This window comes from Sorex fumeus, unplaced genomic scaffold, assembly GCF_029834395.1.
Source record: "Sorex fumeus unplaced genomic scaffold, SorFum_2.1 ptg000051l, whole genome shotgun sequence".
NCBI lineage: Eukaryota > Metazoa > Chordata > Mammalia > Eulipotyphla > Soricidae > Sorex > Sorex fumeus.
The window spans coordinates 3,585,687-3,657,775 of NW_026606108.1; the positions used below are offsets into that span (position 1 = coordinate 3,585,687).

The window sequence follows — 72,089 nt, forward strand, 5'->3', positions numbered from 1 at the left end:
TCTGGGTTCAATTCCTGGCACCCCGTAAGGGCCTGTACACAGGAATGTAAGCACAAAGTCAAGTACACCTGAGTACAGACAGGTGGCCCCCTCAACCCCCACAAAATATCTACAGATCCAATATCTTTCTTACAATTGATTAGATTAATTAGAAAAATCCACGTGAAATTTAGAATCTAAGGGAGGCTCATAGTACTTTCATTCCCAGTTCTGGGATTGACAATTGGACTGGACTTCAGAGCACTCAAACACCAAGCTTTACTTCATCATGCTCAGTAGACATAGCTCATCATGAATTCAGCCAATGTCTTTCCCAATGTCTAATACAGCTAAGAAAGTAATCAATACCTGCACACAACAAATCTCTACAAATGGGAAAAAAAACTCCTCTGGCTGGGGAAAATGTTGTCTTATATTTTGTATAAAGATGATATCTGGTCAGGGGCACGATACAGCTGGGAACTGAATTTGAGATACCTAAATGCAGTATTTTGGGGCGACACAGGCTGTGTTAAAGGCTTACTCCTATTCTAGCTCTGGGCTCAGGGATCACTCCTGGTAGTGTTCAGAGTATATAACTTGGTAGGCTAAGGACTGAACTAAGGTTGGGTGCATGCATGTAAGGAAAGCCCTTTACTCATGATACTACCCTCTGAACCCAGATCCTGGATTGTAAAGAGCTACTAATAATGGTTTTCATTATACTTTCACATAATAGTTCAACATACTGAAAGGTGAATTTTCCAAATCTTAATTGATATATGAAAATACAGAAACTCTAAATTTTTCCATAAACTTTTTTGATGGGGGGCACACCCAGGAATGCTCAGAAATCACTTCTGATAGGTCTAGGGGGACCATCTGGGATGCTGGTGACTGAAGCTTGGTCTGCTGGATGCAAGGGAAGCACCTGCATCCTCTCTACTGTACTATCACTCTGGCCTCTCCACTAATGTATAGAAATTAATTTAATGACCTAGATTACTTCTAAATTCTAACATAATATTTTAGTTATATATATAATACAATGGACTGGAGTGATAACATAGTGGGTAGGACTAAGGTCTGTCTGCCTTGCAAGCAACCAACCTGGATTCAATTCCTCCGCTCCTCTCAGAGAGCCAGGCAAGCTATCTAGAGTATTCCACCTCCAAGGCAAAGCCTAGCAAACTACCTGTGATGTATTCGATATGCCAAAAACAGTAACATGTCTCACAATGAAGACATTACTGGTGCCTGCTCAAGAAAATCAATGCTACAGTGCTATACAGTACAATATGGAAAATCTGTAAGATTAGTAAAAATTTAAAGCAAACCAAAAAGGCAAGCCATAAAGTTTAAAAACTGGGACTGGAGCAATAGCACACCGGGTAGGGCATTTGCCTTGCACGTGGTCGACCCGGGTTCGATTCCCAGCATCCCATATGGTCCCCCGAGGACCGCCAGGAGTAATTCCTGAGTGCATGAGCCAGGAGTAACCCTTGTGCATCGCCGGGTATGACCCAAAAAGCAAAAAAAATAAAAATAAAAACAAGATAACTGATAATCATCAAGGAAATTTACTGGCATGACAATATAATTCAAATTTTACTATGGACACAGTAGAGAACACTATCCTCCAATTTGTTTTGTTGCCTTTTTTCTGTTTTGTTTTGAGATAACACCCAATGGTGCTGGGGCTTGTTTCTGAATTTGTCCTTAGAGATTAGTAATGAATGGGCTCAGAAGACCATATGGGTTGCTAAGGATTAAAAGAATCCACTGCATCAAGGCATATGCCCTGGACACTATACTATGTCCCAGTCCCTAATTTCCTGCTTCTCGTCACTATTGTTTTCCTATTTATTGAGTAACAGATATGAAATTACAGAAACCAAGTATTGTATTTTAAAACATCTTTGTTTCTATTACACACACTTATTCACATAAATGAACTACAAGATGTTATACAAATGAATTATTTATAATATGGAAAATAGCTCAATGAGTTCAGATGTATGAACATCCACTCTTTTAAACCACTTCACCTTTTTTTGTCACTTACCACTTTTTTTTATCAGATAAAAGTTTCAAAGGATTCACAGTAATTGTTACATTACTTCCTGGATTCTTGTGGACTTTCCCTACTTCCTTTGGAAATAATTAAATGTATCAAAGGAAATAGTTAGAAAAGTCCCCTCTGTTGGAGTATTAATTTCTTTCCTATACTGAAATTTTCTAAATGACAAGACAGAGAAAATATTACTTTAGCAGCATAAGTTCAGAAATTATTAATTTCTTTCCTACATTAAAACATCCTAAATGACAATACAGGGAAAGATTTTACTTTAGCAGCATGAAATCAGATAACAACCAGATATTTTCCTCAGAAATATTCCTCAAACACCAAGATTATGTGTGCTACACTTCACATAATAGTATGTGAAGGCACTTACCAGCCTGTTTCAGAATTATGTACGGTAAGTATTCTCCTTCTTGGACATCATTTAGAGACAAAGATTTAGCATATAGTGTTTGATGAAAGAGTTGCATTCTCATTTTTACATGATCTTGCTTTCATCTCATCACACATGTATGCCTTATAGGATCCAAGGATGAATTTTCCTTTCTTGGCTTGCAACAACAATACTCACAGAGATACACAAATTAGACACATAAATATATACACATATCACACACAGACATATTACATAGACAACATACATACACATGATATGCAGATATGGGAAAAAAGAAAAAGAAAAAAATAATCATTAGCTCAAAATAGATATATGAAAATTTTAAAAAGGGTATTTTAGAAATTTGCAAAGTATAGTATATTACACTGCCAATTCTAAATACCCAAAGATTTTTTTTACATAGCCAGAATTGTCTGTTGTGTTTAAATTCTCTGAAAAATTTAGTGAGGCACATTGACTAGATTTCAGAATATTATTTTAAGCTCAAATTTGAAATCAGTATATTCAGACAAGGTCCTGTGTCATCATTAACCTAGTCAAGGCCTCTAGAAAGTACTTTTACTTTTATCTAAAATCAATTTACCTGCGTCAGATTATGCTTCAGTCCAAAATAAAGGTAATACAATTTTAGTCTCACTGTGATACTGGTAAGAATCTGCAATGACATACAACAACAAAATGAGCGTTCAAAATCTCTCTCTTCTTAGAGTCATCACTTAAGTGAGCAAGCAACATTGTATCAGACTGTAAAATCTGGGATTATAATGCTGGAGCGATAGCACAGCGGGAAGGGCGTTCGCCTTACACACGGCCAACATGGCCGACCCGAGTTCGATTCCTCCGCCCCTCTCGGAGAGCCCGGCAAGCTACCGAGAGTATTCGATATGCCAGACACAGTAACAACAAAGTCTCCAATGGAGACGTTACTGGGCCCGCTCGAGCAAATCGACGATCAACGGGAGGGCCTTTACCTTTATAATGATAGTACAGCACGGAGGGTGCTTGACTTGCATATGACTTTAATTTCCTCCCCTGCACCACTAATAGCCTCCCCCACAAGCCAGCCAGAAGTGATCCCTCAGCACAGGTCTAAGACTAAATCCTGAGCACTGCTGGGTTTGCCGACCCAACAAGAAAAAACCATCAAGTTTTACAAAACAAAAAATCCAAGAAAAATGTGTAGCCATGCTTAAAAAAATTTAAATGCTGAGTAATTTACTGAACAACTGATCAATCCCAAGGAAACTCAAATGAAAAGAAAGAAAATATCTAGCAATATATTTAAGAAATTGATTTACATGTACATTAAAATTTCATGATACAGCACTGATTTTACTTACATTATTCAATAAGAACACACTATATGTCATTCAATGTTAACAGTGTATTTTCCTAATTTCTGAAGTAAGTTTATGAAAATTTTAAACAAGTAATATATCATTGAATTGCATGAAATACTTCTTATTCTCCTCTACATAGACATAAAGAAAATAAAACATCCATTTAGTTTGATGAAGCTTCTGATCTTATTATATGTGCCATTGAAGAAGATAAAGGGTCAAATACTGAGTTCCAGGGGCAAGAAAGTATAAGAAACGGGAAGATGTTAATCAAAGGGCATATATTTTCAACAATCAAATAAATTAAGTATTAGAGTTTTAATGTATACCATTCATCATGACCAGTTAAAAATTTTATATTGCATGCACGAAATTTAGAGAAATGAGGGTTGGAGAGATAGCACTGAGGGCAGGGATGCAGTCTATGGGGTTCAATCCTGGGTACCCTGTATGGTCCCCAAGCTCCACCAGAGTTGACCTCTGTGTGCAGAGGCAGGTTTAAGTCCTGCATATGGCTGGGTATAGCAGAAGAAGTAAAAAAAAAAAAAGAATACTAACATGATGAGGAATGTGGCTTAATGCTAGAGCAACACTGAGTCATGAATAAAAATAAAGCCCTGGGTTTCCTCCTCCTCAAAACAAAAGATGGCAACTATGTAATGTGATGACTGTTTTTCAATAATTTTGTGGAAGTTATTCACATATATAAAAATATCAAATAGTGAAGCTGTGGGGATTAAGTGATGCTATTAATCAATTTTACAAGCAATAATTAAAAATTGCAACACTTCTAAAACTTAACATGATTACATAATTAAGCACTGGTGACTTTATAACATAGTTGCCTCATATTTCATAAGTTCTAATTCCAGTCTAATTAATCATATAAAACCAAAACATCATAGAAACGCTGTAAAAGCAAAGGATTAAAGCAGCGTAACTTTCCTTCTCATTATGGGATTAGGAACTGCTTCATAAAACACATGACCTTTAGATACTTTTCCTGAATTATGATTTAAATTATAATATTTTAACTTTAAAATGGTGTGAAAGTCATTAAAATAAAGATTGTATTATAGGGGGCTGAAGCAATAGCACAGCAGGTAGGGAGGGCATTTGTCTTACACAGGGCTAACCCAGGTTTGATTCCTAGCATTCCATATAGTCCCCCGAGCACCGCCAGGAGTAACTCCTGAGTGCAAAGCCAGTGAGTAACCTCTGAGCCTTGCTGGGTGTGATCAAAAAAGCAAAAAAAAATGTGTTTTAAAAAAAAGAATTAAGCTACGGTGGGCCTTTTAGGACAATATTAGACAATTAGCAGAGGAAGATTAGAGTAGCATGCAAGTTGCATACATTTTTAATAAATCAAAATTTAGAAAAAAGAACATTAAATTCAAATGAAGAGAAACCAATAGATTGAAAGCCATCTGTGCTTTGAATGTTATATGTACTCATTTGAGATATAGGAGTGTTAAATATTCTAAAGACACAACATAAATTTTTGAATATGATACACTGTACAGGTCTATAATCCATACTGAAATACTTTTGTAGATGAAATTATGATTGGCTATGTCCCAACATGTTTTTAAATATATGTTCCACAATGTTCTCAAATAATTGAAGGAGGTAGTAGCACTGCACTGTAACACTGTCCTCCCGTTGTTCATGGATTTGCTCGAGCGGGCACCAGTAAAGCCTCCATAGTGAGACTTGTTGTTACTGCTTTTGGCATATTGAATACACCATGAAGAGAGCTTGCCAAGCTCTGCCGTGAGTGCGGGATACTCTCAGTAGCTAGTAGGGCTCTCCGAGAGGGACAGAGGAATTGAACCCGGGTCAGCCATGTGCAAGGCATATGCCCTATCCGCTGTGCTATTGCAGAAGAACATAATTATCACCAAACTAAACAATACATTCAAAATAAACATCTTATAGAATTATGAGTTCTTTTCACTCACCTCTAATTTCCAAGTGAGCTTAAGGAAATATTTGAGAAAATATTTTCTTCTAATACATTGCACTCCTGCCAAAACTTAATGGCCATTCATTCCAGCTGCTCCAAACTAGGAATTTTTCTTCCAAAGCAGAAAAAGTACCACAAATCATTATAACTTTTTTCAGAGAATGTAACAGCACCACCTAAAATGCAAAAATATGCAACCTACACAATTCTAAACAGAAAATATTTTTTATATATGAATTGTTTAAATAAAATGACTTTGGCGCGAAAGATAGTATTTTATAAATTAATATGTACTTCAGTAAAGACTCATTTCTAAATTAAAACCCAAGCAACAAAACTGAAAAAGTTCTCTTCTGTAGCTAACAGATCTAAACCCAGATTTTTTGGTCAATCATTAACTATTTAAATGGCAAAGTCTGTCAACTGCCTGAGAAAAATGTCAAGTGGTGCTGAAGATAGGACAGTGGAGAGGGCATTTGCCTGCATGAGGCCCACCCCGGTTCCATCCTCAGCAATGGACTCCAGCATTTCCAGGATTAATTCCTGAGTGCAGAGCTAGGAGTAAACCCTGAACACCCCTGAATATGGTCCAAAAAGCCAAAAAAAAAAAAAACAAAGAAAAATGTCAAGTATAGTGTCTGAAGAAAATAGTACAGTGTATAAGGCTCTTCCTTTGCATGCAGCCAACTAGAGTTTGATCCCTGGCATCCCATATGATTCCTGAGTACAACCAGAAGTGATTCCTGAGTGCAGGGCCAATAGTAGCCCCTGAGCATTGGCAGCTGAGGCACAAACTCTTTTTTTTAAAAAATGACAAGTTTGGCAAGAGTTATAGCATAGTGGGCAGGGCATTTGTCTTGCAAGAAATCAATCCAGGTTAGATCCCTGGAATACCAGATTGTTCCCAACACACTCCTAGTAGTAATTCCTGAGTACAGAGCCAGGAGAAACAGCTGACCTCTGCCAGGTATGCGCCAAAAAATCAAAACAATAAAAAAAATTCAAGTATGACAGAATGCTATGTTGGACATAACCTTACATTGTCAACTATATTTCAAAATGTATTCAAAGATTATATCTTATTATCTCAAACATAAAAACCACCTAGGTCTCAGTGCCCTGTTTTTTTTCCTTTATTAAAGCATCATGAGTAAAAACAATTATTATCAGGGAATGGGATTATCTTGGTAATATACAGCACAAATCCACGATAAATGATTGTTAACTGAGGCAAACATTCAAGAAAAAAAAGTACCTTATATTTGAAATTATTTTAATTAACAAAGTCTGTTAAATAAGTTTCCCATAATACTATGCTTTATAAATCCATTCATTCCATCCCTACTTCATTTCAGATATATAAGGCAGAATAAAATAGAGGGCCAAGTATGAATGTTGGGCTTGACCACATGACAAATTACCAAGATTCCCTTCATCCTTAAAGATTACTAATTAACATAGTCAATGCAGAATGTAAACATAAGAAAGCTGAAATGTTCTAACCATTTTTAATATTTAAAAAAATGATTTAAACGTGAGGGCTGAAAGGCTTAATCTCATCTCTAAAAACAGAAATAAATCAGTCTTTACTTCAAACTCAATGAAAACTATAGTCAAAACACATAGCACAGTATCACAGTTTAATTGCACTATGCATTTATTAACTAATAGTATGCAGTAGGAAGGAGACAGAAAGCTCACAGACACTCTACACAGATTCACAAGTCTCAAAGCGGGAAAAAAGTGACTAAGGAGGATTTCTAGAATTTTAGGGTCTTGGTGGACGCATTCCTGGGGGAGGTGGACCTGGAAAATATAAAGTAAAATACCGTAAGATGACAAAAACAAATATTATGTGGTCAGGACGGCACCAGTAAGTGCTAATGTATCCACTTACCTCTAATTCCTGGTGGTGGGGGTCTCATTCCTGGAGGAGGCATGCCTATTGGTGTTCCTCGAGTAGGGGGAAGTCCAATTGGAGGACCCATAGGTGGTCTCATACCAGGTGGAGGAGCCATAATGCCTACAAATTAAAAATGAGAAACATAAATCCTTATTTCATTAGTCAATAGTAAGTCAATAATAATAGATAAAATTTACAAAAACAGTCACAGACAGCAAAGAGTTGAACATTTTTTTCCTTGATAGCATTTAAGATCCTCAACTCAAGAAAGCCTATGGTTATTCATTATAACCATAATGGTTATAATTTCCAGGTCCTGTGTGATAATCCAGAGACTTGGTGTTTTCTTGCCTTGTATGTGTCAAACTCAGATCTACAGTACTACATATGTTCAGGAGAATCACCAGGAGTGATCCCTGAATATAAAAGGAGGGATTAAGCCCTGAGCAGTGCTAGGTGTAACCCAACACTCCCCCAAAAACCTGCTTCCTGGGATGGAGATTTGTACTGAGGTAAGGCATTTGGCAAGCCAATGCTAGTTCTATGTCAGACTTGTAGGAGTAACTGCAATTCCTGCTTTATCTCGGTCTTTAAGGAACAACTCTAAACACAGAGTTTGAAAGTAATGTGCCCAGTGCATGCTCACAAATACACACAAACACAGGCCTGCCTGCCCACCCTCCCCCAACATCCATCTAAACCATGAGAAACCATATTTCAAAGTCATAGTTATGAATATAGGCTGTCTTAAATCAGAATCTCCTAGGAGTGTTTTGAATTTATTGTGAGTCTGTGGTTACTAAACAATTAATAATGTATCATCATCACTAGTTAGAAAGATGCCATATCTTCATAAACTAATAATTATATCCTATAGAAATTTCTTTCACCTCTTATTCATCAGTTCATTACCTGGAGGTGGAGTTGCTCGGCCCACAGGTGTGGGTGGGGTGCCCCTTCCTGGTGGGTACTGTGTTGGGGCTCCAGCAATACTGGCAGTAGCAGCAACTGCAGCAGCTGCTACAGTGCCTCTTCCCTGTGGAGTCATTACCTGAGAAGGCAAGGTAAGCCACACCCTCACATTTTTCAAATTCAAAAGGTGAATTGCTTTTAAAGTAATAATCCCAAAAATTTTGCACTTTTCCCATCATTATCTTCAAACAATATCTTAGAAACTAACATTCTCAATTACACAAAATTTCTCCTTTTAAGCCCTTTTGCATTTCTTAACTCTGGTCTTGTATTCATAATTCTGTCACTCACAAATGCTAGTGAATTACTCTTAGCTAGTGCACTAAGAATTACCATTCTATTGCCTTCCTATTGTCCACTTATATAATGTATACTTATTCCTCAATTCACAATACAGCATATACTAATGATATTTCAAAGACTGCACATTCAGGCTTTTAATCTAATCAGGCTGTAGGCACATTTTATCATTAGAATAAATCTCTGTGAGTTCCACACCTGTTGGGATGGCCCTCCAACTCCTCGGACAGGGCCAGCTAATCCAGCAGGAGCTTGGGGGATTGGGACACCAGCTGGAACGCCTCTGCCAGCTGCCCTGCCAACCCCAGGGCCTCCTGCAGCTCCAGCAAGTGGAACTCGAGCAATGCCAGTCTGAAAAAGATAAATTGTACCTGAAATCAAATGATTTATCAAGGCTATCCAACTATATGATTCTTAAAAGATCATGACATCCACACCATATTCCACATTATTCAGTTCCTGGAATTTCTTGTATTTAAAAAGTAAAATGGCAAGTGCATCAAAGAGGTAACCTACAGAACTAAATCGACATTTATAAAAATTTAATGCCATTTTTGTTTTGCTTTTTGGGTTATACCCGGCGATGCACAGGGGTTACTCCTGGCAATGCCACTTTGATTACCATACACAGTGGAAATAAATCTGTCAGTACTGACATACCTAAGTTGTACCCAGCCTATAAAGCATACAGAAAACTTTTAATGTACCTAAGTATAGAATGAGATCAAGCGCAAGGCACATTTTTCTTGGAATTGATATACCATCATTGCTGTACCCTGATTTCACAGACATTTTCAATAAGGTAATGTCTTTTTATGTTAGATCCTACATCTTCCTTACATCTTTGGGAGGTGGTCCTTCCACAGTCATGGAAACCAAGTTCTCCCCACGTAACAACACCAAACCCAAAACCCGCTTTTCTTCACGCTCCGGCTGTTTTGCATTCTTTGGCCTATAAAAGAAGTAAATTTTCATAAGATATACAGGAGATAGACATAAAATATACATCATTAACTCTAAATAAATACAATAACTGATGCCAAGTGATTTATGCTCAGTTATTGAGTTGTGAAACAAAAGTACTCACTTGATTTGTGAAGATGAATGAATGGCAATGCTCTTTCCTATCAAACGTCAGTCTTCCAGAATGTTCTGTAGATCTTATTCTATAGCAAAACTAATTTCTTCTTTGAGAAATGCAGATACAAATGACATGGGCAAAATTGAAACCTCAGTGTCCACATTAAGATGGTAAGGGGCTGGAGAGATAGTACCATGGGTAAGGCATTTGACTTGCACACGGCCAACCTGGGTTTGATCCCTGGCACTCTATATGGTCCCTGATTCCTGCCAAGAGTGATACCTGTGCACAAAGTCAGAAGCCTTGAGCACCCCTGAGTGTGTCCAAAAACAAAACAAAAACCAAAAAAAGGTGATAGGGAAATTTTTAAAATTTCATTTCTGGCTTTTTGTGCATAATAATGCCTTCAATCAGTAACACATCACTATGTGGCAAAGCAACTAAAATTATTTTCTAATTTGCTATGATATTTTTGTTTGGGGGCCATACCCAGTAATTGCTCAAGGGTTATTCCTGGCTCTGCACTCAGGATTCACTCTAGGCGGTGCTTGGGAGACCAAATGGGATGTTGGGGACTAAACCTTAGTCAGCAGCATGCAAGGCTAGTGCCCTACCCACTATCTATCTCTCTGGCCCCTAGAAGGAAAATTTTTGAGAACCATTTTCAACTAGAAGTAAGTTTTGAAGATATACAACTAAAATAGAAATAGTAATAGCAAAGTGAGTATATGGTAACATAAATGGGGGACCAAAGGGCTATAATAATGCATGAAAACTCTGGAGGCTCTGACTAGTTGTTGATAGCCACCATCAAAATAGGGCCAGAATAGCACTGTTTCACTAGACCTGAGAATTCAATCTTGAAACTTCAGTATGGTTGTCCAAATATTTCATAAGTAGCCCCCAGTTCCCATGAACACTGGAAGACAGTATCCCCCATGCACACCAAAAAAAGATTGAAAACTAGACACAAATAACAGACACCTATATCTGTATCTCTGGCCTAACCATTTACCATATAACCATAGGGAATACCATAGGAAAGACTATATATACCCAATTCTAATTTCTTCAGTTGAAGCAGCAGAAATTAAAAATCACACATGCACAAAGCTTATGACACCTAGTTACTATAAGTGACAAATTGTCATTCTAGAAACACCAGAGACAAATGCACAACTAAAACATTTACATAAAATCCCCTTATCATTTAGCAATAAAATAAGAACATGACTGAAACTCTAATCAAATGCTTTGTAAATATTAGCAGAGTCGTGCAGCAGGAGCGTGCTCGGCCCACTATTAACATCTTTGAAAATAATTCTCATTTAAAAGTGGGACTTAGTAGTACAGTGGGCAGGGTGTTAGCCTTGCATGCAGCCGACCCGGGTTAGATTCCCAGCATCCCACATGGCTCCCCAAGCACTGCTAGGAGTACTTCCTGAGTGCAAAGCCAGGAGTAACCCCTGAGCACTGCAGCGTGTGACCCAAAAAAGCAATAAATAAATGAATAAATAAATAAAAGTGGGATTTAACAAAAATATTACATTGAAGCATCTACCATTCAAAAATAATCTAGCTTCCTATGCAGGAGGTATACTACAAATAAATGAAAGGAGAAACACAAGTAATATTTAATAAGACATTTTCAAATTTGTTGAGGAAGACAGATTTTATACTATAGCAAAAGTTAAGACATAATGAACCTCGTCCTATACTTAGTTCCTTCCCTTTTCTTTTCATTATATTTTCTAATATATTTTCTAATATATATTTTCTATTTCCAAGTCTGAAAAAAATGTTGGACATATGTTTTCCTCTTTAAAAACAACTTTTAGACAGTATAGTCATTATGGGTAAAGAAAAACATATAGCAAGTTTAGATTCTTTGTACATAGTGCCTTGAAAGTCTTAAACAAAGTTGTCTGAGATACCTGAGAAATAATACAAGAAGTAAAGTGTATTACCAAGCAGTGCATATGTGGTGCCCTGAGCACTGAAAGGTTTTCTCCCTCGAAAGGAGGGTGTCAGAGTGAGAATGCAGGGGTAGGGCAGTGGCCATGCACCCAGGTGACCTGTGTTTGATCCCCTGCACCTCAGATGGTTGCAATCCCTGCCAGAAGTGATCCCCACAGCACTGAGACAGGACTAATCCCTGAACTCAGGTTTGTGGGTGTGCTCCCTACAAAAACAAAGTTTCCGTGAATGTTTTTTGATTTCACAAGTACTGACCAAATACTTTAGAAAAATCAAGAGAATGAAAGTACAGAGCCAAAATGTACCAGTTCCCGTGATCTTGCTAAAATGCCAGTCCAATAGAGACCTATTAAAGAAAGCTCCCAATGTGTCAGAAGGACTGCCCATGTGTTAAGGCAGAGGATCAAAGATGTTATTTTTAAAGAAATTTATGGGATGGGCTATAGTGATAGTACACAGGATAGGGCACTTGCCTTGCACATACATGTCTGACCAGATTAATTTCCAGCATCCCAGGTCCCTGAACATATCAGTAGTGATTTCTGAGTGCAGTTAGGACTAACTCTAAGTACCTTGAGGTATGGACCCAAGTGTAGTCCCTTCCAAAAATAATACTGCTACAGATATAAACCTATAAATAACATTTTCTATTTTTAAATAAACACAATATAACTTGATATTTTGTTCACAATACACGGACTTAGTCTCAGTAAATTATTTATGTACCTAAAACAGTAATATGCATACAATTGCTAAGATTTTGGAAGTTTATGAAAATATTATCACTAGATTGTATCTTCTCCTTTTTTCCCTTTTTTGCACAATTACTTATAATAGCTAAAAATCTGAAAGCAACTGAAGAAACCTCAAATGACTGAATAAAGATGTGTAAAAGAATATAAAATTTGGAGCCAGAGAACTCAAGAGGGTTGATAGATGATTTGAATGCAGAAGGTCCAGGATCTGTCTATAGCACCAGATGATCCCCTCTAAGTAGTAGAGGATGGTACCAAATGTTAAAATTAGGGCTGGAGATACAGTACAATAGGTAAAGCGTTGCTTGCAAATGCCTAACCTGGGTTCAGGCCTGGCAGGCTATTTGCTGCCGAACAGAAGGAGCTGAAGAAAACCTTAGAAGGAAAAATGAAGTATTGGGTGAGCTCACCTATGTGTACTCAATAAAATACAAAATTAGTGAACAAATAAAATACAAAGCTGTGAACACAGATAATAAAAAAAGATCTGTGGTTCTCTGAGGAAAATAGGGTGAGTGAAAAGGTGAGAGGGTAACTCTTCTTTGCAAATATTAGATATTAGGGGAAATTAACTATCATGATTAAAATGATAGCATCATTAATAATATATGCGAGGTTTCCAATAATTAAAGGCTTTCCAAATTACAAGCTTTAGAAGCTTTAGAGGAACATTAATTTATGATGAATTAACTGAATTCATTTTTGTAATAATTTTGTAAATCATGGTGCCTTAATAAAATCTTTTAAATATTCTTAAGCATATCTGTCAGTTCCTATGAACAGAAAACCTAATTTAACAATAATCAAACAGAAAAAATTGTCTGATCTGACTTAGAGGTGAGTCATAAAATGATAGGGCATAATACATCAATCTTATTATATATCCCCACTTCCTTAAGTTACTCTCTATAATAAACTTGAACTATTATTATCAGGTAACTGCATTCCCTCATCCTTCAAGTACCCAAACCCAAGGTTGTCTTACTTGATCTTTCTGAACTCATCACAATCACAGAGGATCAAGTTCATATGCTTGTCAAAAGCCTTGAAAGTGCCAATGAAGATTCGGCCATCCTGCAGGATACATCTCATTCTATAGTCAATATGCTGCAGCATCTTGCTACTCTTTCCCACAGTCTTGAAAAAGGAAAAGATGAGTCAGTCTCTTAACTTACTTTCTTGTGTATCTTCCTCATTTTTAGACTACATTCAACCCATTTCCCTTTGGCAAACTCATCCTCCATTTTCCTTTTATTCAGGACTACTTTTAACTCCTATATGAAACCCTCTAATTTTCAGAATTCTTCCCTGCAGTTTCCTATTGTACTAATTACATCCAAAATAGCCCATATTTACCCTTCAATGTTCTATTATTCTAATTGCTCACATTTCCAGAATTTCAGTTTCTAATTTCACTTTTCTCTAGAACATTTGATCTTATGGACCATTTTCTTGCTAGACACTGAGCTAATTGGTAGGAAATCCATACATTCATAGAAATCTTTACAACTGCTCTGCATGTGACCTGCAAGTCTATTCCTTGCACTACATGGTGCCCTAATCATCTGACCCCTAAGCATACCAGGTATGGACCAATTTAAGATGTCCCCATTTCTCAGTTCCCCCAAAGCCTGTGAAACTTCCATTAGCCAGCTCATACTCGATGTTTCTTGCAGTTATTTTTGTTCCACTAACAATCCTTTTTGAGGATTTTTAATTGTAATAAAGCTCCATTATTTTAATAATGTATACAGAGATACACATATAGTTAGTCTCCAATTACACACTAGCCTCTTGGTTTTTTGAAAGACAGCAGATCATTGCCAGACCTAAAATTTTTCTCAAATCTCAGAAATAAATTCAGCTATTTTAATATCCTTCTATAATAGTTAAAGTCATTTAACAAAAAGGTATTTGTTATTCTGTACCATCTATATAGACTTATTCCTTATTTATGATATTAAAAATCAAAAATACAGAGCAGCAGAGATAATACCGTGGGCAGGGTGCTTGCTTTGCATGCCGCTGTCCCAGGTTCAATCCCTAGCATCCCATATGGTCTGAGTGAACGATTGACTGATTCCTGAGTGCAGAGCCCGAGTGTAGGCATCCCTGAATATTCAAATGTGTGGTACTGTAAAACCAGTATTTTGGGCTCTTCCAGCAGATTCTGACTACCTCCTTTCCCACTACACCCCCCCCCCCCACACACACACAGTATCTTACCATGATTGCTGTTCCACCAATCCAATGTCCACAGTAAAGCTTCAGGATCTTTAAAACCTAAAGGAAGGCTACAGATAAAGGTATGATGCAGGTTCTCCTACAAACAATGCAAGCTGCGTAGAAGCTTCAAACAGTAGATGGATCCTGCAGAGGAAAGTATGATCTAGCTGCACTGCAATCTACCATGTTGAAAACAGGCAGACACTTTTGCATGAAAAGCAATATAATAGGCATAATAATAAGACATCCCCCCTATATATCCATATATATATACCCACCAAAGTCAAATTTCAAATTTCTAGTATCTTATAAACATTTTACATAGTAAAAACTAATAAAACGTAATTTTATGCAAAACTTAAATGGCTCAAAAGGCTTCATTCTAATTTCCAAAATGCTATAATTATCTTCATCATACTTAAGATAATGCCTCATTCTACGGTCTCATGTTCATAGCAAGTAACCTTAACTCAATATTTCACTATCCATAATTTTCTCTATCTGAATTACTGTGTTGATTCAGTTCTTTAACTTTTTCTTATTGTCTAGTCACCTAAACATTTTCAAGCAAAGTCCCTTACCACCCCACACACCAAGCCTTTTTAAGATAATGTTAAGCAAATTTTTTTTTCATTAAGAAGCAATATATGACAGTGGTGGTAAAACTGGTGTTTGGAATATTGAATGTCTGTAACGAATCATCATAATCAACTTTGTAAACCATGATATTTAAATAAAGTGGAAAAAAGAACCAAATGTATAAGATGCACTATTTCAAATGGAGACATAAAATATCTGAATGTTCATCTAGATATAAGCAACTTAGGAGGCAAATAAACATTCTAAAAATGTGACTACTTTCCCCAATGTTTCTTTTAATATGGTGATCAAATGTAGTTAAATCTGGTATAGTTTCAGGGCCAGTGATAGTACAGAGGTTATGGTGTTTGCCTAGCACACAGCCAGCCGGTTCAATCCCTGGCATCTCATATGGCTCATCCAAGCACCTTCAGGGGTAATTCCTGAATGCAGAGTTAGCAGTAACCCCTGAGAATCGCTGAGTGTGACCCAAAAAGCAAAAACATATATCTGGTATAGTGTCTCAACTGCAATTATACCCACTGAAAACTGAAGCCAGACATCTTATTATGACATCTTATTATCTCATTCCTACTTTGGACAAACTGGCAGGCTACCGGATGTAGCCTGCCCACACGGCAGAGTCTGGCAAACTCCCCGGGGCGTACCCAATATGCCAAATACCAGTAACAATGATGGGTCTCATTCTCCTAAGGAGGCTTGAATATAATCTCAGGGCTAGGATGAAGGAGACGTTACTGGGGCCTGCTCAAGGCAATCGATGAATAACAGGATGATTTGTGATTGTGATTTGTGGAAATGAAGCACACCTGAGGATGTGAGTAATCCTAGATAAAGCAAGAACTAAACTTCCCTCCCCAAAAGGGGAAGCATAGATTCCATTATTTTTGAATGAGTACAAATTTTAAATTTTGTTGAGATATAAAGGGAGGTTGGAACACACCCAGTACTTCCAAGGAATGACCCCTGGAAGTGCCTGGGGGAGCATATGTGGTGACAGAATTTGGTTGGGATATTTTTGTGTTTGTTCGGCGGCCATACCCAGATGTGCTCAGAGCTGCATTTAGGGATCATTCCTGTTGGACTCTGGGGACCACAAAGGATGCCAAAGTTCAAATCCAGATCAGCCACATACAAGGCAAGTATTCTATCCAGGCGATAGAATTTAAAACCAGAGACCAGGGATATAAGAAAAATGACTTAACACCTTTGCTACCGCACTTACCCTGGGAGTTTTATTTGATACATCATAATTGGATGACTAAGAGGGCTGAATGTCTTGCATGTAGGAGACTAGGGATGATTCCCTCAGCTTCCTAACCCAGATGTGGCCTAGTGCCTCCCAAGACAACAGTGTCAAACCAAATCACTCATTTAACAATATAAACATCCCTAGTAAAATTGTTCTCCAGTTTTCAGTAGAGAAGATTTGCAAACAACTGATTTTTTGGTGAGGGAGTGCACACCCAGCTGTGTTTAGGACTTAATCCTCGCTATGCACTCAGGGATCAATCCTAGCATGACTCTAGGGACCCTATAGGATACCAAGGATTCAACCTGGGTCAACTGTGTGCAACACAAGCATTCTGTCTACTGTACTACCACCCTGGTCCCACCAGTTAAATTTTGAATTACTTTAGAATGTCAACATGAGATCGCTTAAATATTGGTTATGAGCTATAGTAATATCAAAACATAAAATGTTTTAGAAACACTATGTGTGCCACGTGAAATTCTGACATTAGAAAACATAGTAGTATGAAATGTAAATGTAGTAAGATGTAGAAAATAAAATTACATTTAATTGTCCTCAAAAGGGGCTGGAGATATAGCACAGCGGTAGGGCGTTTGCCTTGCACGCAGCCAACATGGCCGACCCGAGTTCGATTCCTCCGCCCCTCTCAGAGAGCCCGGCAAGCTACCGAGAGTATCTCGCCTGCACGGCAGAGCCTGGGGGAGCATATGTGGCAAGCTACCCGTGATGTATTCGATATGCCAAACACAGTAACAACAAAGTCTCCAATGGAGACATTACTGGGCCCGCTCGAGCAAATCGATAAACAACGGGAAAACAGGACAGTGCCCTCAAAAATACTTTGTTGGGACGGAGTGACAGCACAGCGGGTAGGGCCTTGCATGCGGCCGACCTGGGTTCGATCCCCGGCATCCCATATGGTCCCCCCAGCACCGCCAGGAGTAATTCCTGAGTGCAGAGCCAGGAGTGACTCCTGAGCATTGCTGGGTGACCCAAAAAAACAAAAAAAAATACTTTGTTGTTTTTTGAGCAATACACAGTTGTACTCAAAGCCTACTCCTGGATCTCTGCTCAGAATCACTCCTGTTAGTGCTCAGGGGACTGACTCTGATACTGGGTGATCAAACCTGAGCTATGGCAAGGTTATGGGAAGTACCTTATCCCTTTATTATCTCTTGAGTCACTAACTACATTTTTAAAATTTTTTACAGCACACCTGGCACTATTCAGGACTTACTCCTATGTCTGTGCTAAGAGTTCAATCCTGGTGTATGTGTGCGTGTATGTGTGGGGGGTTCAGGGAACAGTATTGAATGCTGGCAATCGAACTAGGGGTAGCCACATATAATGCTCTATATGCTAAAATGTGACCCCCCCAAAAAAACTTTTAAGAGAACCTGGAAGGTATCAGTTAGTCTAAAACATTCCTGTGGTTTGTATAGTTTATTATGAAAGACACACTCCATAAATTCAATATACTCTTAAGATGCTGATAAAAGTTATAATGGAATTTAATATCTTTCCTCTTTTCACTCTCGGTAGCTTGCCAGGCTCTCCCAGAGGGGCAGAGGAATCGAACTCGGATCGGCCATGTTGGCTGCGTGCAAGGCAAACACCCTAATACTGTGGGCTGGAGCGATAGCACAGCGGTAGGGCATTTGCCTTGCACGCAGCCAACATGGCCGACCCGAGTTCGATTCCTCCACCCCTCTCGGAGAGCCCGGCAAGCTACCGAGAGTATCTCGCCCGCACGGCAGAGCCTGGCAAGCTCCCCGTGACGTGTTCTATATGCCAGACACAGTAACAACAAAGTCTCCAATGGAGACCTTACTGGCCCCACTCGAGCAAATCGATGATCAACGGGAGGGCCTCTTTTCACATGCACTCAACTTATGACTTCAAAAATATAAGGGTGGTATCAAGGGCCTGGATTAAAGTATTGGATCCCATGCTTTTTTGCATATGCAAGAGTCTGGGTTTGACTCCCAAATCACATAGTCCTGCGTAGTGTTAGGACTGGCCCATCCAGAAAAGAATGGCAGCAAGAGTATACCACTATCTGACACCCAGTATGTATGCATGAGCTAATACCATGAAACTGACCTGAAGGGGAGCAAAGGTAGTTGAAATGACAGAATGTATGGTACCTAAGCACTACTAGGTACAACCCTAGTAGTATAGTATCAGTGTACCATGGTATACTTGCCAGGTATTGCTATGTGCAGCCCATGGGCACCTTAGCTGAAAAGATCATTATTTTTAAATTATATGCCAATATTACAAGTAACCTATTTAAATAACCAGACTGAAATTTTCCTCAGACCAAAAAATGTAATTTTTGATCCAATCTCATATGGGTTCATACAGTACTTAATTTAGGTTGCCTATATTTGAGCAGAATTTCCTTTTGGAATCGGCACACCAGGTGGTACTCAAGAGATCATAATCCTGAGGGTGCAGTGCCAAGACTCAAACTGAAAAGCAAGAGGTCTATGCTCTGTATTATCTCTTTAGGCCTGGCAGGATTCTAATAGTCTAAACCCAGAAATATATGTAATGTGTGGTATTATTAGCCATTTCTGTTATTACAGCATTGATAACTGTTGAAATAGGGTACTCGGGGCAGAAAGAGACACCCTGAGGTCAGACACTTCTTTGCATGTGGCTGCTTAGGCTGCAACCCTGGTGTTAATCTTTAATACTACATATCTCCTGAGTACAGATTCAGTCCTCAGATGTGCCAGTGTGACCCCAAAACCCCAAAGTGTAATATAAAACAGGATTTTTCACAATGCACAAAAAGATATGCTTGTAAATTAAGCAATTCATTGAAGCAAAAAGGGAAGAAATTAGGCTGACGTCATAAAGTCGATATAATAGAAATATATTATAGTAATGGTTCCAAGATTCTCTATATTATTAAAGATCACTGAGACTGGACCAATAGTACAGCAGGTAGGACGCTTGCCTTGTACACAGCCAAACAAGATTTGATTCCCCACATTCCATGTGTCCCAAGTGCAGTGAAAGTGACCCCTGAGCACACAGTCTGGATTAAACCCTGAGCTCAGTCAAGTGTGGCCTCCAAACTTAAGAAAATTTTTTTAATTAAAACTACAACTGGTTTGTACATGTGCAAATTTTATGGTATGTAAACAGTATATAAACTTTAAGTTTAAAACTGAAAAATCAGAGATTTCAAATAATATCTACCACAATAATGTATAAATTCATTAAATAGCTTTTAATGTTGCTGTTGGTACAAAAAGTAACTATTAACTGGACCATAAGTCTCAACATACTACTGATGAGGGGCCAAAAAAAACAGAGTGTAACAACTAACTTCCTTGCCTAGCATGCAGTTGACCTGGATACAATTCCTGGCAACAGGAATTGATGGTCCCCTTGGGACAAAGCCAGGGGCAAGTCCTTAGTACAGTCAGATGAGGGCCCCCCCATCCAATAAAACAAAATAGGGGTAATAGGGATGAGAGCGTACATTGGGCAAGTTATTTGCCTTACATTATAAAAAGATTTAATAGCAATTATTTCCCAATTTTACCACCATTTCAAATGATCTATTCCATTGACTGTTACAGTAAACATAATCTATTAGGACTGCCGAATTAATGAATTCTGTAACTGTAAGAAGCCAATAAATCCACACAAGTATTTCCTTGTATAGTGGGTAGCAATAAAGACACCAGTTACTGTCCATTGTCTATAACTCAAACTGATTGAGTAGATGAGATAAATATACATAAATATATTATAAAATATATATATAAAATTAAACACAATATATCAAAAACACATAAACATGGTTAAATCTTATTAACATATATTATAATTAGCTATTACACTATTATTAATGACATTTATTATTTATTTTCACATTGTTTTATGATTTTATGATCTTATACTTTATATATAAAAGATATCTTTATAAGTAAAAGTGTTCAAAAAAAGGGACAATATTGGGCCTGGTATGATAGTACAGTGAGCAGGGTGTTTGACAGATTCAATTCCAGATACCCCATATGCTCCCCTATGCCCTATTCCAGGAGTGTTTCCTGAGGGAAGAACCAGAAGAAAGTCACTGAGTCCCTGAGCAACTCTGGGTGTGATCCAAAAAAACACAAAAAATAGAAACAACAGATTGTATAGCTTAGAACTCATTCTCTTGGTATAGCTTGGTACAGCTCAATGCTGAAGCTCTGCATGTGAAAGCCAGGGCACACCAAAGACTGCCTAGCACCACTGGGAGAGATCTGGGATTGGCCCCAGACCACTGTAGGGTGAGTCCAATAGTGAAGAAGGAAAAAAATTTCCCCAAATAGAAATAATAAATGAAACAGGATAGAAGCTCATCCACATCTTATTTTACCACACTATAATCATAAACCCTTAAAATGGTACATATAGCTATTATGTTACAGAATGAAAAAATTTAGTTCTATAGTAAAAAACAACAAAATATTTCATGAAGAAAAACAAGAACAGACAAAATATTGCACTGATGAATTACATTAATTTTACATCAGACATTTTAAAAGCAAATAAAACCAAGTCCCAACTGAAAATCCTAAAATTTTCACAGAATCAGAAGTTTTCTTTTATATTGTATAGAGTTTCAAATAAATTAGAGAAATCTAAGGAAAAAAAGGTAAGTTTGTCAAACTTGGTCAGAGCACATAAAACAACTCAGGATGAGAATGGTAAAAGTTTTCATTTAAACATGGTAAAATAGCATACCTTTGAAAAAATGAAGATTTAAAAGAAAATATAAATGGAAAATATTTATCTACTAAATGATGCCATTAAGACTTTAAGAAAAAAATCCTACCTTTAAAATCTTCATTAAAAACCAAACCAAAAAAAGTATTGAGAAACAAAGGATTGGCAATTCTTTATAGTGACCAGCATTCCTCTGATGCCATTATAATACAGTATATTATTTAAGATTCAAAGATTTATACTTTGTAGCCCACAACTGTATCCTAATATTCATCAATAAAATTAAATAGTGAAAACATAAAATTCGTGACAGAAGGGTAGGAAGAAATACACAGGTACAAGAAAAAAGTAAATCATGAATGGATCATTATTTATTAATTGTAAATGATGAGGACTATATAACACATTGAGGAAATGATATACATTTACGTGGAATAAACAAAAATTAAAATTCAATAACATCTTCCAACTACGTTTTTAGAAAAGTAAATGGGACAATTTCAGCTGCACATTATGACTGCTAAATTGTTATACGTGTCTTTGTTTTTTCAATTTTCTTGATTATTACTGACATGCTTAGGCTTTTAATAATTAAAGGGAACGTGGTGCTAAAAGTTTTAAAACTTAACCCCTCAAAAAAGGGATTCATATAATTTTTATTCCCTGACCTAAAAAATAATTACATTTACCAGTACTATTTAGATAAAACTAGCACTTAGAACAATAATAAAACATTTCAATTAAGTAATTTTCTAATTTTCAGTGGTTCTCTTTCTAGATTACAATGTATGAGTTAATGCCTAAGAACTTACAAAAGTATGACTTTTGACTTTTATTCCCTTACATTATGAAATAGCAGGAGATAATAATTTTGTTTCCACTGTCCCTCAAAAAATCAAGATAATAACTTACGAGTGTTTGGTAAAGGACTAGGGCGATGCTCAAAGGGCACATGCTATTCATGTAGCTCAGGTTTTGACCCAAAACACAAAGCTGGATAAAATCTCTGACTAGTACTAAAAGGACATGAAAAGCCAAAAAAAAAAAAAGATAAACAGGGGAGTATTTTCCTCAGAATAATTTTTATCTACTTTAAAACTAAAACCAGGGCTTGTGAGATAATACAAAGAGGAAGAAGGAATTTAATTTGCAAGCAGCCATCTCCAGGGTCAATGCCTGGTATCACATCTGGTTCCCTAAACCCGCCAGGAGTGATCTCTGCACGCAGAGCCAAGAGTAAGCCCTGAGCACAACCAGGTGTGACACAAATGGCAATAAATAAAATAAACAAATTAAATTTTTTTAAAAGTTGGGACTGAAGAGATAGTACAGGGGTTAAGTCACTTGCCTTGCATGTGGCATACTCCAGTCTGATTCCTGGTACTTCATATGATCCCCCGGTATTGTCAGGCATCTGACCACTGAGCAGGGCCAGGAGTAAGCCATGATCACTGCTTTAAGTTGTGACCCTAAAACCAAAAAGATTTAAACCACTGCCCATAAAGATGCTCAATGAATCTGGGCTGAGCAGTTGTACTTCAAAAACAAAGAAAACTTATAGTAGAGATGCAGAAAACACTGATTTGAACCCTAGTTCTGCATATGGTCTCCAGAGCACTGCCAGGAATTCTGATTCACCATGATCAGAATTAGTACAGGATCAGAAGTCCTGAGCACTGTGAGGTATGACCCCAAAACCCAAAATGAAAAAAAGGTTTTAAATAAAACTCATCATATACCTTCTCTTTCTAATCATATATAATATATGTACATATTAAATTATTGATAGAGGGTATTGGCATTCTAACCTAATTTTTTACAATCACAAAAGGTATTTTTCCCAATATTTATGATCTATGGAAAATAATCAGGTGGCATTGTATATACAACATTAAATTTTTTGTTTTTGTGCCATACAAATACTCAGAGCTAATTCTTGATTCTGTATGCAGGGACACAGTGCTCAGGTGGTCATATGGGGTTCTGGGAATCAAACCCACCACCTCTTTATGCAAGGCAAACACACGATCACCGTACTATCTCTCTGACTCCCAAATCCTGACATTTATAACATCATGGATAGACTTTGAGGGCATTATGTTAAGGAAATAAATCAGAGGAAAATACATTATTATCTCACGTCAATACGAAATATTAACCAAAAAGTTCATAGAGGGAATAGATTGGTGTTTGCCAGAGGCAGAGGGTAGATGAAATGGAGAAAAGGAGTCAAAATATAAAAACTTCCACGTAGGGGCTGGAGTGACAGTAAAGCAGAAGAGGATGCTTGTAGCACCACACAGCTCACCCAAGTCCAATCCCCAGTACCCCTGAGAACCACCGGGAGTAATTCCTGAGAACAGTACCAGGAATTACCCCTGAGCATTGACAGGTGTGAGCCATTCCACTGACAAAAAAAAATTGAAGTTAAAAAATAAATATAGCAAAGAGGTGTAATGTAGAACATGACAACTATAGTAGTTAAAACTATTACATATTTGAAAGTTGCTAAGATAATCTTAATAGTTCTTATCAGAAGGGAAAAAGCCATCTATGATGACAGATGTCAACTACACTTCTGATTATCATTCTTCAATATTCAGAAGTATCATTATATTGTACACTTGAAACTAATAGGTCAATTATACCTCATTAAAGTCACAAAGGGAAAACAAAACCAAAATCAACAGCTTTTTTCCTTAAAATGTAGTAAGTTTGGTGACAGGAGTTTTGTGCACTGGTGAAGTTATGGGTGTTAGAACATTTTATGATCGAAACTCAATCATAAACAACTTTGCAGCAGTGTATCTCATGGTGATTCAATTATTTTTTTAATGTAAGAAAAAACTTAAATCTATATCACACTGAATAAATCATGAATACTACCTTTATTATATTATCAACTGATTTCTTAAATATTTAGTCTATTAAATGTGATATGTATTTATAATTCAGTAGATACAAATAGCACACATTTAAAATGGCCAATGTTGAAGAAGATATGATTTGGAAATTTTTGAAGGCATTAAAGCAATATATTTCATAAAGCAACTGGAAAATATGCCTTTTACGTACCTAAATTCAATTTATTTTTGCACCTGCACTTCTGAAGAATTTATCTGATGCTTTACTCAAAGTGATTCCCTGAAATGTTACTCAAACTACCCAGAGAAAAAGTGAGGAATGTTTTTATATGATGGTAATTTGAAATAAAAATGATCAACAAAATGTTAACAAAGTTACCTAAAATATAAAATGCCAAAATTAAAGGAAACTAGTATAGAAGCATGATAAGTATATAGTATGGAAAGAGCATGACAGTCCTGTTTTTACTTTTTTAAATATCTTGCCATAATCTTATTATATAAAGCTTTAAAGAAAAATTATTTTCCAAATTATAGACTTTTAAAATTATTTCATTATTCCTGCTTATAACTGCATCCGATCTAACCTGACTTTTCGCTTGGAATCAGCTACCTTGATGTTCCAACAATGCTTTAACCACCTCTTGGTGTCTCAGCTAAGAATGCCTGCCTCAGTTCTGCTTGGAAGTCCACCACAGGTACTTGTTGCTGTTGAGATCGCCTTGGGTACAGCTGACACCTGTGTCAAAAGCACAACATGAAGAATAATGCATTTTAAGAATATGGAATAAATAAAAGACACCTTGCATTTTAAAAAATTCTCCTTTAGGATTAGTTTATGCATGTCATTATGTATGAAGAAACTATAAAACAGGAATAGGGAATTCAAGACTTTCTATATTTATTTGCCCACTTTGGATAACTATTGAGGAACTTAAATATCAAAATCCCCTTGCATCTGGAAACAATACCCAAAAAACAGGGACCACAGTGAAATATGCCAATTTAGACAGTAATGTCACCCATGCTCTTTTGCTGTTAAACATCTCTACCTCAAAAAAGTACTTCTGGAAGAGAAAACTTAATTACTCTCTCAGAGCTTCCATAATCTGATCATCCATCAATAAACAGAAAATTTTCAGGGGAAACTGCGCATAATAAACTACTGGATTAGAAATATGAATATAATCACATATAAAATTATTGAACAGTTGGATTTGGAAAGGAGACTGACATGGTCAGAGCAACAGTACAGCAAAGAGGGTGACTGCCTTGTAAGCAGCAAGCCTGGGTTCAATTTCCAGCATCCCACTTGGTCCCTCAAGTCTAGTCAGTAGTGATCCCTGAGTGCAGACCACGGAGTAATAAGACCTGAACACTTCCAGGTCTGGCCCAAACTCCCTTACCCAATAAAAGGTACTCTGGATTTCCCATTTATTTCTTTTGGTGGAAGAGCACAAACCATGATGTCCAGGAGTTATTCTAAGTTTGCTATTTTCAGGTCACTGTAAGCAGTGCTTGAGGACCATGTAGTATGGAATGTAGAATCTCAGGCTTTCCATTTGCAAAGCATTTTAAGATACCGAACGTACCTTTATTATTTATAATAACTAAGAAATGCTATCAACCCAAACATCCTTCAGCACGTTAATGATAAATGTAATTATGTTATTACATAACCCATTTTCTGCACTTTGAAAAAGGTTTGTATGTACTGACATGGAAAGATACCCAAGGCATACTGTTCTGGAAAAATAAATTCCATGTACAAAAACCAACAATTATAACCATGCCTCTCTTCCACTGGGTTTTTGTGTGCATGCACCAATAAAGACTGAAAAGATAGAAAAAAATGGATTAATACACTATTTTTTTTAAAATACATTAAACATTAAGTAAACCTAAAAACATAAATCAACATATTTTCAATGACAAAACATTTTGCAAGCCATTAAGTGACTTACTAACAAAGCAGCAATAAAAAACCTTGATAATAAAGGTTATCATTAATAAAAATAAATGTGATGGATATAAAATTTTATAAAGACTAACCTGCTTACATATGTGGGGATATTGGGAAGCAAATATTACTAATATTTGTAACAAATATTACAAATATTACTAAATTTTATAAAGTTGTATCAGACTAGAATAACACAATTAAAGTGGTTCGCTTTTTTTACTAGATCTGTTTCTTTAATGTGCTGATTTGCTAATTTTAATATGTTTAATTCACTAATTTCAAACTCCTCACTGTATAACACTTCCAATTTTACAGACTGAACTCACTCTTGATTGCTCAGAGAGGCTGTCCTTCTACGTTTGACCTGGACTTCCACCTCAGGTACGTGCTGTTCCGTAGTCCGTCTCAGGTGTAAGCGGTCCCTGAAACAGAAATAAATTTGCTTTATATGACAATGAATTTATAAAGTAACCACTTATTAACAGCATAAAATTTATTTAATATTTATACAATTAGGTTGTTATGAGGTTCATAATCTAATTTAAACAAATCTAAATATTGAACTTTTTTAGACTCTAGTAGAGATCTATCCTAAATATTATATAGATATTATGCAGATAGTACAGAGGGTGATGCATTCAGTTCCATTAGTTAATATATTACAGCATTTCAATTTTATATTTCAAAAAAAGAAATGTGCACCACTGGTTGCGGTTGTCCACCAAAAAAAAAAAATACACCTCTCTACCTTTAAAGAAAAAATTAGGGGGAAAACACCAGAAAAATAAAAAAAATAAAAATTTATAATATTCACATTTATATATTAAAATTTATTGATAGCTACATATATATACTAGTATACTTACTCATACATATGCAAGCCCTGAAGAAATAGCAAATTAATTCCAATAAACTAAAAATAATTAGGATGTAACTGAAAGCAGTTAGGATGTCTTTGTTAAAGCATTAAATTTAAATTATGAAACATTTACTTAAGCAATCTCCTGTGCTGATGTTACTACTTTAGAATTTGCAAAAGAAACACAAAGGATATAAGCAAATAGCAAAACCTCACAGATATCACCATACTATACCCTATAGAACAGTTTACAAAAATGTTATCTGCTCAAATGAAACCAATATAGTCAATCCCTTTCTTGGATCTCCATGTTAGGAATTACTAATAAAATTGAAACACTAAACTATTAAACCAGATAGAAGGAAAGATTTTACAAAATTTATTCAAATTTATATTTCACAGGAATGGGGTCATAAAGATATCACAGAGATTAAGGTATTTGTCTTGCATGTGACCAGTCTTGGTTTGATCTCTGGAACCCCATATAGTTCTGTGGGCAACAGTAGGAGAGACCCCTGAACACAAAGAGAGACAGGAGTAATCCCCAAGCAACACCAAATGGCCAAAAAGTACCCATCAAACTAAACCTAACCAAAGTGTATATGTGTGTGTGTGTGTGTGTGTGTTTCACAGGAAGACTATTCAGAAAACACCCCAAAGCTAATCCTTGAATTCCAATTATTTAAAAAAAAAATCTAAAGGGTTGGGAGACAGCGCAAGATTTACCTAGCATGTAGGACACTGTTCGTTTGATTTTAGTCACTACATGTTCCCCCAAACTTAGCAGAGAGTAATCTGGAGCCCCAACACACCACCAGATATGGCCCCTATTAAAATAATTAAAATAAATGTGTAATAGATTATGTGAAAAAAGTCTATACTTTGCTAATCACCTTCCCCTTAGGTAAGTCAATGATTTTTTAAATATGACAACTACTATACCTAAGGAGAAAAGAATCTATAAACTGAATTCCATTTTAAAAATCTACTTTAAAGAGCACATTAAAAAATTATTTAATTACGATGAAATTACATAGTAATTCATAATTGGGTTTCAGACATTCAGTGTTTCAGTAATAATCGCTGCACTAGTGTTCACTTCCCTCCATCAATGCCCCCTAATTCCCACTTTCTTCCCATCTACCAGTCTGCTTTTAGGAGAGGGGCTATGTGTGTGTGTGTGTGTGTGTATGTGTGTGCGTGCCCACTATAGGCGTAGCCCCCTCCTTGTCTTGTATCCCACCCTCACCCCTATAAAGTGGCATGTTTTCAAAGGACATCACTTTTAAGAATTTCTGAAATAGAAAAATGAAAATCCATAATATCAAATTAACTAGGTGATCTGCATACAACCCAATGATAAAAAGGCAAAGCCTTATTTTAAAATGGGTAGAGAATTTGAAAAGACTGCTTTGCAAAGATATATAAATATTTAGTCCACACAAAAGATCTTAATTATGCCACTATTATGGGAACAAAAATCAAACAAAAATCAAACAAAAATCAAAATCTATCACGCTTCACACCTTAGTGATATAGTTATATATGAAATAACTACAATGAAGAATGCGAAACAATACAGACTCTGGTACTTCCTAAGAAAGTTAGCCATATATTATTTGATCCAGCAATGCTTTGCTAGATTGGTATTTTAAAAACACAAACCTATGCATGAGTGATCCTTGCTATATTGATAATGAAAGCCATAATGCAATACTAATAACTAAAGCATAAAAAATAAAATGAAGTATGATATACCCACATAAATGAGCACCTTTTAGCCATAAAATAGCATATTGTATCACTGAAAGACATAATGATAGTTTAACAGATATATTAACATAAAATATGATACTACTTTAAAACAATGAGCTAATCAGAGACCTCTGGTATGTCATATCACAATCAAGATTAACCCAATAGTGTAACTGGAAACACTGCATTAAAATGGGGTGAGGGGGGGCTGGAGAGATAGCACAGCGGGTAGGGCGTTTGCCTTGCACGCGGCCAACCCGGGTTCGATTCTCAGCATCCCATATGGTCCCCTGAGCACCACCAGGAGTAACTCCTGAGTGCAGAGCCAGGAGTAAGCCCTGTGCATCGCCAGGTATGACCCCAAAAAGCAAAAAAAAAAATTGGGTGAGGGCAGAGCAAATGCACAGCAGGTAGTGATTGTGCCTTGAAGATGATCCCAGGAACCCCGTATGTTTTCTTTCTTTCTTTCTTCTTTCTTTCTTTCTTTCTTTCTTTCTTTCTTTCTTTCTTTCTTTCTTTCTTTCCTTTCTGTTTTTGGGGTTTTTTTGTCACACCCAGCAATGCACAGGGATTACTCCTGGCTCTTCATTCAGGAATTATTCCTGGAGGTTCTGGGGGACCATATGGGATGCTGGAAATCGAACCCGGGTCAGCTGCGTGCAAGGCAAACACACTATCTGCTGTGGATCGCTCCAGCACCCCCCATATGTTTTTCCTGAGTCTACCAGGAGTGATCCATAATTGAAGAGCAAGTAATAAGTCCTGAGTAGTGCTGGATATGGACCAAAAGCAAAAACAAAAAAAACTCAGTTTGGGGGCTGGATATGTGGCTCAATTGTAGAACCCTTGCTAATACATAAGACTCTGGGGGGTTTATTCCCAACGCCATAAAATAATAATTTTAACATCCCACCCTAACAATTGTTCAGTATGAAATTAGTTCAACTCAGAAAAGCCAGAGTACAATAAAAGTATGCTCAATTTTAAATTTACTTATTTTGTCTATGTTCAATGAGTTTTATTTTTAAGTATTTAATATTAAATGTAGAAACCTAACACACATAATGTGCAATTACAACTTCCTTAACATCATCCAACACAAAACTCTCACAAAATTAAACATGTAACAAAAAACTTTTGTTTCAAAATATCTTGCATTGAAATATGTTAATACATCAAAGTGATAGATACCACATTTTTCTAACTGCATAATTCCTATGAAAATATTTAATATGGGGTCCAGGCAGCAGGTAAGGCACTTGCCTTGCACATGCTCAACATGGGTTCAATCCCCTGAGCCCTGTCAGTAACCATTACTGAGAGTAGAACCAGAGTAAGCCCTGAGCACTGCTGGGTGTGGTAAAAAAATATATATATGTGTGTGTATATATATGTGTGTGTGTATAGTGTGTATATATATACATACATATATAATATATATATATATAATGCTTTTATCCATCAATAAGGCAAGCTTCCTGGATCTGGACCACAAAAGAACCAGTGATAAAGAAATAGAGGTAAAAACTTCACTGTTCCTATAATATTGACACAAAACTCATATCATGCTCATTTAATGGATTCATCCTAAAAACAGCTAAGTATCAGATGCAGTGTCAAAATAAGGTTAACTTGACATCATAAATGTGAAATTTAAAAGAAAAATATAAGCATAGTATTAAAGAGGAAAAATATACATTCAAAAACTATATGAAGAAACTATTTCAGCAGTGAAACATTGGACAGATTAGGGAAACCACAATTATACAAAATAAACTTTTAATAAATTCAAACTTCAAAGCACCTTGCTTAAAAAGCAACACAAAAGATCTTGTTTCCTTGCTTTAAACCTCATCAACTTTCCCCATTTAAAATACCAGATACTAACCCAAGCACACACTAGGTAGGACAGAAACCTTGAAATTCATATAGTCATGACCACATCGATCTGCCATATTGTGTGATCGTGAACCTGAGTGAAAGACCACAAAATGGCGGACCACTATAAAACATGTTTATCTTCCGGTTTTATTGTCATTATTTTCCTAAAGCATGAATATTTAACGCAACCAATGTGCAAGCAGAAAAATACACACATAATATTATCACAAAATTCCAGACAATTGCTATTTTTCAAACTATATGAGAAAAAGTTAATTTGAGAACAAAGCCAAACATGCTTCCTGGAATCACCTTTTCCTTAACTACATTTAAACTTAGCAAACAATATTAATTATGCTGGATTTAAGGAGAATATGCTAGCACATCAAAACCCTGCAAAGATAAAATCCTTAAAATCTTCCCCCAAATTTCAGCTTGATTAAATGCAGGAAGTTACACTGCCTATTATAATTTATTACTGAAATTTTATATTAACTCAAATTTCAAAAATAAGATATATCAAGTTAAAATTTCAATTAAGGACCTGGGATACAGTGCAGCGATAAAGACTTGAACGTGTGAGAGCCTGGGTTTGAGCCTCAATCTCCACAACCCAACAAAAATTAAAACCATTAAAAATCCAACAAATGACAAGATTTACCCTGGTGTACAAAATGTACACTGTAGCAGATTCATTCCACTTTTCTGATCACTCTAGTTCTTTAGCAAAGAGTTTACAACTCTAAGCTCTTAGACGTCCAGTATCAATCCAGGTCACCTGACTTAAGGAAATCATTTCTACAGAGGTGCTTTCTCTTCTATCCCAAGATGGGATATCCAGGGAGTGAAAAATGGGGACAGACTCTTGAGAGTGATGCAGTTGTAGGTTTATCAAAGCTGAGAAATGGAGATCAAGATTGTAGGAGTCCTACTGTCTAAATAGTTAATAAATCCCCACTGTATATAGAGATCAATTAAAATGCTAAGAACACAATAAAGTTTCAACAGAATATACAAAAATAAAAATCTGTGACTTTCCTTTAAGCTGTAAGACAGATCTGGTTTGCATCTATTATGCCCCAAGTGCCTCAAAGGATACTTCGATTGCCAAATACCTTACTTACCCTCACCCTTCCCTCGCCCCCGACACTCTACAACAGAAAAACAGGTGCACATTGCGGCCGTCATTCTCGGCATACAAGGTACAAATGCCTGGTCTTATTTTCCTCCCTCCTTCAATTACCGCATGACAGGGTGGGGGCAGCTGGCAAGGCAGGATCTGAGCAAACACTTGTCCCTACCTCCTCCTTCCCCCCACTGTAGCACAGAGGGGAAGCAGCAGGTGAAGGGAGTGGCCGCTAGCGACAGCAGACAAGCTGCCAAAACCCTTCCCCTGCAATCCCCCTCCCAGTGAAACAGATGTAAAGTAATCCCGGCCACGTTCTTACCCGACAAAGGCACTTTGGGGAGGGACAGCTATGCCACCGAGACTGCCTCCTCACCTCAGCACTGCACCACTGTTGAAAGGGTGGTGCTGAAATTTCCACCAGACACACTGCGGACCACCCCTCCCCCACTGCGGCACTGAGTGAAGGGGACTGTCGCCCCCCACCCTGTTGCGCCTGCGCAAGACAGAACATCTGCAGTGGCAGCCATCTTTGGGGAGTCACACAATGACCAGGACTCAGCACAGGACCCCCAAAGCCCACCTTCAAATACCCTCGTCTTTAATAAAATAAAAAGATGGTTTAAAGGACTGACGTACAAGTTTCACATGAAGGATCCCTGGGGTTCAATCCAGGTCCTACCATGGCTACCATGACTCACAAATCAGAAAAAAAAAAGATCAAAGAAGAAAATTTGTAGAGACAATAGAAGAGAAAGCCCTGGGTGATGATGCACAGGTCCTCCACCAGCTGCACAAAGCGAATGCGAATTCAGAGCACCACCACCCCTTCCCCACAAGGTTTTACACCAGGACCACCCAAGAATGGAGTAAAAGGATCACAATCGGCCACGCAGGGGAGATTTGCAGAGGCATCTTTTAGCGCAGGGGTGAGGCAGCGGCTTCCCAGCGCCAACTCATCAGACTCCACCACAGGTTGCCAGTAAGGAGAACAGAAGTTTTCCAGTCTTTTGTTCGGACCAGAGACGGCACCACTCCGCCCCGCGATGGCCCTCTCTCCTGCCACCCATGCACTGGCCACTTGCTGCAGTCCCTCAGCCGCACCACCCCTTTGCTGCCCCCTCCTCGCTGCGCTGACCGCACCCGCAACACCAGTCAGTAGCCCCACCACTCTTACCACGGCCGCGAGGATCACCCCTGCGGTCTCGGCGACCGATCGCTACGCCCCAGGCGCTCCCACGGCCAAGGGTGGTCAGCACACTGGCCTGTCTTGCCGGCTAGGGCAGCGCCCCTGACCGACACCCTCCCGCAAAGCGATGGTCCCTCCATGGCGACCACCAGCCTCCCCTCCCTCCAGTCCCCGCCAGTGCAGTGCCCGGCCCCGCCCCGTAGCCCCTTCTTCTAGCAGCCCGCCCCGCCCACCGGGGGGGTCACCCACGTCCCCTCCGATCCCGGCCTCTGGTCCCGCCCCTCTCGTCCACCAGGGCTCACCCCACCAGTCACTCCTGCCCGACAGAGGGGCTCCGCCTCCCCCGTCCCGCGGGAGGGTGTTATCCCACCGCCCCCCCACTCTGTCCGTTCCTCCTGGACAAAGAGGGGGTCACCCACTGCCCCCTCCTACCCCAGCTCCACAGGTCCCGCCCCCTCCCATCATTCAAGGTGGGCGCCCTTCTGACCCCTCCCACCCGAGCCCCTCCTGTCGGACAAAGGGGACTGATTTGCTCCACCACCTCGTCTGGACAGCTCCCTGCTCCCCAGCCGCCTCCTGCCACCTGACAGGTCGCCGGACGCTCTGGTCCCGCAGGGGTGGGGGTCCCCCCACCGCCCCCTCCTACGTGCCTAGGCTGCCCCACCCCTCCTGTAGCCACAGGGCTGGGGGTGTCGCCCACCGCCCCTTCCTATCCTTCCTAGGCTGTCCCACCCCTCCGGCCGCCCCGCCCGCTCTGTCCCTCCTCTCGCCTCTGGGGGAGGGGTCACCCCACCGCCCCCTCCCGCTCTGTCCCTCCTCTCGCCGCAGGGCTGGGGGAGGGCTCACCCCACCGCCCCTCCCGCTCTAGCCCTCCTCGCACCCCAGGGTTGGGGGCGTTGCCCACCGCCCCCTCCCGTTGCCGCAGGGTCGAGGACGTAGCCCACCGCCCCCCCCCTCTATTCCGTTCCGTCACCGCCTCCTCCCGTTGCCGCAGGGAGGGGGTCGCCCCACCGCCCCCTCCCCCTCCCTCCTCCCCCACCCCTCCCACCCCGTTCCGTCCCCTCCGCCCCGCCCATCCCACCACCACTCCCTTCCGCCCAACAAAGGAGGCCTCGGTCCGCGTCCCGCCTGGGGGTCGAACCACCGAGCCTCTTCGCGGTCGCCCCCGCCATGATGGCCACCTCGGCGCCCCTGCCAGGCCTCAACTCCACCCCACCCCCTCGGGCCGCCCGCGTGCAGCGCCCTCACATCTCCTCGGCCTGCCCCTCGGGCGCTGCGGTCGCCCCGCCGCCCCCTCCCGCCACCGCCGCCACCAGCTCAGGGCCAGCGCTGCCCAGTCCCCGCGTGGACCCGCAGCTCCTCAGGGCCGGGGTCGCCGGCACCCAGTCCCCGAGCGCCGCCAGGCCCCTCCGCCGTCCCTCCGCGGACCACCCAGACGCCGAGGGCTGCTCCCGGCCCGTCGGCTCGGCGGAGGGACAACGTGGCCCCGAGAGGCCCCGGCGCGGACCCCGTTGGGGGCTCCAGAACAAAGAACGCTGGGGCCCATCCCCCTTGGAGGTGACGAGACTCCAAGTTCGGGCCACCCCGGAGAACCACCAGCAGCGGGGCCACTTCAGGGCTACCCCGCACGGCTGACCTGGCCCGCTCCATCGCGCCGCTGGCCGCTCCTCAGCAGAGCGCGTCAGGCATGTCCAGCGGCAGCGCGGCTCTGGGCTGGACTCCGCGCCTCGCCTCGCAGCCTGCAGAGTGGGGCTGAGCCTGCGCCTGCGCGCCAACCCCGCCCCCCACCCCCCCCCAGCCCAGCGCAGCGCATGCGCGATCGCAAGCCGCAGTGCTGACTCGCTGCCGCAGTGCGGACCGCCCGCGCACCACCTGGGGCCAGCCCGTAAGCATATAGTAGAACCGGGAGCCCCGTGGGGACCAGGAGAGGGTGGCTCCAGTTACCACCCGCACCCCAGTCTCCATTTTCGGACACATTCTTGGCGCCCCCAATACATGGACAGGGTCCGGCTGGCTTGACTTGATGGATCAGTGCCCTAGTCTTTGTGCGTGCCAGAGCGTTCAATGCATGACAAATCATAGCCAACGCAAACATGCTAGATTCTTTAAACCTTCCAGAAAACATTTTCTTTCTCAAGCTAAAAAGATGTTGCATTGTTCAACTTCAATAGGATTTCTACTCCCCTTCCCCCACTTTTTTTTTGCGTTATTATAAAACTTGTAGCCAAACAATGACAATGTAATTAAAATTGCCAATAATGAATGACTAGATCATTAAGTAAATAAAATTAGCTGTTCACTTCTTGTAAAAGAAAAAAAAATTGACCCCTTCATAAAGGAAGTTTTTAGATCTATTTAAATTTCTAGGATAGTGAGCATAATGGCAAAAAGTGAGACAATTCTAAATGAAATGGTTCTTTCAAGTAACACTATTACATACTTATTTTCTAATAATAGCCTGTCCACGGATGAAACTAACACCCAGTAACTGTAGCTTCCTCTTATATATAAAACAAGAAAAAAATCCAGAAAGGACAATTAGGAGAGTAAGCAAAGGGAATGATCTGAAGCAACACGTCCTTGATGTTTAAGGAAAGTACATATTCATTATAATGAAAACGCAGTGAAAAGCACATAGTGAAAAATGCCAGTGAAAAGTACATAGTGAAAAGTATCAGTGAAAACTACATAGTGAGAATCACAGTGAAACATAATGTACATAGTGAAGTACACAGTGAAATGTACATAATGAAAAGTACCAGTAGGAAAAAAACGCAAAGTGAAAAAGCTCATAGTAAAAAGGGGGTGGGGGTGGAAGCAGTGTGCCTGAGTAACAGCATAGTGAGTAAGGTGCTTTCCTTGCATGTGGCAATCACCAGTTTGATCCCCCAGAGCACTACTAGGAGCGATCCCTAGCACTGCTAGCTATACTCCAAAAACAAACAAAAGCACATTGTGAAAAAGCACATATGAAAGTACCAGTGAAAAGTACATACTTTATAGTGAAAATTCAGATCCTAATTTTGATGCTTGGTGAGAAACGTTAACATGGCAAAGTCATCAACCCTTGGTACCTTATTTACTTAATCTTCATTATTTATGAAGAACAGTAATTTGATAAATTGGTTAATACACAGAGTTTGATGCAAACAAGAGTGTTTTTAGAGGCTTTTAAAATTTTACTAAGTTTTCCAGTGGTGCTTACTTTGAAGTGTGAGAATTAAGTATATATTTTTATATTGTTAACTAGTCTACTATTTCCTGTTTTCTCCAAGATCTTTTTCCTTTTTGCAGAAAAGCTCCCATGTAATCCTGTTCCCAGCATTCTCTTGGTTATGACATCAGAACTTTATCTTGTTTTCACTTTTTACTGTTTTACAGTAATTGTTGTGTTTAGAATTTTAAAATGAAGTACTAAGATAAAACAAGATCATACTTAATTCTCAACTCTAATGTATCTGATTCTCTTATTGATGCATTATTTATTCTCTCTATTCTGCTCTCCTGAAACTCCAACCAACTCCTCTACAAAAGATATAAAGTCTCATAGAACAAAATATGTGTATAAATTTGTGTGGCCTTGACTTAAAAAAAAAAGTCCTCTTAGATCAGACACTCAATGCAAAAGCAACTAAAGAAACAAGCAGAGATAATTTTGGACTTCACAATTAGGTAAAAGTGGAGACTAGCTAAAACATGAAAAGAAAGACAAATAAAGGAATGGTGAGAAAAGTGTTTGCAAACCGAGTACCTGACAAAGGAGATTGACAACTCGATAAGAAGGTTGTCTTAATGGGCCAAGAGGTAGAATAGACAATTCTCTAAGAATGCTAAAGGTCAATCTGCACATAAAAAATGCTGGACACCATTTGTCATTTGGGAACCGATGCCTCTTCACACCACCTAGGAAGTTTAGAATAAAAAAGACCAAAAAATGCTAAGGAAGCTGGGGTCATAGGGATGTAAAATGATGCATCAACTTGAGAAAGATCGAGAGAATCTAGAGTTTGAAACATTTGAATCACCCTGTAATGTTTGCCTTCATACCACCCTAAACATGCCCAATCTCATCTGAATTACCCTGTGAAGTCTCCAACAATACAATCCTGAATTACCTGGTGACTCACAATTTTCATCTTAAATACAGAACCTAAGAAATCAAAATATATCCATATGCAAAAGACTGGCTAATGAATTTCATAGTGATAGTTATTCATAATAGTCAAGAACTGGAAATAGGGGCTGGAGCAATAGCACAGCAGGTAAAGCATTTGCCTTGCATACAGCCAACCTGGGTTCAATTCCCAGCATCCCATATGGTCTACTGAGCACCGCCAGCAGTAATTCCTGAGTGCAGAGCCAGGAGGAACCCCTGTGCCTCACTGGGTGTGACCCGAAAAGCAAAAAGAAAAAGAAAAAGAACTGGCAGTAACACAAAATCTCTACGGGGGAGTCCACACCATCAGAGGTCTTGTGACAAGGTAGGTTTCCTAGAGAATGAGGATTTTTGGCCTCCACTGTGTGCTGTTTCCTCATCCTAGCCCTAGTATTCCTCTAGCAAGTGAAGAACAAAGAGCTCTGGCTTCCTCTTTAGCAGTGAAAAACTCAGGCTCAACCCTGACAAAACCCCAGCCCACCATCAGAGGGAGCAGGGAGGCAAATCCCACAAGTGGACAAGTCGCCAGTCAACAAACCCTAGATTCTCAAAACCAGATCTTGGGCATTAACCACACCATCCTGGTCCCCAGAAAAACTCCTACTTCTTCAAGATCTGCCTGAATCTCAACATAACTTTAGATTTCCATACTCTTTCAAACAATGCACACAGTGGTAATTTTCAGTACAGACCAGCACTTGACATTTTCTGAGATAACTCAATCTCCTAGGGAAAGCTCGAGAGCTGGGAGGAACCAATAGATACTGGTTTTGACTTGAAGGTAGACTTCAATGTGAGGCTTCTGCTCAAGGGTGGCATAACAATGCAATGCTGAATTCTTGGAGAAATTTAGTGGCAGTGGTAAGAAATAATATTTCTTGAGCCTGAAGTTCAATCCAAGCATGAAATTTGGGGCTGGAGAAATAGCACACTGGGAAGGGTGTTTGCCCTGCATCTTGCTGACCCAGTTTCATTCCCCAGCACCCAAATATGGTTCCCAGAGTCCTGCCAAGAGTGATCCCTAAGCATAGAGCCAGGAGTAAGCCCTGATTCTTGGCTGTGTTCAGGAGACCGCACAGGATGCCAAAGATTGAATCTGTGTCAGGACCATGCAAGGCAAGCGCCCTATCTGCCCTGGTATACTATCCCTCCAGCCCTGCTTACTTCTCTGGAGAACACTCTAATAGAACTCACGTAACCAAAATAAGCCCTTCCACAACATTACTTCTGCACACCTCACTATGTCCTAACTTTGGGCAAGAACATAGCAAAGGATGCCAACTTCTACCCACTCACTGTTCCTTTCTCCCCTGTGGTGCTGTATATTGAACCAAGGGGCTCACTTGTGCAAGGTGTACCCTCTACCACCACTGAACCACAATTTGGGGGGAGTTTTTGGGTCACAACCAGCTGTGCTTGGGGCTTACTCCTAGCTCTGTGCTTAGGGATTGCAAGGCCAGTGCCTTACCAACTGCATTATCTCTCTACCACTCCCCCAATCCATGTATATTTTTAACAGGCTGGGGAAAATGTAAAGAGACTCTTATAGGACAGAAAGAAAGTTCAGAGGGCTCAATGCAGGCTTTGCAGGTAGGAAGCCTGAGCTCACAGGCTAACCTCATGATCCCCAGACCTTAGGGATTTTTCCAAAATTTCATCATCAATGCTTCTTCATCAATTATAAACCCCAGCCCCAGTCCCTCTTTCTTCTCAAAGTGTAGTGGGGGAAGGGGCCGGAAATTCCAAGCTTCTCTTCCTGGCTTAGTCTTTGTGGAATCAAGCCCCCCTCTAGGATCCCAATCCCTGTCTCCAAGTTGGAACAAAAGATGCTTGGAGTCCTCTAATCACTTAGGAATTTGCAAGGGTTTTAGCTCTTTTCAGGGACTGGGTCAAAGATCAAACCAGAGAGAAAGGGCCCTCCTAGTGTTCTTACCACTTGGGAAATTGTAAGAGATTTTGAAATTCATTTGAGGGGAGCCAGGGGTGGGGGGTTGGGTCACACCCAGTTGCTCAGGGGTTACTCAAAACAGGAATTGGGGGACCATAGGGGGTGCCAGAGATCCAAGCCAGGTTAGCCAGAGCATGGCAAGCGTCATCCCTACTATCCTATTTTTCAGCCTAAGTATTTTGTAATTCTGTGCCCAGAACTGTGGTCAGAGACCAATACAGATTTTATCTATTAGCCCTTAAAGCCATAATAAAATCACACACTACCAGTGGCTAATAATTGCAGCAGTTAAGTTGCTAAAACAGTATCCCAAAAATGTGGAACCATAGCACAGAGTGTATTCTTTGAGCGATAGTACAGCGGGTAGGACGTTCGCCTTACAAGCGGCCAACATGGCCGACCCGAGTTCGATTCCTCCGCCCCTCTCGGAGAGCCCAGCAAGCTACCGAGAGTATTCGATATGCCAGACACAGTAACAACAAAGTCTCCAATGGAGACGTTACTGGGCCCGCTCGAGCAAATCGACGATCAACGGGAGGGCCTTTATTATTTATTAGTTTGGAGACTATACTGGCTGTTCTCAGGCCTACCTCTGATGCTGGGGTCACTCCTATTGTGATCCAAGGAACCATATGAGGTGACGGTGATAGAACCCAAGTTTGCCATATGCAAGACAAATGTACTCTTCTTCCTACAGAACAACTATAGGTCAGGGCCCGAGATAATAGAGGGATTAAGGTATTTACATGGGTAGACCCTGGTTCCATCCCCAGTATCCTAAGAACTGAGCCAGAAGGACGCCCTGGGTATCACCTAAGACCAAATAAAAAAATTTTTAAATAAAGTCGCCTGCCACTCACAAACAGTGACTCCTCTCTGAAAAGCATTTATAATCAGCTATAGGCAAGAATGTTCCATAATAATATCACTGGAATGACTTTGAGGCCAGGCCTCTTAGAATGAAAATTTTCAAAACTAAGAATATCAAAGGCACAGCAAGTTTAGGAAAAACAAGTTTCTGTGCAAGTGAATAAAACCTTGAGGATTATGGACAGTTTTAATTATTTCCATTCAAAGAATTGCTTCTTCACTGTCAAGTCCCCAGGTATAAGAAAGCATTTTTCTCTTCTTTTATTGTCAATAATGTTAGCACTTTGGTTTGAAAGAACTCATTCAATTGTTTTTGTTTGAGGACTACTCCCAGCAATACTCAGGGATCACTCCTGGCAGGCTTAGGGGACAAATTGGGGATCAGGAGATTGAAACTACCAGAAGCAAGGCAAATGCCCTTCCTTCTGTATTATCTTTCTGGCCCCTGAAATTCAAGAAATCTCCAAGAATACATCAATTTCCCTGGAGCTGTGGGAATTTGCTTATGTTCTCAATGGTGGAGAGATGGAGTGAAAGGTCTCTTTGAGGGTTGGTTTGGGTGCTACACCCAGTGACCCTCAGGGGCTGCTCTTGGCCCAGAGCTCCACTCAGGTGGTGCTCAGGAAACCATCTGGGATGCCAGGGATCAAACCCAGATAAACCATGCACAAGATAATCTTACTGCCATATGGTTCAATTGTTGCCTGGGGGGGGAGGTCATACTTTTTACCTTGCTTGCAACCAAGCTCAGTGAGCCCCAACTCCTCCAGGCACCTGGAGACATGACAAGTCGGCTCCTCAAAAACAATCTGGTTCACAGATCAGACTCCTGACTCCCTCCTTTGCCAGGAATCACAGGGACTGTCAACAATTCTGCAGATGGGCTAGCTAAAATAGAACAGTGGTTCAAATGACAATATCAGAATCTCTGCTGTGAGACAGGTCGGGTTTAAAGCAGAAGAAAAGCAGGGTGAGGTGGAAAGGGAGTACAGCAGGTAAGGCTCACCTGGGTTTGATCCCTAGCACCGCTGATACTCCCCCATAACCCATCAGGAGTGATCCCTGAGTCATAGCCAGGAGTTAGCCCTAAGTATGACCAGGTATGGTTCAATGTCTAAAAGAGGGAGGTAAAAAGAAATAAGAAAGTATAAATAACCCAGTGATCATTTAGCATATTTAGACACCTAAGCATATCAGCAGTATTTAGATTTAGGAGGCATGGGCACCAGGCAAATTGAATGGCACACAGCAGCATCTCTGCCAGGCCAGAGCAGGGTTGGAGAGAATGCCCTGAGCACCAAAACTTGCCCAGGGTTGGCTAGAAATTGCTGAAACCAGGAGCTCAGCCCCAGAGGAGTGTCACTCACCAAGGGACACAGATTTCTAATCCCCTTCACCCTTTCTGACACAAAGCCGCCCCAAAACCTCTGAATTTCCCCCAGACAGAGCTTAAAGGAGCTTCAACTGACTTTTCGTTATGCTAATGTGGATGGGGGCAAAAACTGGCTTCCTATTGAGAAACCAACCAAGGAATGAAAAGTTAGGAACTATGGGTCCCTATCCCCTTCTCTCCAGGTAGTCAGAAGCTAGAGATGAAATCAGTCCTCAGAGGCCAGTGGTTCATGGACCCTGCATGTACAAGAACCCAGGTGAAAATCTCAAAGGCCAGGATTAAGCCAGGATTTAAAGCAGCCATGTAGAGAAGCAGGGAGTCTACTCAGGCATCATGCCCAAACCTCAAGAAGTTCATGTGGGATGTTGCTCTATAATCTTCTGTTTCGTGGGGTTGGGGGGCAGGGTTAACACCGTGCTGTACTCAGGGCTCTGTGCTTAGGTAGAACTCTTGGCAGGTCTCTGGGGACCCTAAGGAGTGACAGTGATTGAACCTGTGTCTGCTACATGTAAAGCAAATGTCCTCTTTCCTGCCTTACTATCTCTATCTCTCCAGTCCCTTCGTTATCTCTTTATCTGACTATAGATACTTCTGTTTTGGTTTTTGGACCATACCCAGCAGTGCTCAAGGCTCATTCCTTGTGGATCTTGGGGTACCAGACATAAAACCTGGATTGGCTGCATGCAAGGCAAACACCCTACCTGCTGTACTGTCACTCCAGCCCAATTACTATTCTTTGTTTTGTTTGTGGGCCATACCTGGCAGTGATCATGGCTTATACATGTAATCAGATGACTCTTTTCTGTCATGATGATGAAACACTGGACACTCTCAGGAGCCCTTTATATGGTTCTTTCTAACAGGAGAACACAGGTGCTGCACATTTACAGGCATGGCTGAAGAGGGGTGAAAAGAGCATGAAATTTTAGCCTCAATCCTGAATGCCAAGTCACTTGTGTCCAGAATCAGTAGAGTTGGAACATGAAAAAACCACATATTTTTCTGGAATCGAAGGGAGACCCTTGCCTTCTCTTTGCCAGCAACCCTTTGTAGGTTGTGGGAGAGGAAACCTGAGCTCCCACGGCCCTCAATTCCTTAGAAGTTTGCTGTTTTCCAAGGTCCTTCTGAGACCCAGGGGGCAAGAGTTTCCCAAGGCCTTCTTTGAGTCAAGAGAGGCAATTATGCCCAGGTCCTATGCTCTTTAGACAACAGAGCACCAGGCAACGCAATAGGACAATGCAACAGGTCAAGGATAAATTCCACTCAGGCTGTGACCTAGCAGATCCCTGAGAAAACAGATTAAAAACCTGCAGATGTAGGTACACAAAGGCTGCCCTCCCCAAAGGCACTGGTGCTCAGCTCTGGTTCTTTACTTCCATACAACTTTGCCTTTTCTCTTCTTAAAATTTCCAGCTTTGTTCTTTGGTATCCAGGACATGGGCCTGGGAAACATGTTCCTGCAACCAGAGGCGCACCAATCCTGCACTAACCCCTCACTCCTCTGAGACATGCAGGATGAGAATCACGTCTCCGACTGTTAAGTGTGAAGGTCTTCTGGCCATAGATCCAGACCCCTAAATGTTCATGACAGTGTCCATGAGCCAACACTCACTCAGTTTAGAAGGGTCCCATCCGCAGTGAGATGGGATAAAATGGCATCTCATTTAGGGATGGAACAGGAAAGGTCCTGCATGCAGGAGGCCCAGGTCTATCCCTGCACCCCATAGGGTTCCTTGAGTATCACCAGGAGTGATCTCTGAGTGCAGAGCCAAGAGTAAGAAATTAAAAAAATGGTATTTCATTTAGACATAATATATGCATGTGTAAAATACTTATATACATGTCTATGTGTGCATCAGAGCATTATAAATACAATGGTCATCAAAATTAAATAATGACAGTTAGTTTGGACATTAAACTGGAGTTGCTGAACATGAAAAATTGGGGGATGCTCCCAAGCAGTGCTCTGGGGGCCACACCAGCAATTCACAGCCAACTGGGTTTGTAGTTCAATACCAGGACCCGAGGATGCAGTGCGGTTCAGATCCTGCAGCTGGGAATGATCCAGGCCACCCAGGCAGTGCTGTCTGCAGCGATGCTCCAGGACTATGCAGTGCTAGGAACTGCACCTGAGTCATGCATGCTCACTGCTGCACTATCACTGTCTCCCAGGCCCTGAACACACCAGAAACACACCAACACGTGGAAGACAGATACACACAGATTCAGTTAAGAACCAGAAGGGGATCTAACGAGGGATCAGTGGTGGAGGCCACAAGTTGGATCCCCAGCTCCATGCCACAAGCTGGGATCCAGCCAGCACTACCACTTGGGATTCCTGGTGTAGAGCAAAATGTGTGATTCCTGGGAGGTGGAACGACCACAGGGACAAGTGTGACAACTAAGCATGCACGATTCCCAGTCACAGGATCAAGAGGTAGGAAGAGATGAGATAAACTTTAGCTCTTCCTCCAGTTAACACCCAGAGTCTCAGGAAAGAGAACGACCATCATGGAGGATGTATCTCCATGGAAGGGACCCTGGGAAGGCTAAAATTTCAATCCCTTTTCACCCCTGTTCATCCATGCCTGTAAGTGTACGGCGCCCATGTTCTGTTAGGAAGAACTGTATAAAGGCCTCCTGAGAAACACATTTGCAGAGCATGAGACACAGACTGTTCCTTTCTCGGAGCCTGAATACAGCTCATTCAGCCTCTTTAAGGCATTGTTATCATTGCCTCTGACATTGATGCTTCCATGAATAGCAAGAAAAGGAGGAGAAATCTGGTCCAGGGCCTGAGAGAGAGAGTACATTGGGGTAGGCAATTGCCTTGCATGCTGCTGACCCGGGATCAATCCCCCACACCTCTTGGTGTCCCCCAGGCACCATCAGGAGTGACCCTTTAGCACAGAGCTAGGAGTAAGCCCAGTGAGTCCCAGGTGTGGCAAGGAAATGTATAGGCACGCAGTTAAGGAATGGGGGGAGCTGGTGATTTGGGGAAATAATAAAATTTAAGAAGAGATCACCTAGTCCTGTGGTAGCCCAAAGGCATGAAGACAACCTCCTTTTGATATGCAAATCCTGCGCTCTTTGGAATGCAGAAACTGAGGCACCACCCCAATACAGAAATCCAAGGCCCACTCAGAGAAGACAAAGGAGAGGTTATAAAAGAAACTGTGAGATCATGAAAAGACAATTCAGACTGAAGCTTTCTGGTGACAATACCCTGATTAACCTTTACGCATTCAAAACTCCTGGAAAAAAATACTTGGAGAATTGTATAAAAGCACCCCCCCCCCAAAGTCATTCCAGGTTTGCTTTCCAAGCCAGAGGTCTCCTAAACCTCTACCTTACTTCCTTGTCTGTTTCTTTGCTCGCTTATTTACACTCTGGAGAAGACCATGTTCTCTCTGGAACACTATTTCCTCTTCCTCTCCTCATACCTTTCTAAGCAAGTACTATTCCACTTTTGAGACCAGAAAGACAATACAGTGAGGAGGGAATTTACCTTGCGTGTGGCCAACCCAAGTTTGATCTCCAGCATCATGTAGGGTCCCCTCAGCACTGACAGGAGTAATTCCTGAGTGCAGAACCAGGAGTTAAGCCCTGATCACTTCTAGGTGGCACCAAAACAAATAAAAACATGATCTTATTTAAACTCCTGAGATTTGGAAAGATAGATTAGAGAAGGTGACAGCCTCCATAGCCCCTGAGCCAAAGCTGGGATTAACTTGCCTTTACTGCTAAGAGCAGTTCCTTGTTCCAGTCAGTATTCACGGCTCCCCCAAGAAGCAAATGGACCTCAGACACAGCTTGATGGTGACCGAGGGTGGGGGGGGGGGGAGCGGGAGGCAGGGTGCTGCCGGGATGTGATCATCTGTGTTGTACAGTTGCTTGAAGCCAACTTTACTAATCCTGACCCAAGTTGGGCATTTCCAAGTACTTGAGGTCAGAGTGAGTAGGGAAGAAAGGTAGAAACATTTTTTTTTCTTGGGTTTGCCTCCCTTGGACCCCATTTTACCAGGCCACCAGCAACAGAAAGACACCAGGGATCAAACTGTACGTGCGGGAGGCCCTGGATTCAATTCCTGACACCAACATGGCCTTCTGGGAGTTACCCCTGAGCACTTCTGAGGGAGACACAGGAACCAAGAGAGGAAAAACAGATGACCGGCCACTCTAGATCTTGGTTCTCAGCAGCTGCTAGCTGACGCACATCACATTCCTATTCTCTGAGGCACTCAATCCCCAGAAAAGCCAGGTTCTGCTCAAATGCTCAACTGCTCAAAAAAGCCCAAGGACTGCAGCCAGACAGCTTAGACAGCTGCCCCAGCTTTTTCCAGCATTGAGCATTTCACCGGAAAATGCAGAGCCCTGGGCTTCCCCTGACCTCTGGAACCCTGGAACCATGAGACAAGCTGAACAAACTGTTCCTGGAGCACCCACCTCAGGACTCTGGGTTGTTGCCCATAGACATGCCCACCTCAGGACTCTGGGTTGTTGCCATTTTCTGAGCCAGAAAAATTACTTGGTCTCTTGGGGCCGGAACGATAGTCTATCAGGGGTGGTGTTTGCTTTACACATGGCTGGTCAGGGTTCAATCGCCAGCACCCCATATGGTACCCTGAGCACCATCAGGATTAATTTCTGAGGCAGAGCCAGGAGTAACCCCTGAGCACTGCCGGGTGTGATCCAAAAAGTATAAAAAAACAAAACACAAATCACCTGGTCTCACCTTTGCTGGCAGGAGATGTCAAACATGCTGCTCCTCAACCCACTTTCTGCAAAGAGCTTCAAATCCTCAGGCCTTAAATATCGAGTTAAGCATTAAAAGGTAGCACCTGTCCCCCTCACGGGCTCTAAGAGGCTCCCTGCCAGAAAACACTCTCCACCTGCATCCTGCTAGGCTTCTGCACCATCACGATTACCTCAAAGACTCCATAAGCTGAACTTTCACTTTGTCCCAAACATGGGTCAGATCCAGTTCTGAGCTCAGGAAACCACTGCAGAAGACGCTTGGGCATCCAGGACAAGACTGACTGAATCCAGTTGGTTCTGAGTCCTGGGGCATCTCTACCCACAGAACACTGCAAACATCTAGACTAATGTTTCAGAACCCTCCTTCGAATGTGGCCTCTTCCAACTTTATTCCCTGTCCATGGCCTCCCCTTCCCACCAGCTGAACCCCTAGTTTCTTGCCCTGGCTCCCCACACATCAAATTTTCACCATTGGAATATTCTGGGTTTAGCCCCGGGCTACTCTTTTTTGCTTTTTGAGTCACACCCGGCAATGCACAGAGGTTACTCCTGGCTCACGCACTCAGGAATTACTCCTGGCGGTGCTCAGGGGACCATATGGGATGCTGGGAATTGAAACCAGGTCGGTCACATGCAAGGCAAACACCCTACCTGCTGTGCTATAGCTCCAGGCCCAGCCCTGAGCTACTCTTACTTCTTAAACTTTTCTCTCCCACCCACTTACCTACCCTCCACACATACCTTTGTCCTCCAGAAATGCAGAAACTGGGGTCAGAGCAATAGCCCAGTGAGTAAGATGTTTGCCTTACATGCAGTCACCCGGGTTCCATCCTCGGCATCCCATATGGTCCCCCAAGCACTGCCAGGAGTAACCCCTGAGCATCACCAAGTGTGACCTAAAAAGCCAAAAAAAAAAAAAAAGAAAAGAAACACATCAGTTGATTTTGAATTACTGTTTGGGTCACTGTATCTTCAGGACCCTTTTAACCAGGACCACACTTTTTACAATCACACTTTTCAGTAACATTCAGTTACTTAGTCCACAACTTAGGAAGCTAGTTTCTAGGGCATACCTATTAAGACAGGGGTTTTCAGTCACAATTCCCCAGCTGGCGCAGGGCCATAGCTGTAGACAGGTTGAAAATCTGCTGCCTTGGTTTGATCTGCTGGCCCATGTTCCAAGAGGCAGGGCTGAAGCCAGCCTGAAGGTATAAAAATGCTGCTTTAACCAACTCAGGTTCAATTCACAGCATCCCATATAGTCCCCTGAGCACTACCAGGAGTAATTCCTGAGTGCAGAGCCAGGAGTAACCCCTGTGCATTGCTGGGTGTGACCCAAAAACAAAACAAAACAAAAATTCTGCTTTAAAAGGTCTGAAGGATGTATGTGTCAGTGCTGGGCACAAGTGGCCACATACTTGCCACCCACATTTCCCTCTTTAGATGCCAACTTGGGGTTTCTCTCCCAAGCCCACATCATGACTTGCCTCTCCTTACCCCACTTTATTTCCTAGTCAATTTCCTAGACCTCCAAAGGGGGAAGGGTTTCAAGATACTGATGGCATATTGGAATCAACTGAACGAATTTAAGCCTCACTAAAGTCTGAGACTGGAAAGCAGAAAAACCACAGGGTGCTTGCTTGTGTTCCATCTGGACACCCCATGGCATCCCTAAGACCCCCAAGAGTGATTCGTAAGGACAGAGTCAGGAGAAGTCCTGGGCATTGCCAGGTGGCCAAAACCACTGAGCAAAACAAAACAAAACAGAAAAATCCACAGAAGTCTGATTTTCAATCTTGGAAGGTTATTGTGCTATCATTCTCATGGTCATGGTTTGGCCCTCAGTCACGCTGGTAGGTATATTAAAGAGACATTCAGAATGTTAAAAGTTCTCCAGTGAGAGGGGCAACAGCACAGCAGATAAAGCACTTGCCTTGCACATGGTTCAGTTCCCAGAGCACAGAGCCAGGATTAAGTTGTTGAGCACTTGCTGGGGTGCCTCCACTGCACACACACATTCTCCAGTAATTACATACAACAGAACATTGGAGAACCTCTTCTTTGGAGCTCTAGCTGCTGGAAATCCTGTTGCACCCAGACAATTCCTCAAAACCTAACAGCATTCCTCAGAACACAGCTACCAACCATGAGCACTGCAAACATTTTCTCTGTTGAGCTGAGCTTCTGAGATCTGAGACGAGCAGGAACCCAGGAGACTGTGCTCCCACTGGACTCTGATCTGGAAGAGGAGCTCAATTTGCACGTCTGCATAGTACCCAAAGTGCAGATCCAAAATGTTCGTTGTGGTGGTTGTGTAGGGGCCACTCATGGCAGTGCTCAGGACTGGCTCCTGCCTCTGCGCTCAGGGGTCACTCCTTGAGACACTTGAGGGTGCCAACTGAACTGTCACCATAGGACTGTCTCTCTGAATCTCACAGAGAATCTATATGACAGGTCCGGACATTCATAGAAAGGACACAACTGAGTGCTGAGAATGGGGTGCAGTGACCATGCATGACTGATGCCTGGGTCTAGTCCATATTCTGCAGCATGAAATAAAGAAACTTCTTCAAAATCAAAGTTTTCAGGGGCTGGAGAGATAGTCCAGTGGGTAAGATGCTTTCCTTGCAATGCAGAGACAGGAGTAAATCCTGAGCGCGCGTGCACACACACACACACACACACACACACACACACACACAAACACCAGAGAGAAAAGAAGAAAGGAAGGCAGGCAAGAAGGAGAGAAAGAGGGAGGGAAGGAAGAAAGGACAGAGAGAGAGAGAGAGAGAGAAGGAAGGAAGGAAGGAAGGAAGGAAGGAAGGAAGGAAGGAAGGGTTAATTCACCTGACAGGAGAGACACAATCTCCTTTTTCACTAATAAGAGGCTTAATTACTCCTGAAATGTTTCTTCACCTTTGCTCTACAATGCGACAAGCTTACATCTAGGTATCCTTTGCCATGTTCTGTCTAATGGTTCTATCCTTGCTTACAGGGATGAAATTTCATATGCCTGTCACTAATTATGGGTTGTCTAAAGTATTTTCACCACAGTTGTCACACTTCAAGTCCCAACTGCTGTCCTACAAGTCCTAACCAGACGTCTCATCAGGGCAGTTGGTGACTTCATACTCGATCAGGTTTCCCGGCTCCAATTTAGGCTATAGTTCTGTTCTGTTGAGGGCACATTTGGAAAGAGCTTCTGTGTTCAGGATTCCTCTGTAGCTACCTAAGAGCTTCCCACATTAGCAGAACTGAACCTTAATGTCTCAAAGTGAAGCAAAAATAATGATCAAAAAATCTGTTATGTTGGGCCTTAGTGATAGTCCAGAGGGGAAGTGCTTGCCTTACACGTGGCTGACCTGGGTTCAATCCCCAGCATCCCCAGGGTTCCCTAAGCACCCCAGGAGTATTTACTGATTGCAGAGCAAGGAGTAACTCTTGAGAATCATCATGTGGGACACAAGAAGCAAAAAAATTTGTAATGGGGCCAGAGTAATAGTATAACAAGGTGGAAGGTCCTTGCTTTGCATGTAAGAGACACGGGTTCAATCCCTGGCATCCCATATTCTTCCCAGAACACCACCAGGAGTGATCCCTTATCACCACTGGGTGTAGCCCCAAAAGAAAAATAGCTATTTCAGTTGTTTCAGAATCTGATGGGAAATAAACCTTTTATACAAAAGTTTTACATGCTGGGTTTGGAAAATTCATGACACAGATTTCCCTTTCCACTGGCATCCCAGTAATTATGTGAGAATTCTTCAGACACAGAATATGTATCTGGCCATTTTTTTTTGGAGTGGGGGCTGCCGTGTTAATTGATTCACACTTGCAGTGGTCAGGACTTACTCCTGAACCTGTATTCTATTCAGAAATCAGTCCTGGTGGGACTCGGGGAACCTTATGACATGGCAGGGAGGAAGTTGGCTGGCCACTTTTAGTAGCTGGCCTAGTTGGCTGGCCATGTTTAAGACAAGTACCACCTACCCATTGTACTGTCTCTCTGGCCACCCACCCCTATCATCCGACCACTAAACATGGAAACATGCTGGATGGCTAATGGGAAATGCTCGGAATGTTTTAGCAAAGGAACAAAGGACAAATGCCAATGGCCAAAGTCACTGAGAATTGACTAAAAATGTCAAGGAGAAAAGAATGGTGGTGGTTGCCTAAGATTAGCCTTTGGGGTTTTATTGGAATAAAAATCCACTTTTCTTTTGGGGTTGCTGCTGAGGGCTAGTGACTTCTGGGAATGCTCAGGAGGACCACACTGTGCTCAGGATGGGACTCTGAGCTCTTGCAGGCAGAACATGGGCTCCTACCCATTGAGCTATTGCCCCAGTCTATCAACTTTACAGATATGGAGGTCTCACAGTCAACAGTCATTTATAGTACCAGAGGTTAAACTTAGGGTCTCCCACATACAAGGTATTTGTGTTACCAGTTCAGCTATTACCATGCCCCCCCCCTCAGAGTATCAACTTTGGGGCTGGAGTGATAGTACAGCAGGTAAAGTGCTTGTCTTGCACACACCAACCCGGATTGGATCCCTGGTGCCAAAAATGATACCCTGAACAAGAGTGGGCCCGGAGCAGAGGATTAGCATCTAATAATCCATGTGAGATGCATTATATTTTTCCATTTAAAGAGAGGAAAAGAAGAAGGAAAGACTTTGACTTGCAACCTCACGGACAAACCAGGGGGAGGGACTTAAAAGGATCAGAGAGTTAAAGTGACACAGAAAGATGTTCTGACACACACATGGGATTTTTTTAAATTCAAACCCAGATATAGAGACCAAAAGAGCAGCTGTTGGGGTTAGGCAGGGGTGAGAGGAAAGAAGAGATGCTGACCAGTGCAGAAATGCTCCCTTCTAAGTCGAGTTCTGGGAAAGCACGGCACAGCAATTGATGTTACTAATACCATAGCCAGCTGGGGGCTTGGACAGCACTTGGCCCTAAGCCTGCTGGATCAGGATGAACACAGGGACGGGACATTAGATCCCAACCCTGCCCTTTATCATGGACTTGTCACCTTAAAAGGCAAGAGTAAAATAGCTGTGCATTCTCTACACCATATTCCTCAGAGGAATACTGGGGCCCCCACATGTGACTGGGGAGAAGAGAGAAGATCTGGAGGAAAAACTGGACTAAACCAGCTTTCTACTGGCATATGTCTAAGAAGTGACAAACTCTGCATGGGGTGAAGGGTGCGGATGAAGGACTCTTATTGCTCGCTTATCCCCAGAAACCAGACTATTTCAAAATTCAAAGAATTCAAATGAAAGCCTTGAATATGTCTTTTATCAGTTTTATCCCTGTGATGTTGTTCTATTTTCTGTGAAGTTTTATGAGACTGTCATAGAGAGTTTGCCTTGTAGCACAGCTGACCTGGCTTCCATCTCTGGCACCACACAGGATCCCCTGAGCCCTGCCAGGAGTGATTCCTGAGTGCAGAGTCAGGACTCAGTTTTGAGCACCACCATATGGACTCCCAATAGTAAAAACAAAGAGGCTTTGGTGGAAAGAAGTGGATACTGGTGTTGAACCACTGCAGGGCAAAAACTTCATAATGAACACTGTAATTTATGGCAATTCAATTGAAAAACACCTGATTGGAAAAGAAGAGTTCTCAAATTCTCAACTTAGTTCACTGATATCAAGGTTGCTGAGGTGATGCAGGCAGAACCCCTCATGGTACAGCAGCTGCCATACTCAATCATGTCTAAGACAGTCTTGCCCAGAAATGATTATGGGAGAAAGGTCTCGGGTGAAACAGCAGCTTTCGTGAACACCCCAAAGTCAGAGATGTCTCTCTGATGAAGATGCATTTTTAAAATGACACAGTTGAAATCTGTTGTTTTTGTGCTTGAGCACTTTGGGGGCCATTGGGGGCTCTACTGTGCTCAGGAGCGGCCCCGGTCACTTCTTGTAGTATTCAAGGGACCAAACATAAGCATTGTTATGGAGCTAACTGGGGTTGACCCCATGCCAGGCCTGACCCCTCTGCTGATTTTCTGCCTCTGGATACAACAGAAGAAATCATAGTTGACCATAGATGAAGATATAGTACTAGGGAAATGACCAATTTATAGGAATTTTATACCATTTTAAAAAATACTATTTTACTGATAAAAATGTACTTGTGGCAGGTTCTATTCTCTTTTTATGCAATGATCACATTATGTCAATACACTAAACTAATGGTAGACTGAAGAGACAGTACAGTTGATAAGGCACTTGCTTTGCATGAGGGTGATTCCCAGGTTCAATCCCCAGTCGTCCATGGGGTCCCCTGAGCATGGCCAGAAGTGATCCCTGCGTGCAGAGCCAGGAGTAGGCCTGAGCATCATCGGGTGTGGCACAAAAAGGAAAACAAAACAGAAGAAAAAAAAACCCTAATGGCTGTAGTGATTCTCAAAGTAAGAGAACAAATTCTTTAAGTTCTTATGCTCCTACTGCAGGAGTGAGGCAGGTGGGATGAGGAGGGGGCGAGGGTTAGCACTGAATTTCAGGAAAACTCAATACAGTCATAGTAAGCTCAGGGCTGTATGGTGTAGTGGGATGACTGCCCTGCGTGCAGCCAAGCTGGGTTTGATCCCCCAGCATCCCACCAGCGTGATCCCTGAGTGCAGAGCCCAGGCAAAAACCTTGAGCTCTACTGTCTGGACCAAAAGCAAACTTCAGTCAGTCCCAGCTCAAGGCCATCAAAGACCCATCAAAACAAATATTCACACCACTCCCTACCCCCAAACAAAATAAATACCTTCCAGGGAGTCCTGGACACTTACTGAACTGGGGATGCCCCCAGGAAACCTCAGGCATAACTGAGACCCTTCACAACAGCAGGAACGGGGGGTGCTCTGAGTGATGCAATCTCTGACTCTTACTTAGGCTCATGCACCAATGGGATTGAGAGGCCAGCGGGCCTATGTCCTGCCCTAAAGCACATCACTGGAACATGCGTAGTTAGCAGGAGTGAGACCCCCTCCCCCCCCCCCCCCCACTGGTTGTCAGGACAGAAGAACAGCAGTCATGAAGTCTCCAGAGTCAGCAGCTCCATGGCCATGTGTTGCTGACAGGAAACTGCCCTCCTGCATCTGACAGTTACAGCCCTGGAGAGTTTCACTCCATTCCATCCCATTCAACTCTTAATTGGCCTGTGGAAACGGCAGAGGGAATGTGGGAAGCAGCCGTGGATGATCAGGTCCCAAGTTACAACCTGCACAAACTCCAGCTGCATTCATTTTGGGCACTTCCCACACATCCTAGCACGTCTACGCTGCCACGGGGGCAGAAAACGCCCTTTTCTTGACACTCATCCATGAGGCAGTGAAGAGCCATTTTCTCTCAGCTGGCAAGGCTGACAATACACCTCCTGGTGTCTCTCTGTTGTCTATCAAGCCCCCAGTTCTACGTGACATTTGAGTTGGCAAGAACTTGCCTTTTCCTCCTACTTGGATGTCTGTTCCCTCGCACTGCTGCCTCCAGGCTGATTCAACAACGGAGTGGGAAAAGTAATGACTCCAACGCGACTCACCAGCCAGGGAGTGTCAGAGAGTAGGGAGTGAACGTGGAGAGACAGGGGCATCCACCCACTTATGCCATGCACAGGTCTGCTTGGCCTCTCCAGGTGAAGAGGACACGTGGCCCTGGGTCACTCCTACAACTACAACAAGGCACAACTAGTGCTGGAAGGGAGAGGGGCTTAATTAGAGAAGGAGAGAAGTTTGGGATGATCTTAAGTTTCCCAAGAAAGCACAGAATTACCTTCAGTGGAGAGAGAATGAAATGGGGAGGAGACATGCCTTGCACATGGCTGATGGGGATCAATGCCAGCACTGTATTTAGTCCCCTGGGTCTCACCAGGAGTTATCCTGAACCCAGAACCAGAAGTAAGCACTGAGAACAGCGGGGTGTGGCACACACACACAAAAACCCAAAACAAACAAATCAGTAAAGTCCCTCTAGAGTTTTGATTTGATTTTTGATCAGCATTTACCCCACCTGGTGGTTCTCAGGGCAACTCCTGACCCTGCATTCAAGGTCAGTACTGACAGGCTCGGGAACTACACTGGGTGCTGGGTTGGCTGCATGAAAGGCAACTACCTATCAACTGTACTATCGCCTTAGTCGTGGCTCTGAATTTTTTGGTTTGTTCGTTTGTGGGCCACACACAGATGTGCTCGGGGCTTACTCATGGATCTGTACTCAGAAATCACTCACAGTGGGCTTAGGTGACCCTATGAGATACCGGGATCAAACCTAAGTCAGTCACATGCGAGGCAAGAACCTTACCACTATACTATGACTCCAGCATCCCCTCTGGATTTTTTTGTTTGTTGGTGCTCACCTGGCTGTGCTCAGAGCTTACTTGTAGCTTTGTGTTCAGGGATCACTCCTAGTGAGACTCCGGGGATCCTATGGAGTGCCAGGGATGAAACCCAGGTAAGCTGCATGCAAGGCCCTCCCCACCATCCTCTCTCTCGTCAGTCCCACCTCTGAATTTGAGGACACCAAATTCCTCATTCCTGGCCCCTTCCTGGAGTGCCCCCAAAAGCTCTTTCTTTTGCGTGGGCCAGAACAAAAGGCAATTCTGCAACAGGCCCCAGCTGTGTGCAAGTTGCTCTGAAACTAGGCTCCATATTCATAGCTTCATGTTTCTGTCGCCCCCAGGAGAGACAGGGCTATTGACTAGCGGCACCTGGTAAACCCCACAGCTGTTTTGGATTTGAGCACATAGTGGGCAGCTGAGCTCCCATTCACAGATGACAATTTTCCTTTTGATAAACAACTCCAGCAATTTTTTTTTCTGAGTCGAATCTTCTTTTGTTTGGTTGGTTCTGGGCCACTCCCAGTGGTGCTCATTACTTACTTCTGGCTCACTCCTCATGGTGTTGGGGGGGCATATATTGTGCTGAGGATTGAACTGGAATCAGCTGCAGACAAGGCAAATGCTACCTCTTCCCACCCTTGGACTATCTCACTGGCCCCAAATAATTTTTTGGTCAGCAAGACCCAATACCTCTTTCCTGAAAATATAGCGACATGGAGCGAGAAACTGGTGTGATGGGGACATATCAAAGGAATTTTAAAAAAATGCAGGGAGGATCTAGAGCACTGCCATGAGGAAACTAGTGCAGGAAGGGAGAGGGGCTTAATTAGAGAAGGCAGAGAAGTTTGGGATGATCTTAAGTTTCCCAATAAAGCACTAAAATTACCTTTAGTAGAGAGACAATGAAATGGAGAGGACACATGCCTTGCACATGGCTGATGGGGATGAATGCCAGCACTGTATTTAGTCCCCTGGGTCTCACCAGGAGTGATCCTGAACCCAGAAACAAAAGTAAGCACTAAGAGCAGCGGGGTGTAGCACACACACAAACACAAAATGAACAAATCAGTAAAATTATGCCAGAAAGAAGGAAGCTGGGTTGTTTTCTGTTGTTTTTTTGTTTGTTTTGTTGGGGTGTGAGTGGGTTACAACCGGTGGTGCTCAAGGCTGAATCCTGACTCTGTGCTCAGGGATCACTCCCAGTGGGGTTTAGGGGATTCTATGGGGTGGCAGGGTTAAATCCAGATTGACCATATACAAGGCAAGCATCCTCCCCTGTGTCCTTTGCTCTAGCCCTTAGTTTCCATTTTTATTTATTTATTTTTTGCTTTTTGGGTCACACCCGGCAATGCACAGGAGTTACTCCTGGTTCATGCACTCAGGAATTACTCCTGGTGGTGCTCGGGGGACCATATGGGATGCTGGGAATCGAACCTAGGTTGGCTGTGTGCAAGGCAAACGCCCTACCCGCTGTACTATTGCTCCAGCCCCAGTTAGTTTCCATTTTTAGCTCCTTCTTAACACTGGCCATGCTTGCACTGACAGAGAAGCCTAAGTGTCTGCCATTGCTGGTGTCCACACTCTCTGCCTTCTCAAAGATAAACCGAGAACTCTGACTCACCCTCGGTTCGTCTGAGAACCCAGTTTCCAAATGTCTCTAAACCGTGTCAAAAGCCAACAATTCAGAGCAGCAACAAGAACCATTGCTCTGGATGAATGGCAGAGGAGCAGAAATCACTGACGAGTGAAGATCTGTCACTCTAAGTCAGACAAAGGAGCTCATGTGGGGTCGGGGTACCCAGGGCTGCTACGATCACCCCAGTTCTGGCACACTCACTATCAAAGAAAAAGAATACATAAATTTCAAAGGAGTGAAACATGCTTTATTTGGGACTATTGGGGGGAGCCCTTAGTACTTACTTCCACATGCTCACTCCCAAATAAAGTGCAGGCAAGGGGGGAAGTTATTTAGTTTGCAGACTACACCTGGTGGTGTTCAGACCAACTCCTGGCCCTGTACTCTGGGCTCATTCCCGGTGGGGTTCGAGGAACCCTAAGGAGTACTGGGGATCAAATCCAGGTCAGCAGAGTGCAAGGTATGCATCCTCCTGTGTGCTATTGCTCTGGCCCAAGGAGAAATATCTGACCTGGGAGTCCCCCAAACACTGAGCACAAACACGCAGAGTAAGAAGGATTCTGACAAAACCCACCTCATAAGCTGCTCACTGAAGACAGATCAGCAGGACCAGATGTCACCTGGCAGGTGGGGATGATAAATAGATTCAATTTTAGAATGATACAACATACCATGGGAACACTTGCTATTAAGATTTTTGACGCTTTTTGTTTTGAGGTCACACCTTCAGTGCTTGGGAATCACTCCTGGTAGGCTCAGGAAATGATATAGGTTTCTGGGGATTGAACGTGGGTTGGCCATATGCAAGGCAAGTGCCCTCTCCACTGTACTATCACTCCATTCCTTCTAGAGTTTGGCTAAGGATGCTTTCACAGCCACGCGACATCTCATATTTTATACCATTGATATACCAAGACTAGAAGACCACATTTGATGGGGTATAAGGTAGAAGATCTTGATAAATATATATGTATATATATGCACACAAAAGGCTTATACTCTAATAACAAATAACATCTTAATGATCTCTTATACAGGGGCTTTATGGATCCAAGATGAGATACAATAATTTTCACACACTTTCCTTTAAGGAAAGCTTTTTGGATCAATTTTAGTTAATTATTCATCGCAAACAATACAAAATAAATTATTTAGCATCTGCCTGTGGGGAAGGCTTGGGCGGTGGTGGGAAAATTCAAAACAACAGTGATGGGAAGGAGTAATGGTGGTGGGATTGGTGTTGAAATATTGACTGTAATCAATTATTGTGAATAGCATTATGAAAATAAAATTTAAAGATTAAAAAATGATTTTGGCTAAGGAGTTTTTAAGGCTCGTTACAGGTGGTCACAAGGAGAAGTTTAGGAATCTGAGTCACATTTGAAGAAGCAAACACCGTAGCCATGTCACCATCAAGGTACAGGTGTGTAAGAACCTTCTCCAGAAGAGATAAGAAATCCTATGTATGGAAGGATAGTCTGTACTTAAAGTTTTCTCTTAAAATAACATGCACTGAGACTAAGGTCTATGGGACATGGGCACAAGCAAATCCAAGCAAGATAAGCAGTCATCCAGATCTCCAGGGAGAAAAGTGGGTGTCATGCTACCAGCTAGATGAAAGGGTATGATCTTTGGGGGTTCTCCTTCTGTGTAAACATGTCCACATATCAAATAAACATGTTTTTACTACTTTCCCTTATTCCTTGCCAAAATATGCAGACATTATTTTCAGAACAGTTAAGCACTGATTACTTATATCACAGTATTTCTCTGAGCAATCTGGGAGCAGAGCAGATATCACTAAAGGAAGTGAATTTCTCCTCTGCACAAGAGGTTAGTATGTTTTTATTTAAACAGTGAAGTTCCACCACAATGGTAAATTATGACCTTGTTGTCTTTATCTGAAGATTAAGTGTAGTCAAAGATGACCACAGATCTGCACAGATGGCAGATGGCAAGGATGTCAAATGGCTGTGAGACACATGTGATGTGGGAAGATCTAGATCAGCAAGCACACATTCAGGAGTGATGCACGAGTGTATCTAGTTGGCTGCCTGAAACTCTGTACCCTCACCAGCCTGGGAGAGCAGTACCCAATTAGACCAATTAAACTAGATGTCCCCACCTAGGAGAACAAACTCCTCTCCTAGAGCTGGCACTGCTGCCTTCTGCCTGGCCCAGCAGACTCCACTTTGGGGAATGTGAAACTTTAACTAGACTTTGTTTCCTGGCTTCTGGCTTGAGAAGAGGGACACTATTGCTTCCCTGTTATCAAAGTTCAACATCATGATCTGTGTGTGTATGTGTGTCCACATCTCTTTATCTCTTTCTCTTCCTTCTCTCTCTGTCTCCCTTTGTCTCTTTCTTGTCTGTCTCATCTATCTCTCTTCTTATTTTTAGGGAGGGGAGCATACCTGGCTGTGCGCAGGGTTTACTACTGGCTTTGTGCTCAGGGATCACTCCTCGTGGTCTTGAGGGACCACATGAGGTGCCAGGGATCAAATCCAGTTCAGCTGTATAGAGGGCGAGCATCCTACGTGTTGGAGTATTGCTCTAGTCCCTCTCTCTCTTTTTTTTTTTACTTTTTTGGGACATATCTGGCAATTCTCGGGGGTTACTCCTACCTCTGCACTCAGCGGACCATGTGAGATGTTGGGGATTGAACCTGGGTTGGTCGTGTGCAAGGCAAACACCCTGACTGCCTGACTGCTGTACTAAAGCTCCAGTCCATCTCTTTGTGTGTGTGTTTTTGACCACACCTAGTGATGCATAGGACTTATTCCTGGTGTTGTTCAGGGGATGCCGGGATATGGGGTGCCAGGGATCAAATGTGAGTTGACTTGGAGCAAGACAAGTGCTCTACATGCTGCATTATTGCTCAAAATTAATTCTCTCTCTCATTGTTCTTCTACAAGAAGTTGCAAAGTCGCAGTTGACAATTTTCATTAATCAGATTTTGGTAATGAAAGTTACTCTGGGGACACAAGAGGTATTGTAGCATGTAACCTCCTTGCTTCTACATGGTCAACCTGGGTTCGATCCTGGCATTACATATGGCTCCTCAAACCCTACCTGAAGTGATCCCTGAACACAGGCCCAGGTCAGGAGTGAACCCCAAGCACAGCTAAGTGTGTTCCCAAAATAAGCCACAACAAAAGCAATTCTGGAGATCCCTAATTTTAAAGTGAATTCTCCAAATTAGTTCTTATCACTTATCACTTATCACTTAACTTCCCGTTAGTCGTCGATTTGCTCGAGCGGGCGCCAGTAACGTCTCCATTTGTCCCTGTCGCGTGCTAGTGTAGCCCAATGGCATCTCTTCGCTCCGGGAACATGGAGGGCCTCAAACCGATCATTCATGATCTTGACAAAGAAGTCTGACCATCTGGTAGGTGGGCAGCCACGCGGTCTCTTGACATCCCGTGGAATCCAATCAGTAACAGCTCTAGTCCAACGGTCGTCTTTAAATCTCATTATGTTGACCAGCCCATCTGATTTTCGACACCTTGGCATATGAGACAGCGTCCCTGATCCTTGATCGTCGACGGATGTCAGAACTCCGGATTCGTTCTCTCAATTGAGTGAAACGTGATATTCCAAGCATAGCTCTTTCTATTCTTCTTTGGGAGACCTGAATGGCGTTCTCATCTTGTTTGCGTAGGGCCCAGGTCTCTGAGGCATATGTTAATGCAGGAAGAACAGTGGAATCAAAGAGATGTGCCCGGAGCCGGAGGTTCTTCGTCTTCTTAGCTATTTCTTCGACGTTCTTGAAGGCGTTCCAAGCCGCTCTCTTCCTTCTGCGCAGCTCGGGTGCCAGGTCATTTCTCATGTTGACCTCTCGACCTAGGTACACATAGCTGTTGCATTCGGAGATGGTCGTTCCATTGAGAGCGAATGGGGCGTCAGGAACAAGGCTGTTTCTCATAAACATTGTCTTCGTAAGATTCAGCTGTAGTCCTACCTTTCCACACTCATGGTCAAAGTCGGCCAGCATTTGTGCCGCTTGGCTGATGTTTGGTGTTATTAAAACAATGTCATCAGCAAAGCGGAGGTGGTGTAGTTGCTGACCATCTATCTTCACTCCCATTCCTTCCCATTCCAGTCATCGCATGATGTTCTCGAGGGTGGCACTGAAGAGTTTCGGTGAAATGGTATCACCCTGCCGCACCCCTCTCTTGACATCAACGATCACTTCTTTGTAGAATGGTGAGATCCTGGTAGTGAATCCGCAATACAGCTCACGGAGGATCCTGATGTATTGGGCTTGAATGCCCTGATTGGCTAGGGCTTCAATGACCGCTTCTGTCTCAACAGAATCAAAGGCCTTCTTTAAATCAATGAACGTTAAGCAGAGCGGCATCTTGAAATTAGTTCTTAGGGTATTGTATTGTACTTTTTGTTTCTAATCTATTATATTCAGCTACACTAGCTTGGAGGGGTGGGAGTGATAGTATAGAAGTTAAGGCATTTTATATTGTAAAAAGTTGACTCCAGTTTGATCTCTGGCATACATGTGGTCCCTTAAGCACCATCAGGAGTGATCCCTGAGCACAGAGGCTGGAGGAGTAAGCTCTAGACACCACAAGGTGTGCCCCCAAACCTATTTATATACACCTACACACAAACATCTCTCTTTTTTTTTTTGCTTTTTGGGTTACACCCAGTGATGCTCAGGGGTTACTCCTGAATTTGCACACAGGAATTACTCCTGGAGGTGGTTAGGAGACCATATGGGATGCCAGGGATCGAACCCAGATCAACCACAGGCAAGGCAAATGCCCTACCCGCTGTATTATCACTCCGGCCCCCAAACATCTTTATTTCTCTATAGATTTTTGTTTATTAGTTTAAAAATGCTGTTATAATAGTGTATTTAGACATTGTTCTAATACTGTTGATTTATGGGTTGGGTTTTTGTTTCGTGTTGGGGCCACAATGACAATGTTCAGGGGTTACTCCTGCCTCTGCACTCAGGAATTACTCCTGATGGTGTCTAAGGGACCATATGGGATGCAGGGGGTCAAATCCATGTTGGCCACATGCAAGGCAAGCATCCTCCCCGCTACCTATTGCTCTGACACCAACATTTACGGTTTTGATGTACAAAATTACTGCATCTCGTCTCCACCAAAGTACCCCAGAGCCTCCAGCACTGTCTTTACACTTCTTCTCTGTTCCTTTTGTCCTTTCCAGCTCCCATCATTTGGTGGAAATAATGAAATAATGCCTCTATTTCTACTAGTAAACAGCATTTATGTTTCGGGTTTTAAGTATTGATAGGGAAAATATCCTTTTTAGACATTCCTAATCAACCACTTATAAGAAGTGGGGAACAATGAGACTTTGTATAAGTCACATTATAAGACTTTCTGAAATCTGAGGAAGTAAATGGTATCGGTTGTTACTCATAAAATCTCTTGACAAAGTTCTGTAAGGGAGGATGAGTTCAGGATTTAAATGACCAACTGAGTCCTGCAGCTGACTAAGGACTTCAAGATGTTCAAGGAGAGTCTTATCTCCTGCATGGACTTAAATGACTGGAACAAAGTGTATTTGGCCTGTAATTGGCTCAATCTCTAAGCAAGTTAAACTTCAGGCTCTGTTAAAGTAAGGGACATACTACCAGAGTTACTTCATGGTTTCTTGTAACTTTGCTTTGGAGATAGCAAAACAAACTGTTATCAGGGTGAATTCCTAAGGTAAGCTCCTCTCCTCCCAAGATAAAATCCAAGCAACAGTGGGCTGAGTGGCCTTTGTTGAGCCTCATCAAACAAACCCAGATCTCTCAGACCACATCCTTCAGGACAGAGAGTAGTGAGCGTGCGTTGCTCCTCGTGTGTCCTTCAGATAAACCACTGTCACTCCTTGGCCTTTGTCCACTCTTTAAAGCCCAAGAAATATTCTCATGCTTAATGTTAAACCAGGCATAAAGAGCACACCCAGGGTCCTCTGGAAGACTCTGGAAGGTTATGACACAGGCCCTAGAGGGGGAGGGTTGCTTAACCACTTTGTTATCTTGAAGCTTTACAAGGAACAGACCATCATTCTCTGAGGATTCATTGCTGACACCCACCTGGACTGTTTCAAGGACGCTCTCCCTTCCCTGTCCATGACTATATGTATATTCCCTTTCCCATCCAGCACTATGTGAAGCCTTGTCCCCAGGTGGAAGGAAGATAGGTTTGAGGGGCCAGAAAGCAATTATCTCAGGTTGCTGTCACCTGATGGGTTTTGAGGGCTCAGAAAGCAAACTATCTCCTCAGATTGCTATCACCTGACCTAAGCTCTTTCTTCACACCAAACCTTGTCTCTTGAACAAATGACATTGAGGGGCAAGCACCCAAGCTCAGGATCTGTAACAATCTTCCATGGTAAGGCAGCTGAGCAAAGGTCAGCAAGTACTACTACAACTTCCAAAAGCATAACCAGTTGGAGTGGCGCAGTGTCCAGCTACTTCAGAAAAGGAAAGATATCATACACATCCGAATGGAAATATATATTTTTGCAATTTTAAGATTATACAATCACTTAAACAAGAATCAGTTCTTTGAAAGAATAAAACAAGATTGACAAACCCTTGCCTAGGCTCATGAGAAAAAAAGAAAACTCAAGTAGAATCAGAAATAAAAGGGGAGATATTTGAACAGATACCACATAAGTACAAAGGAACTTTGGTTTACTCTGAACAAATTTATTCTACTAAATTAGAGAACCTAGAAGAAATAGATAAATTTATAGAAGGACACAGCCTTCCAAAGTTGATTCAGGAAGAGATAGAAAACCAGAACAGGCTGATTAAACTAAGTAAACTGAGTGATCAAATCTCCCCAAATACAAAAGTCCAGGTCCAAAGGAGTTTATCAGTGAATTCTACAATACTTTAACATTGATAAAATCCAATTAGATTGCTTGTTTGTGTTTGGGGGTCATACCTGACACTTGATGGTGCTCCAGTCTCACTCCTGGCTCTATGCTCAGGGATCACTCCTAGGGATCGAACTTGAGTCAGCTTCATGCAGGAAAGCACCCTGCCTGCTAAACTATTGCTCCAGCCCTCAAATTAGATTCTTTAAGAACACCAGCTCTTATACAAAATCATAGGTCACACACACAAAAGAAATCACAAAGATTTCAGACAAATATAGAATCAAAGACACTCAGTGAAATCTTGATTAAGACATCTTAATCAATAAAACATCAAAGTTGAAGCAATAGTACCTGGGGAGGGCATTTATACTGCACACTGCTGACCTACTTTGATTCCAGAACCCCATCTGATCCCCAGAACACTGCCAGGAGTGATCCCTGAGCACAGATCCAGGAGTACGCCCTGAGCATCACCATGAGTAACCCAAAAATCAAACCAAACCAACAAAAGAACAAAGTCTCGTTGTTGAAGGAGCCAAATGTTAAAAGTCATCCTTCACTTGGAAGAAATTATCTGAACAATCTGCACATCACGGAGTTCCCAAATACTGTGGTATAAGGTCTTTGGATTTTCTTTTAGGGGCTGGGGTGCTTGACCACACTGGTGATGGTTCCAGTCTTATTTTTGGCTCTGCACTCAGGAATCACTCCTGGCAGAGCTTAGGAGACCATACTGGATGGTGGGGAACAAACCCAGCTTGGCAAGCACCTTACCCTATAGCACTATACTATCTCGCCAACCTAACTGAATGGGGAAACTGATTCTGAAAACAGTTAACCTAAAAGCATAGCAAGACTTAAGATGAAACACAAAATATTTTTCAGTACTACTGCAATAGGGAAATACACCATATACTCTAACCAGAGTGAGTATGTCATGAACTAATGGAAATTTATATTCAAGGCCCCTGGGGTTAGTGGATGGAAAACCATGTGTAAGGAGATTTGGGCTAAAGCTGGGCCAAGGATGATCAGATGTCACCTGGCACATGGTGGAAGATGAGAAACAGAGACCAAAAGGGCCCAGATGAGAATGATTAGGGATGTTTGCCAAACTGACTGAACTTTTTGGCAAAGGAATTTTGCTAGGACAGAACTATGAATAGGTTCAGGAGCTTGAACTGAGTCTGGTTAAGCAAGTAGCTTTATCAGTCTTTCTCAAAAAACACTGATTTTTTGAGAAAGACCACACTCTCCACCACAATCCCAGAAATATATTTCCTTTATATTTTCTTTCTTTCAATATTTTGGGCCACACTTGGCAATTTTCAGGGCTCACTACTAGTTCTGGTCTCAGGAATTACTCCTGGTGGCTCCGGGGACCATATGGGATGTCAAGAATCAAACCTAGGTTGCAAGCCCCTCCCACTGTGCTGCCTTTCTAGCCCCTGCATTTCCTCCCTTACTATCTTTTGTTCAGTAAAGAGCAGCTGAAGTGTCTTCTAAGACTGAGCTGTTAGAGGCCTGCTATGTGGCAGTAGCCATCAGGCATTTAAAAGGGGAAATCTGCTAATTAGATACAGAGACAAAACTTACAGTCTCTCAATTCCAAACCTAGATACCTGCGACAAAAAGATTTGGAGAAGACAGAATCAGGATATAGTTATTTGGTGAGGTAATGGCAACAGGGCGACACAGAGCTTTGCGGATTAGCAGTGGCTATTTGTAGTGATGACAGCCGGTGTCCCAGGGAGCTTTATGAGTGGCCACACAGTGCCAGGCACAGCAGCTGCATGCATGGGACTTTTTCCTAACTTATTGTCAAGCTGCAACTTTTAGGACTTCAGGAAAAGGGCATGTTTGGTTCTCAAATATTATTACTCATTGGAAAAAAAGGTTTGAATGTTAATTTGGAGAGGTTAGTGGCATGAGAAAAATCCAGGACTTGTCGAGGAATTCACCAGCATATGTGAGGTGAACTTGATAACCACTAACCTATAGAAACATGTTCTATCTTCCACTGGGACACAGTTACCTTTCTATATTACACCACTATTCAAATGAACTAGACTAATGGTTTGAAATAACAATTTCAGTCTCATTTGACATGAGTGAAGTGAGAATATGTTTGCTTGCAAAGATTATTTTTGGGGGTTGTGCACATCCGAATTTGCTCAGGGATTACTCCTGATGGGCTCAGGTTACCATAGGGGGTACAGAGGATAAACTCCGGACTGGTCACATATACGGCAAGCACCCTACCTACATGCCCATAGCTTTGGTCCTATACAGGGACTTATAGTTTTAGTACATGTTTAAATTGAATTTTGTTTTGTTTTGTTTGGGAACCATACCCAGCAGTGCTCAGAACCCACTCCTGGCTCTAAGCTCAGAAATCATTCCTGGCAGGTTCAGGGGGCCATTTTTTTAATTAATTAATTTATTTATTGAATCACCATGGGAAAGGTTACAAAGCTTTCAGGTTTAGGTCTCAGTCATGCAAATATCAAGCACATTTCCCTTTACCAAAACTTATTTTTTACCATGAAGAACCCCAATAAAACCCCACCCCCCACCCCTCCCAGTCCCTGTGGGGCAGATGAATTCTAGTTAACACTCTATCTGCTTTGATTAGATTCATTGTTTCAATAAAAGATTCACCACTATTATTTAGAGTTTACCCCCCCCCCCCAAATCAGACATGCTGACAAAGCATTGTGAAGTGATTTGCTTTCTACAGCTGGGTTCAAGAATTATATGTTGGTTTTGGATTTCTGCTATTTTACTTATTGACCCTGGAAGTATTTCTATTGAAAGTCAGATAGTTAAGAAATTGGTTTCTGGAGTCGTGGAGTCGTGGCCGTGCTGGAGAGCCGCTAGTGGGGGGCAACTGGTGGCCTCGGTAGGGCATGAAGGGCGGACCGAAACGCCCTCAGGGGGCCATTTGTGGTGTCAGAGATCAAACCCAGGTTGACCATATGCAAGGTGACCACCCTACCCACTGTGGTATCTCTATGGCCCCTGTTTATATAGATTTTTTGAGTACGCATAGTCAGAGCATTTCATAAGGATGCCCAGAGTCAGGAGACTGTGTTGGGTAGAGAATGAATAGAGAGCACAGACTAACTTGGAACTTCCTATTAATTGATAAAAGAAGTGGGAAAGGGGCACAGAGAATGGACCAGACATATGGAGAAAAAAGTGGAACCAAGAGACACTGGGAAGGGAGGAACAACTGTTTAAAGATGACCCAGTGCCTCTGGGCATGGGGATTTGCAAGAAGGAGGGAAGCTATGTGCAGACAGGTGCAAAACAGCGGCTTTCCTCCAGAGAGCAATAGGATCCGGGAGCAGAGCTCTGGCATCCAGTGCTGAGGAAGCAAACAGATATGACAGCTGCTATGGCAGACGGCTGGCAGCAGCCTGGGAGCCAGGGCTGAGACACCACACAATGCAGCTAGGATGGGTTCTGGTTAGGTTAGCCTGGGACCCCTGATAATGGGAGCTCCAGTTTGAGCCTGATGGAAAGGGGCAGGGATGTGAGTTTGTTGGAACACATCAAGCCCAGCTTATGGGTCATCCTGCTGGAGGTTTCTCTTACTGAGCACCCATGAGGAAATGGGATTTTTCACAAATGGTGAAGCAGAACAAAAGTAGGAGAAAGTTCAAGGGTAAACAGTCAAAACTTCTAGGCTGGAAAACAGTTACAGTTCTATTGCATGAAATCAGAAATTAAATGAATGAACAATATGAGATTGAAAACAAGGACAGAAAAACTTCAGAAGTTTCCAACAGAAGTCATGGACTTACACATACTCTCTCTAGGGTAAAGAATGTCATGAAAGGCCAACAAACAAGAATAATTAATGGTGAGTTGGTGAGCAGGAAAGAGTAGCAGTGGAAATAACCTCAAAAGAACTGAAAACAGAGAAAAACAAGAATTGTTACATGCTAAATCTTGGTGTCAGAACCAGAAAGCACAGGAACCTTGGGAGGATACATAATTATGATTATTTCAGTCATGTTGGAGCTTTAAACTGGGGATTAGGTTTTTTTTTCAGGTGATAAAATACTTGAGTAAGTCACCCTCATGGGAAAACAGTTAATATAAAGCCTGCAAAAAAAAAAAAAACTTGGTGTGAAAATCCTATAAGACCAGAGTAACAGGCCCAACTGCTGAATTGCAGGGTCACAGAAGGAAAAGAAAGAGGTGGGTAGAAATCATATTTAAAGAAACTTTCCAGTCTGTCAGAATTTTGCCAGAACTTTATAGTCTGACTAAGAACTAAAACTTCAAATACAAGAGGTTCATAGTTACAACAAAATAAACCTGAACGCATCCCAAGGTACATTATAATTCGGGCATTAATAATAACAAAAGATAAGTGAAACTTATTAAAAATTCACATCTAAGCAGCTATAAAATGAACAACAAATGAAACCCAAAGTTGGAGGAAGAATATAATAAAATAAGGGTGATGGGGCCGGGGAGATAATACAGCAGCTAAGTCACTTGCCTTGCATGTGCCTGAACAAGTTAGGTTACTGGAACCTCATCTGGTACCCCAAACTCACCAGGAATAATACCTGAGCGCAGAGCCAGGAATAAGCCCTGAGCACTACTGGGTGCGACTGCCACCCCCCCCCCCCAAAAAAAAAAACACCACAAAAACACCACAAAAGTTAGAATGGTAATAAGTTACATAGATATCAAAAGGACAAGAAAAATGGTAACCAAGACCAATTCTCTGGAAGAAGAAACAAGATGAACATCTCTGGAAGAAGAAACAAGATGAACAGACCTCAGCTAGATTTACAAGACAAAATCATAATAGATCAAAAATGAAAAGGAGAAGGGGTCAGAATGACAGAATGAGGTTAAGGCACTCAGCTTGCATGTCTCCAACCTCAGTTCAATCCCTGTCATAGCAAAACATCTCTCAAGCACCACCAGGAGTGACTCCCTGTTCCCCCAGCACAGATCCAAAAGCAAACCCTGAATGCCATCAGGTGATTAACGCACACAAAAAGAAATGAAAGTAGGGAAGTAAATAACTATGATACTAGCTGAAGAACTTAGAGGAAGTGGATGAATTTTTAAATCATAGCATCTCCCATCACTGAACTTGAAATGAACAGAAAATGTAAATAGTCACAAGTAAGGAAATCGAAGGAGCAATTAAAATTCTTCCCAACCCAAAGCCCACTTTAGATGGATTTACTGCAAATGAGTTCTACCAAACTATTCTCAAGATTTTCCAGAAAATTTAATAGAGAGGAATTTTCCATTTTCCATAGACCCTGATAACAAAATCAAACAGAATAATAGAGAAACAAAATTACAAAAGCACTTGTTTTGTATGTGTGAGGCCCTGGATGTGTTTAAACAATAGCACAGAAATTAAATACCAAAATATGCCAGCTGCAGATCTGTGCAAAGTTCTCAACAAAATCTTAACAGACCCATTAGTACTCATTTGAAGGCTGGAGAACCATGGACAAATTAGACTTATTCCAGGACTACAAGTATGTTTCAATATTTATGAAATAAATCATATAATAGAGACCCAAGGAAAAATAAACCTCACATTCATCCATAAATGTAGAGAACTTGGTAAGTTTCAACAACTATTTTTTTTTTTTTGCTTTTTGGGTCACACCTGGCGATGCACAGGGGTTACTCTTGGCTCTGCTCTCAGGAGTTACTCCTGGCAGTGCTCAGGGGACCATATGGGATACTGGGAATCGAACCCGGGTTGGCCACATGCAAGGCAAACGCCCTACCCGCTGTGCTATCTCTCCAGCCCCTCAACAACTGTTTTTGACTACAAAAAAAAAATTTCTCAAATAATTGGAGATAAAAAGAACATGCATCAGGCCCTAGGGCCAGGACAACCAGTTAAGGCACTTCCCATACTAGCCTTGCGCATGGCTGACCCAGGCTCAATACAAGGTTCTACATATAATCCCTGAACCCCAGGAGGGATCCCTGAGTGCAGAGCCAGGAGTAAGATCTGAATACTCTGGGTGTGGCCTCAAAACAACAACAAATACAACAAACTCTTAGCTAATATCATATTCAATGGCAAAAAAAATAGATGAAGGCCTTTTCTCTGTGTTTAGGCATAAGACACATACACATCTACTCACACCACTAGTATTTAATGTAGTGTTAGGAGTTCTACCCCATGGCAACTGGGAAATAAAAAGGAATTAACTGAACAAAGCAACATAATAATGGAGGATATTTCTCCATAAATAACTCCATAAATACTGAAAATCCCCAGTGTTAAAACTATCCCATCCTCCGTAAATACACTTGATTTTGCTGAGTATTGAGTTTTATGGTTCCTTTAAAAATATTAACAGTATTTGTTGTTTACCACTGAAAAATGCAATAGGAACTTTAATAGAGATTGTAGGGTGTTTGCCTTGCATGTGGCCAACATGGCCGACCTGAGTTCAATTCCTCTGCCCCTCTTGGTGAGCCTGGCAAGCTACTGAGAGTATCTCGCCCGCACGGCAAAGTCTGGCAAGCTACCTGTGACATATTCGATATGCCAAACACAGTAAAAACAAATCTCATGATGGAGACATTACTGGACCCGCTCGAGCAAATCGATGAACAATGAGAGGACAGTGACAGTGACATATATTTTTTAATGTAGGAGTACTGCTATTTATTCAGCAAATGATTAAGCTAGTTGAATTTGGCATGAACTCCACATTACTTTTTTTTATTCGGAATGTTAATTTTATTATTATTATTTTTAATCACTGTGAGATGCAGTTATGAAGCTTTCCTGCTCGAGTTTCATTCATACAATGATCAATCACCCAACCCTCCACCAGTGCACATCTTCCAAAGCTACACATATTTTTGGAAAGATGGAAGTATGACCATTTTAACATTGCTAATACTTCCAATCCAGGAGCATGAAGTATTTACCCATTTTATTTTATGACTATTAATAGTGATAGTTTTCCACTATAAGCCACCTTCTTTGTTAAATTATTCCTGACTGATTAAAGCAAGAATAACAATAAATACATAAATAAATATATAAATAAGCGACATGGAGGGCCAGAGCAATAGTACAGTGGGTAGGGCATTTGCATTGCATGTGGTCAATCCAGGTTCCATCCCCAGGTTCCATATGGTCCCCTGAGGAATACAAGGAGAAATTCTTGAGTGCAAAGCCAGGGGTAACCCCTGAGCATTGTGTGTCAGGCCCCCCACAAAAATTAAAATAATTAAGGGGTCAGAGAGATTGTAAAGTAGATAAGGTATTTGCCTTTCACACAACCAACATGGCTCAATTCTCAGTATCCCCTCTGGTCTCTCAAACATCACCAGGAGCGATTCTTGAGTGCAGAGCCAGGAGTAACTCCTGAACATCTTCAGGTGTGGCTCAAAAAAACAAAAAAGCTAACTTGGTTCATTTGGGATGTCAAATTCTATGGGATGCAATGCCATATAGGGATTGATGGTCAGATTTTATAGAGGTGATAGGCATATGGACCTAGAGCACTATTATAGATCTGCAAGAAACTAAGAAATGTATGGAAATTTGTCAGTAAGCTCATTTGGTTATTATGCTGGAAGGCTGTCTTCCATAGAAGTATTCTGTTTTCCAAGTTAACTCTCATTGGAACTGCAGACGTGGCAATATGAAATCACTTCTCATTCAGACTATGTTGACTGTGATTAAGCTTGAACATGTTTTACATCAGCTGTAAGCAGGAAATCCCCACAATATTAGAGGTGTCTGCTTCTGCCCCTAAATTACCTCCCTTAGGTACCTGTACCTAAGCACTTTTAGTCAGGTTCAAGTGAATTTTCTCTAAAAATATACTTAGGGTGAACACACACGTGGGGTATGCTTATCTCCTTGATGCAGTGAGAGAAATGTCTCTGCATGCCTTTCCCCATGACAGCCACCATCCTCCAGCTGTGTCTGTTCAAGTCCTCAAGTCCACATCCTGGTCACCGCCTGCAGCCTTGGAATTAGGATGTAACTCCCCATCTGCCTCTTTCTCTTCCAAACAAGGATCATTGTCAAGAGCTCTGCCCTCTGACTGACTAAGTATCCCTTCAGTGCTCACCAGGATGTCCCAGGAAAGAAAGCTCATGTTCGACTTCATGCACTACTGGCCCATTTGACAAAACCATAGTAACCAAGCCACTTTTTAAAAATTGTATTGAGTCACCGTGAGATACAGTTACAAAGCTTTCATGTTTGAGATTCAGACATAAAATGATCAAACACCCATCCTCCACCAGTGCACATTTCCCACCACCAATGTTCCCAGTATCCCCCCACCCCCAATCCAGTCCCCACTCTGCCTCTATGGCAACAATTTCCCCAATACTCTCTCTCTACTTTAGGGCATTATGTTTTACCCAAATTTTCCCACCACCATTCAAGTTTGCCTGCCAGGGGCAGACGTTAGATAATTTATTTTCCATTGCTCATTTTGAATATCATGAGAGTTCGCACAGCCGCAAAGTGGCTGCACGCTTCTGGGATCCTAGATTGTAGATGGTTGGATGCCAGAGACATCTCTGTAGGGCACTAGTCCATTTCGGGATTCAATTGGGAGTCTCTGGACCAGAGCTGTTGGTGTGCCAAGATGGTGCCCGGTGGAAGCTTTTGGGCATGACAAATAGGCCTTGGAGCGAGTGGAGAGCCTGGGAGGGACCCCCAGCGTCTCTGCCGCCATGGGTCCTGGAGATTTAGCCCTGGAACCCGCATGCCTGGGTCTTGCTTGTGGGAACTCTTGGGTGCTGGGATTCCATCTGGGGTAGACAGGGAGACTGCACCTGCTCCATCTGAGGTACCCCGGTGAAATTGACGAAGCCATTTTTTTTTTCTTACTGTCTCCCTGATCTTCAGAAGTTTCTCATGCCAGACCA

At 42.0% G+C, this 72,089-nt stretch overlaps 2 protein-coding genes and 2 non-coding genes across 7 annotated transcripts; all 4 read right to left on the bottom strand.

Moving 5' to 3' along the window:
* Nucleotides 1-230: 230 nt before the first annotated feature.
* On the bottom strand, nucleotides 231-299 carry LOC130033209 (small nucleolar RNA SNORD64). The gene has a single exon (XR_008793927.1). It is a non-coding gene; the product is annotated as a small nucleolar RNA SNORD64 (small nucleolar RNA).
* A 2,620-nt stretch (nucleotides 300-2,919) lies between these two features.
* LOC130033212 (small nucleolar RNA SNORD107) lies at nucleotides 2,920-2,992 on the bottom strand. The gene has a single exon (XR_008793928.1). It is a non-coding gene; the product is annotated as a small nucleolar RNA SNORD107 (small nucleolar RNA).
* Nucleotides 2,993-7,401: 4,409 nt separating this feature from the next.
* On the bottom strand, nucleotides 7,402-25,110 carry SNRPN (small nuclear ribonucleoprotein polypeptide N). Its single transcript, XM_056124333.1, has 8 exons — nucleotides 25,049-25,110; nucleotides 14,980-15,047; nucleotides 13,739-13,890; nucleotides 9,781-9,892; nucleotides 9,139-9,291; nucleotides 8,581-8,719; nucleotides 7,663-7,788; nucleotides 7,402-7,571 (listed from the first exon to the last, which is right to left on the bottom strand). Exons 2-8 carry the CDS (start codon nucleotides 14,980-14,982, stop codon nucleotides 7,534-7,536), a joined length of 723 nt encoding a protein of 240 aa, XP_055980308.1. The 5' UTR covers nucleotides 14,983-15,047; nucleotides 25,049-25,110; the 3' UTR covers nucleotides 7,402-7,533.
* Nucleotides 14,980-34,981, bottom strand: SNURF (SNRPN upstream open reading frame). Of its 4 annotated transcripts, none has more exons than XM_056124334.1 (4): nucleotides 34,845-34,981; nucleotides 26,725-26,820; nucleotides 25,049-25,174; nucleotides 14,980-15,123 (listed from the first exon to the last, which is right to left on the bottom strand). In XM_056124334.1, the coding sequence occupies exons 1-3, from the start codon at nucleotides 34,856-34,858 to the stop codon at nucleotides 25,069-25,071; spliced, it is 216 nt and encodes a 71-aa protein (XP_055980309.1). In that variant the 5' UTR covers nucleotides 34,859-34,981; the 3' UTR covers nucleotides 14,980-15,123; nucleotides 25,049-25,068. The 4 variants fall into 4 exon arrangements, with proteins under 4 accessions (XP_055980309.1, XP_055980312.1, XP_055980311.1 ...); XM_056124337.1 differs by having other exon boundaries at nucleotides 14,980-15,146; XM_056124336.1 differs by having other exon boundaries at nucleotides 14,980-15,047; nucleotides 25,023-25,174.
* Nucleotides 34,982-72,089: the final 37,108 nt, after the last annotated feature.

Coding starts and splice junctions, on each gene's coding strand:
- SNRPN (XM_056124333.1), bottom strand. Junction 8,720..9,138: donor TTGGAGGGCCATCCCAACAG/GTGTGGAACTCA, acceptor TTGCCTTCTCAG/GTAATGACTCCACAGGGAAG. Junction 7,572..7,662: donor CCCACCACCAGGAATTAGAG/GTAAGTGGATAC, acceptor TATATTTTCCAG/GTCCACCTCCCCCAGGAATG.
- SNURF (XM_056124334.1), bottom strand. Junction 25,175..26,724: donor GCCTCTCTGAGCAATCAAGA/GTGAGTTCAGTC, acceptor CTTTTGACACAG/GTGTCAGCTGTACCCAAGGC.